At 49.7% G+C, this 70,601-nt stretch overlaps 3 protein-coding genes and 1 pseudogene across 3 annotated transcripts; 1 reads left to right on the forward strand and 3 right to left on the reverse strand.

Moving 5' to 3' along the window:
* Positions 1 to 4,386: 4,386 nt before the first annotated feature.
* Positions 4,387 to 12,695, forward strand: LOC121463931 (orphan sodium- and chloride-dependent neurotransmitter transporter NTT5-like). The gene is made up of 11 exons (XM_041676541.1): positions 4,387 to 4,642; positions 4,757 to 4,914; positions 4,998 to 5,136; positions 5,239 to 5,417; positions 6,808 to 6,918; positions 7,006 to 7,247; positions 9,645 to 9,831; positions 10,072 to 10,256; positions 11,355 to 11,513; positions 11,843 to 12,008; positions 12,249 to 12,695. Exons 1-11 carry the CDS (start codon positions 4,387 to 4,389, stop codon positions 12,693 to 12,695), a joined length of 2,229 nt encoding a protein of 742 aa, XP_041532475.1.
* A 9,938-nt stretch (positions 12,696 to 22,633) lies between these two features.
* LOC121464014 lies at positions 22,634 to 26,347 on the reverse strand (annotated as a pseudogene).
* A 20,325-nt stretch (positions 26,348 to 46,672) lies between these two features.
* On the reverse strand, positions 46,673 to 50,744 carry Klk4 (kallikrein related peptidase 4). Its single transcript, XM_041676738.1, has 5 exons — positions 50,684 to 50,744; positions 48,365 to 48,530; positions 47,872 to 48,122; positions 47,652 to 47,788; positions 46,673 to 46,849 (listed from the first exon to the last, which is right to left on the reverse strand). The coding sequence occupies exons 1-5, from the start codon at positions 50,742 to 50,744 to the stop codon at positions 46,673 to 46,675; spliced, it is 792 nt and encodes a 263-aa protein (XP_041532672.1).
* Positions 50,745 to 63,504: 12,760 nt separating this feature from the next.
* Positions 63,505 to 63,904, reverse strand: LOC121450675 (cAMP-regulated phosphoprotein 19). Its single transcript, XM_041655893.1, has one exon. It carries the CDS (start codon positions 63,889 to 63,891, stop codon positions 63,553 to 63,555), a length of 339 nt encoding a protein of 112 aa, XP_041511827.1. The 5' UTR covers positions 63,892 to 63,904; the 3' UTR covers positions 63,505 to 63,552.
* Between the last annotated feature and the right edge of the window lie 6,697 nt (positions 63,905 to 70,601).

The raw sequence follows: 70,601 nt of genomic DNA on the forward strand, positions 1-70,601 counted from the left end.
TCCTCTATTCATCCTCTGAACCCTGACCCCTAGATCCTTGGCTCCCTTTAACAGCGCATTTGCCAGCACTACTACGTTTTTGGGGGTCGGGAGAAGGGGTTAGGAATTGTTCATCTTGAATTTCATGAGATGTCCTTACAATTCTAAATTTGCAGACCCTGTTTTCAATTTTTATTTTTAAAAAAACCTCACATTTCCTCAAGTAAGTCCAAAAATAGGATTTGGACCTACATGTTCTAGCTCGTTAACATCATAAATCTTTATTCTATCTTCTCATCTCTCTCTCTTGTCTGTCTTCCTTCTTTCCTTCCTTCTTTCCTTCCTTCTTTCCTTCCTTCCCTCCCTCCCTTCCTCCCTCCTTCCCTCCTTCCCTCCCTCCCTCCCTTCCTCCCTCCTTCCCTCCTTTCTCCTTTCCTTCCGAGCCTGGAACTCCCAGACCTTTACCTCTAAAGCGCTGGGATAATAAGTACGTGACCCTCCACCCTTGGCAGTTTTCCTGGCATCTTTTTCCCTCCTTCATGTGCTTGTGTGAAATCTAACTGGCAACTTGTGACCTCACGCAGCCCACGATCTCATCCTCCTGGCAAGTGGCACCGTGAGCCAACACCATGAAATCCGGCAACCAGTGACTTAGCTCCGCACACACCGAGCCCGAATTCCCTGGCACCCGGGGTCTTCTCGGGCCAGCACGGGCCAGAGAAAAGTAAGGGCTCCCTGCGCGAGCTGCAGGTCACCGGGCTGTGGCGCCCTGGGTCTCTCGGCCACCTCCGCTGACGTCCACGGGTCGCGTGCCCTGCTCAGACGCCAGCCTTCCCCCTTGGGAGCCGGGCCGCAGCCCTCGAGGCGCTCTTCCTGTCCGCCAAGGGGACCGACTGAACCGGACCGCTAAAGGGAAACTGTCGGCGGGGCTGTCTCCGAAAACTCGCAAACGGACCCTGGATTGTGAGTAACCATTAAAAAACACATTTTTAGCTTGGGCCTGACAGCACACTCCTTTAATCCCAATACTGCAGTTGCGGAGGCAGGAGGATTTCTGAGTTCGAGGTCAGCTTGATCTACATAGGGAGCTCTGGGATAGCTAAAGCTACACAGTGAGACCCTATCTCAAAAGAATTAGATTCACTCTTTTAATCCCAGCATTCGGGAGGCAGAGGCAGGTAGATTGCTGGGAGTTCGAGGCCAGCCTACTCTATATAGCCAAGTTCTGGGACAGTCAGAGGTACATAGAGAGACCCTGTCTCAAAATAATAAATAAATACGTCATAGGAAATTACACGTGATAATAGAAGAAAATATGTAGAATTGATGAGAAACTCATATAGTACATATGAGATGTTAATACATAGTCTTGTGTATGATAATAATCACCTATAATATACTATAACAGACGATTCCCTGTTCTCAGTGTTACAGAATAAAAAAGCTATGTGATATAAGTTTCTAAGTTTAGCTGCCTCCCCTTCTGAAACCTAAAAGGAGCAAACATTTAACATGAAGGATTTGGCAGTGGGGTCTTTTTGTTTTGTTTTGTACTCTTGAGACTAAGTCTCACTGAGTAATCCAAGTTGGCCTTGAACTCTTGAACCTTCTGTCAGCCTCAGGAGTTCTGGTGTGCCGGGCATAAAATCATGCTAAAATCAGCTAAAATCGTGGTATCTCTTGAATGTTCACAGTATCTACAGCAGGCACAGACACTCACAGCAGACTGTAGCTTCAACTCCAGGAGATCTGACCTCCACAGGTACCTATACTCATGTGCACCCCTCCACACACACAATTAAAAAAAAATCGGGAGGCTGGAGAGATGGCTCAGTGGTTAAGAGCACCTCCCGCTCTTCCAAAGGTCCTGAGTTCAATTCCCAGCAACCACATGGTGGCTCACAACCATCTGTATTGAGATCTGGCGCCCTCTTCTGGCCTGCAGGCAGAGCACTGAGAATAATGTATACATAATAAACACATAAATCTTTTTTAAAAAATCGGCCAGGAGGTACCTCACCCAGCAAGTAGCACTCTCTCTTCTCAAAACTTGCTGGATGGCTCCTGCTCTGTCCCCAAAGAGGATGCTGGCTGCACTCAGCCTACAGAAGAGGCCCAGAGGTACTTCCTAGCCAGAGAAAGCCTGGGATCTGTGATCCTGGAACCAGAGCAAGGCACAGCCATTTACAGCTGGGTGTGCAGTGCTGTTGTCACTGGCTCTGGGAAGTTGTTAGTGTGTAAAGTGCTGTTAAAACCCTCACTGGGGAGGGCACCCCTCTGAGTGCCAGTCTCAGTGCTGCCTCCTGGGGTTCAGACAGGACGCTTACAGCAGCAGGAGCTGGCTAAAGGGATCTGCCATGTCTTCTCTGTGTCTTTATTCAAGGTTTCCCGTTCCCACAGGGCTTCCAGACACAATTAGCAATTCTCAGGCAATAGCAAGGCACATGTTTGACAGGGCCTTGAAGACAGAAAAGTCTGACGAAGTCCTTGCCTGTTGTCTCAGAGGGGGCGTGGCTGTAGGCTCCCAGGCAGACACTGGGAGGATTATCAGAGGGTGTTCCATGCGCTAACGATGTTTCATAAGCTGGACGTTTGGGGTGAACAAATGTGGAGAAAAGGGAAGAAAGTTCAGCGTTGCTGTGCATTTTCTTCTGCTTTCTTCTGCTGTGACTGGGAACACAGCATTGTGGAAACCATGGCAACCAGCATACAGGAGCAAACCAGGTGGCACCTCATCCCCATTAGCATTTTTGCTAAATGGAAACCACTCAGCACTAGATCAAAGGGAAAACCTGGTGCCCTGGTGAGAAGGAATTCCTTACTCTGGGGCTGATTGAGAACACACATACACACACACACACACACACACACACACACACACAAATGAGTATAAACACACAAGAGAGAAAAGTACAATTGTTTTCATTACTTAAGATTTGCTTTTATGCTGGGTGGTGGTGGCACGCGTCTTTAATCCCAGCACTTGGGAGGCAGAGGCAGGTGATCTCTGAGTTTGGGTCCAGCCTGGTCTACAGAGTGAGCTCCAGGACAGTCAAGGCCGCAAAAGGAAAACCTGTCTCAAAAAACTAACCAAACAAACAAAATCCCAAAATGTACTTTTATTTTAAATGTTTGTGGTGTGTGTATGTCTGTGTATGGGCGTGTGTGTGCCTAGGTATAGTCATGTGCACATGTGTGTGTCTATGTATGGGCGTATGTGTCTAGGTATAGTCGTGTGCACATGTGTGTGTCTATGTATGGGCGTGTGTGTGTCTAGGTATAGTCATGTGCAATGTGTGTATCTATGTATGGGCGTGTGTGTCTAGGTATAGTCGTGTGCACATGAATGCAGGCTCCTGCAAAGGACAGAAAGAGAGTGTCAGAGTCTCTGGAGGTACAGGTGGTTTTGAGCCACCCCAGCTGAGTCTAGGAACTGCATTTGGGTCCTCTGCAGGAGCACTCTGCATTTGTAAAGGCTCAGTTCATGTATGAAACTGAGAAATACATGCTTTCTTTTTGTGCATTTTTTTGAGGCATAAATGATGTGTGTTTGGCCTTTGCCTGAGCAGTGTGTTTGAATATCTGCCTCCTTATTGTAAAGATAGTTTGAAGCCAGGAATGGAGGCTCACATCTGTAGCCCAGGACTCAGGAGCAGGAGGCAGCAGGGTGAGGAATTTAAAGCCATCCTCAGCTACATTAGGTGCTTAAAACCAGCCCGAGCTAATGAGATCCTCCTTCAGAACTAATATGTCATGCAATCCAAAGCTGGATAAAACCAAACATTCAATGCCATATGTTTTTTAAAAGTATGTCCTATTTAATTTATTGTGTTGTATGTGTGTGCATGCCACGGTCACATGTGCAGGTCAGAGGACAGCCTGCAGCATAACTCCTCTCCTTCCACCATGTGGGTCCCGGGAGTGAACTCAGGTCATCAGGCTTGGTACCTATTTCCTGTGCCTCAGCAATCTACTCTAAATCAAGCATCCCCCCAAAAGGCCAGGCAGTGGTGGCGCATGCCTTTAATCCCAGCACTCGGCTGGCAGAGGCAGGCGGATTGCTGTGAGTTTGAGGCCAGTCTGGTTCACAGAGTGAGTTCCAGGACAGCCAGAACTACACCGAGAGACCCTGTCTTGAAAAGTCACATGCGCACACACATTTACACACATTTACACACACACACACACACACACACACACACACGTACACACACATACACACACTAAAATAAAATAAGTAATTCAAACACCCCCACATCCTAATCCAATCCTGAAAGGAACACTTTCTGTCCCCCTCCCCACACCTCCCACTTCCCTGTGCCTCTCTGGACACTGGTTCTATCTTAAAGTCTGCTGTTTTTGGTGACCTCAAGACCCCTTTAGGTGTGGAACCAGTGAAGAGATTCCATGGACCAATCTCCTAAAGCACTTCCCAAGGATAAGAAGGAGAAAGAGCCTGTGGAGAAAGAACCCACGTACAGGAAGAGGGGCATGAACCCCATATCCGCGTCCCAGGGCTTCAGGACCAGAGAGGTCCGAATTACCAAGATCCCAAACCACTTCCAGGCGAAGAAGACAGAGAATATCCTGATCTTGGTGGCCTTCTCCATTGGACTTGGAAGCGTGTGGCGTTTCCCATACCTGTGCCACCAGAATGGAGGAGGTGAAGTCAGTGCCTATGCTGTGAGGTTAAGGAAGGGGTGTCGGGACCCCCCAGGGAGGAGTGTGAGGGCTGAGGGGCTCCCAGCTGCCTGAGCAAGATCCCACCCCTCCGCAGGCAGCTTTCTGCTGATGTACCTCATCCTGCTGCTGCTGGTGGGGATCCCCCTGTTGTACATGGAGATGATCATTGGACAGTGGCTACGGAAGGACAACATCCAGGCCTGGAAGCAGCTGGCCCCCTGGCTAGGCGGTTTGGGCTACTCCAGCACACTGGTAGGTTGGGGCTGGCAGACCCACAAGTTTCTGGTGCCCTGTCTCCTCCATGTCGCCCCTCGGGCCCACCTTGTTCTCCTCAGGCTTGTGTGCTGGTGAGCCTGTACAACAGCGCTCTGATCTCCTGGAACGTCATGTACCTGGGCCAGTCCTTTGATTACCCTCTACCCTGGGAACAATGCAAGATGCATTCCCGTGACCATGGGAACATCAGTATGACTAGTAAGGAGAGGGACAAGGAGATGGGTTAGTTGCAAGAGCTATTGGAGGCAGCATGTAAGGTGACCTCTAAGTATCTGAATCTCTGCCCCCTCCTCCCCGCAGAGATCCAGTGCCTTCGGACAGTGCCCTACCAGTATTTCTGGTATCACACAACCCTTGATGCCTCCAGCCAGGTGGAAGAAGGGATTGAGATGCTGGTCCTGAACATCACCCTGTGCCTCTTTGCCACCTGGGTCTTCCTCTATATCATCCTGATTATTAGGATGAGGATCTTAGTGCTTGTAAGTGTCCCCGTGGCCTCCTTCCTGCTGAGCCTCAGGACCTTCAACTATCCAGAGGACAGGTTCATGTACACCCACCAGTGTCCCCAGTAAGTGTCCCATGGAAGAGGCCATAGCTTCCTCAAGCAAGCTCTTGACGGGACTCTCTGGTCACCATCCCTGACACCCACCTCACTGTGCAGAGACTTCTCCTAGCTCTATCACCTCTACCTCCCTGGGCTTTCTGGTGTGCACAGTGACCCTGCAGAAATGGTTTCCTTCCTTGTGCTCCATCTGTGTCCCTGTGAGCATCTGGATTCCTCATACCAGTTCTTGGCACCGTTCCTACAAAGAGAGACTCTGCTCGGACTAGGGGTTCGGTGTGAAGGGGCCTTTTCCCATTAGTCTTCTCACTGTGACCTGACATGAAGGATTTATTTCGGTCATAGTTTGAGGGTATACAGTGTGGTGAGGAACACATGGCTGGGACTGTGCGCATCCTCGGGTCCCCACAGAACAGGAGGCAGAGGAGCTGTGGTTCTCAGATGGTGTTCTCATCCCTCTTTTATTCCATCTGAGCCTCAGGGATGTTGACACAGACATCAAGGTAGGTCTTTCCCTTTTAGTTAATCCTCTAACAGCCCCACAGACACACCCAGGGGCATGCCTCAGCCCCCTGGATTCTTCTAAGTACAATCAGGTAGACAATGAAGATTGGTCTTCACAGGCTGGGGAGAAAGAAGCATGGGCAGACAGTGAAGGTGCACGCCTTTAATCCCAGAGTTTGGGAGGCAGAGGCAGGGGACTCTCTGAGTTCGAGGCCAGCCTGGTCTACAGAGTGAGTTCCAGGACAGCAGCTCGAGGGCCCGAGTTTGGTCTCCAGCACCCATGTGTAAGACCAGACAGAAAGGGATCCTTGGAACCCAGAACTGGGGTGGTGGGGACAGGAGGATCTAGGGTCCTAGTCTAATTAGCTTGCTCCAGGGCAGTGAGACCTGTCTCAGGAACAAGGTGGACAGCGAGAAGGAGTGGAATTAGCAGGGCCCGGACTGCATGCTAGCATGCACAGGTAAAAGGGCAGAAGAGAAACATAAGAGACTGGATCCAGGAACGTGATTCTGGGCGGTTTGGGAGTGTGGGTGACATTGGGGTGGGTGCTGGGACGCTCCTGTCAAACGTAACCTTTTGTGTGTGCAGCGGGGTCTGCACAAGCCTGCGGAGGCCAGAGGTCAACCTTTGGTGTCTTTCCTTAGGCACTGCCCTCCTTTTTCACCTCCCACTGACCGGTTCACTCTCCAGCTCCCCCCCCCCCCCAGGACCTCCCTCCTCCTCACAGCATCCTGCCTGCCCTCAACCTCACTAAAGTTTTCTCTATCTTCCTTCTCCTGCTTCTTGTGACCTACCTGCCTAGATGCTGATTTTCTCCATATTCTTCCCCTACGTCCTCCTCTGCTGCTTCCTCATTCGCAGTCTCTTCCTGCCAGGAGCGATGGCTAGCCTCAGGCGCCTGGTGACCATAGAGGTGAGTCCCTCTCTACCTCACTCCCCAGGCCTCCCAGGTTCGTTGCTCTGTCAGCCTCACCTCACCTGGGAACCCTCTCCTCCACAGCTCTCTGTCTTGTCATCGCTGGACACATGGCGTCAGGCTGGAGGCCATGTGCTCTACTCCCTCGGCCTTGGCATGGGCACCATCATCACTTTCTCTTCCTACCAGACTAGAGGTGACAACTACATCAAGTTGGCCTTCTTTGTGGCCATGGCCAACCTGGTGACGTCGTTGCTGAGCACAGCCATCATCTTTCTGGTGCTGGGCTTCTGGACCACAACCAGCGGGCCCAGCTGTGTTGAGAAGTGAGTGGCACATCCTGGCAATGTTAGCAGAAGCTTTCCCTCCTCAGCTCCCCTTCAGCACCACAGTCCTGTCGGTCAGACCCTTCCGTTGAACCCCACTTCACCTCATCCTCAGAGTAAACAACCACTGCCTAACGGAGGAGGACAGTTCTAGAAATTGCAGATGAAGCTAAGGATCATTTTCAAGTTGCTTCTTTAACCCGCAAGGCTGCTGTCACAGCTTGCCATGATGTCCCAGCTGCCACGATGCGGGCGGCGGCTGTTGGCACGGGCTGTGTTTGAGTTGGGAAGCACCAGGTGTTTGCGCTTTGCCCAGTCGCTCTGCTTTTTTTTTCTAGCTGTAGCCAGATACTGGGGTGTGTTTGTTTCTTTTTGTTTTGTTTTGTTTTTGTTGTTTGAGACAAGGTCTCACTGTCTATTCATGGCTGGCCTGTACTTCACTCTGTAGACCAGGCTGGCTTCACATTCGTAGAGATCCGCCTGTCTCTGCCTCCCAGTGCTGGGATTAAAGGTGTATGCCAGGACTAGCGAGATTGCTCAGTGGTTAAGAACACTGACAGCAGCCAGGCAGTGGTGGCACACTCTGGAGGCCCTGGCAGTTGGTTCTCTGAGTTCGAGGCCAGCCTGATCTACAGAGCGAGTTCCAGGACAGCCAGGGCTACAGAGAGAAACCCTGTCTCAAGAAACCAAAACAAACAAGCAAACTTGCTGCTCTTCCATAGGACCCTGGGTTCAGTACTCAGCACCCACATGTTGACTTCCAACCATCTATATAGGTCCAGCCCAGGGACCCAACACCCTCTTCTGGCCTCTGAGGACATTGCCCACACAAGATAGACAAACACACACAGACATGAAGACAAAACAACCATACACACAAGATAATAAAGGTATGTGCCATCACAATGGGCACAGAACTGGAATTTGTTTTGTATACACCAATTTTCTTATACACCTTGAATTATTTCTTTTATCTTTTGAGATATTGTCATGTAATTCCCCCTCCCTTCCTTCTGAGTCCTCCCACAAGCCTCTCCTTGCTCTTTTGTTTCATTGCTGTAGCTTTCAGAGGCTTGAGAGTTTTCCTTCCAGTTAGCATGTCAAGGGTTAGCAGCAATGCCTGTCTGTCTGTCTGCTTGGTGCATGTGTGCACCTGCACGTGCACGGCTGGGTATGCGTGTGGAGGTCAGAACACAATTCTGTGGAGTCTGCTTCTCTCTTGTGTGGTTCAGAGATCAAACTCCAAGTTTGAATGGCAAGTGATCTGTCCGCTGAACTATCTCATGGCCTAAATCTTTTGAGTTGTTTTTTTTTTTTTTTTTGAGACAGGGTTTCTCTCTGTAGCCCTGGCTGTCCTGGAACTCACTCTGTAGACCAGGTTGGCCTCGAACTCAAAGATCCACCTGCCTCTGCTTCCTGAGTGCTGGGATTAAAGGTGTGCATTACCAACACCTGGTTTTTTTTAAAAGGCAGTGTCTCATGTTGCCAAAGCTGGCCTTGATCTGTCTATGTAGCTAAGGATGATGACCTTGAACTTCTGACCCCCCCTTGTCCTCTTGAATGCTGTGGTGACAGGATTGTGCCACCACACCCAGCTTGCACCTGAGAAGCTGAAGGTAAGGCTGCAGCGAGACCACACTGCCCACGCGCTGCGATAACTGTCAGCTACAGACTCAGAGGTTCAGGCAGAAACTGTGAGAACCAGTGTGCAGGGAAGCTAGAGGAAGCCTTGTGCTTTGTTGGTGGGTATGTAAATTCATGCCACTGCCTTTGAGGACAAGTACTTCTCACAATCAAATCACTTGCACGGGGATTCCATGGCCGCTGCTCACCCACTCACAGACATCTGAGTCACGACTTTGTTCAGTGACCCAAATGATGCCTGACCATTACCTGTAGGTAAACATGGAAGTGCAATCTGAGACCCTAGCAATAAGATTTCATAAAAAAGTTAGCATAAACATCCAACTAATGGAATATCAGACACAAATGAAAAGGACTTGACTAACACTGTGTTTCGGGGCCTTCATGTCTTAGACACTGTCTTAGCTCTGGTTACTATTCCTATGAAGAGACACCATGACTACAGCAACTCTTGTAAAGAAAACATTTAATTGGGGTGGCTCACGCACACACACACATATCACATACAACCCCACACACACCGCACACACCACACACATCACACACCATACACATCACATACATCACACACCACACACACAAACACAACACACATCACATATATCACACACACACTCACACAGAGCCCCCAACCATGGACTTCCAGAGCCATGATAGCGTATATCTGTATGCGATTCTCCTCCTCCTTGGTTGGTGATGCTTGGAGAGCCAGACCATTCTCTATCGTCTTCTTTTCTCTTCCTATGCTAGCAGGAGTGTCAACAAGCTGGTTGATCTGATAATCAAAGGTGTGCTGTCCCAGGCTGCCTGGCCTCCCCAAGGCATCATTCATAAACCTCCAGTAGAATACATGGACTGGATCAGTCAGCTCCCCAGTCAGCTCCAGGCGGATGTGGTCCGTTTCTCCCCACCCTGCAGCATCCTGGTACAGAAGGGAAAGGTGTGTTTGTCAAGGAGGCTGGTCTAGTGGCCTCCCTGCAGCCAAGAGTTCTGATCTTGGCTCCCCTCCACATCTGTAGCTCACTTCAAGGGACCCAGAAAATGAATGTCACTCAGGTCGCATAGCCAAGGAGGGACAACTTTGAACACTTTAACCTTCTCGATTTCCACGGGAGTGGCAGACATGACTAATGACGTACTCTCCCAACCCCATCCATCCAGACCCTGTCCTGCCTTAGAGCTCTTCTCCCTGGCATACGTGGCCTTCTCTCAAGTCATCTCGCTGTTTCCTGGCTCCTCTTTCTGGGCCATCATCTTTTTCATTGCCCTTGTCATCATGGGTCTGGCCACACTGACAACGCTCCTGGAGAGTATTGTGCTTCCTCTGCAGAGAAACATCCCAACCTTCGAGAAGTATCCCAAGCTGTCCAACCTTCCTTTATCCCAATCCTCCTGCTTTCCCAAGGCCTGACCTCCTTCCCTTCTAACTTTTCTCTCCCCATCTCCCCTTACCCCCAACCCAACCCACCCCAAGATCCCAATTTTCTCCCCGGCAATTTTGTCTACTTCCCTTAGCCAAGAGGATAACTATATGTTTTTCCTTGGGTTCCCCTTCTTACTTAGCTTCTTTAGATTCACCTATTGTAGACTCCGTGACCCTTATTTATGGCTAGAAACCAATTATGAGTGAGTACAACCCATGTTCATCTTTTTGGGTCTGGGATACCTCACTCAGGATAGTGTTTTCTATTTCCATCCATTTGCATGCAAAATTCGAGAAGTCATTGTTTTTTACCGCTGAGTAGTACTCTAATGTGTAGATATTCCATACTTTCTTCATCCATTCTTCCATTGAAGGGCATCTAGGTTGTTTCCAGGTTCTGGCTATTACAAATAATACTGCTATGAACATAGTTGAACAAATGCTTTTGTCATATGATAGGGCATTTCTTGGGTATATTCCCAAGAGTGGTATTGCTGGGTCCAGGGGTAGGTTGATCCCGAATTTCCTAAGAAACCGAAACACTGACTTCCATAGTGGTTGCACAAGATTGCATTCCCACCAGCAATGGATGAGGGTACCCCTTCCTCCACAACCTCTCCAGCAAAGGTTATCGTTGGTGTTTTTGACTTTAGCCATTCTCACAGGTGTAAGATGATATCTCAAAGTTGTTTTGATTTGCATTTCCCTGATTGCTAAGGAAGTTGAGCATGACCTTAAGTGTCTTTTGGCCATTTGAACTTCTTCTGTTGAGAATTCTCTGTTCAGATCAGTGCCCCATTTTTTAATTGGGTTAATTAGCATTTTAATGTCTAGTTTCTTGAGTTCTCTATATATTTTGGAGATCAGACCTTTGTCTGTTGCGGGGTTGGTGAAGATCTTCTCCTAGTCAGTAGGTTGCCTTTGTGTCTTAGTGACAGTGCTGATACCAGGTACAAAAGCCCCTACCTTGTAATCTTCCTCTCACTTACCTCACCTGAAGCATCCCGGAGTCACATGGACCCCCAGCTCACAACCCCCAGTGTACCCCATCCACTTCCACCCTTAGTGACTGTCTGCTTGGGAGGACTTCTGGGCAGCTACGTGGTGTTCCTGTTTGATGACCACCTGGTCCCTATGGTCCTTGTCGTTATTGTGGTGCTCCAGAACCTTTCTCTGGCTTTTGTCTATGGAATCAGGAGGTAATTTCCATTCCCTGGGGGGGGGGGCTTAGCTATCCAATCTATTCTAGGCCTTCAGGGGGCAGAGGCACTGCACGGGAGTCAAAGTCCTCAGAGAGTGGGCAGATCCTTCAGGAAGATGCATTCCTAAGTGCGCTGCAGGCCAAGGGCCGTGGTGGTACCATCTGTGGACTGAACTATTCTCATGGGTAACAAAACATGGTCCAGAGCCAGGGAGGCCTGGTCCCCCACACTAAGCATCAGGAGTTTCCAAGAGTTGGAGATAGAAGGTCTACCTATGCCTAGGTATGCCCAGGCCTTACGTCCATATGGCTGCCTCCTTCATCCAGGTTCAGGGCTGAGATGTTCTACCAGCTGGGCCGCCTGGTGTGGGCACCCTTCACCTTCTTGTGGACTTATGTGACCCTGCCCGCCCTGCTGGTGCTGCTCGTCATCTACTTCCTGAATCTCTACCACAGGAAATCCCTCTACTACATCTCCTGGAATGACAGTATGGTACGCCCTGGGGACCTGGCACCCCACCCTGTGGCTCTTACACTTAGGGACCTGGAGACCCCAAACCCCAAGCACATAGACTCAGCCCCCCATCCTGCATCTCCTACCCCCAAAACTTGGGGACACCTGTTCCCAGAATATTCAGACTGAGTCCTCACCTGTATCTCCTGCCCTGGGGACCTGGGGACACTGCACCCAGACTGAGCGCTTCCCCCTGTGGTCCACTGTCCCTGTCTCCAGAGCCAGGAAGTGAAGCAGACTTACCAGAAGATAGTTCTGGGCTGGATCACCTTCCTCAGCGTCCTGGCTCTGCTGCCCATCCCTGTGTATCCGCTGCAGCACTGGTGGAACCAGGACGACCAGGTCATCTGTGAGGTCTTTAAAAAGCCTTCATCCTCCAAAAGGACAGAAATGGGATCCAACAAGGTCAGCCAGTGGCCTGAATACATGCTAAGAAGACTCACAGTCAGAGGCCAGGACAAAGGTGGCCAGGTTCCACTCCCAAGAAAGAACCCCACAGATGACATCCTCCTTCAACCCCTAAACCTGTTGACAAGACGTGACAGTAAAATTTTCTCCAGTTTCAGCCTTCGAGGTGACTCCACTGTCCCCAACAATCCTGAGGCACCAAAGCCCACTGTCCTCCCAGCAGGTGGCCAAAGCACTAGACAGAAAGAACTGGCATAAGGCTTCTGAAGTGGCCATGTTATATGTTTTTAGTCTCTGCTGATGCACATCAAGCCAGTCCCTGCCCCACAAACAGCAGAAGACAGGTGTGTGGAAACCCAGCGGGAACTTCCGTGAGAGCCTCCCTGGGGCTCAGCTGACATGCCAACTCAAAGCCCGTCTTCCAGCAGTTTAGATGCTGTGCCCAGGGCCCCCTGACTCTCTGAGATATGGATACAACTTTGGTGTGCCCAGGTCGGACAGAGTGCTCCCTCTAGCCCTGCCAAGCCCTTTTGCCTGTCAACTGTATGGACAGTGATCTCACGTGCTGCCAAGACAGCATTTGTGGTCTGTTAATAAATGAGGTTGGTGAATTACATACCCGCTGTGGGCACATGCTTCTCACTCTCTCAGACACACTTCAAACAAACCCACTGTGGGCACAGTGTTCTCTCTCTCTCTCTCTCTCTCTCTCTCTCTCTCTCTCTCACACACACACACACACACACACACTTCAAACAAACCCGCTGTGGGCACAGTGTTCTCTCTCTCTCTCTCACACACACACTTCACACATACCTGCTGTGGGCACAGTGTTCTCTCTCTCTCACACACACACACTTCACACATACCCGCTGTGGGTACAGTGTTCTCTCTCACACACTTCACACATACCCGCTGTGGACACAGTGTTCTCTCTCACACACACACTTCACACATACCCGCTGTGGGCACAGTGTTCTCTCTCTCACACACTTCACACATACCCGCTATGGGCACAGTGTTCTCTCTCTCTCTCACACACACTTCACACATATCCGCTGTGGGCACAGTGTTCTTTCTCTCTCTCTCTCACACACACACACACACTTCACACATACCCGCTGTGGGCACAGTGTTCTCTCTCACACACTTCACACATACCCGCTGTGGGCACAGTGTTCTCTCTCACACACACACTTCACACATACCCGCTGTGGGCACAGTGTTCTTTCTCTCTCTCTCTCTCACACACACACACTTCACACATACCCACTGTGGGCACAGTGTTCTCTCTCACACACACACACTTCACACATACCCGCTGTGGGCACAGTGTTCTCTCTCACACACACACTTCACACATACCCGCTGTGCGCACAGTGTTCTCTCTCACACACTTCACACATACCCGCTGTGGGCACAGTGTTCTCTCTCTAACACACACTTGACACATACCCGCTGTGGGCACAGTGTTCTCTCTCACACACACACACACTTCACACATACCCGCTGTGGGCACAGTGTTCTCTCTCACACACACACTTCACACATACCCGCTGTGGGCACAGTGTTCTCTCTCACACACTTCACACATACCCGCTGTGGGCACAGTGTTCTTTCTCTCTCTCTCTCACACACACACTTCACACATACCCGCTGTGGGCACAGTGTTCTCTCTCACACACTTCACACATACCCGCTGTGGGCACAGTGTTCTCTCTCTCACACACACTTCACACAGTAGCTTTGGGACTTGGGACCCTTCGGCTGTGTGGACACAAGTTCTAAGCAGCCCACCCGTGAGGAAACAACAGGAGGCACTTCCTCTCAGTGTCTAACCCCATATCGACCACCATGCTGACCCCAGGACTGAGTCTGTCCCAAGGTCCACGCCACTGCTGTCACCAAGAAGGTGAGGCACTGGAACCACACCTGACTGTAGGACTCCGCCCACCATGATAAGCTTGATAGGAGTAGACCACCCAAAGGAAGTTCTTAACTTCCAACCATTATCACCTGCCAGGGTAGAGGCCTGGGTGTCAGCAGTTTTACCCTGAAGCAATACCTGGCTGCAGGAAGGACCATGAACTGAGATGACCCAGCACCACCCAAGAACAGACCATCCAAAGGAAATTCCTAGAATCACCTGCCAGCACACTCACCAGGGCACCCTAGACAAGTGTCAGCCAATCAAAGGCCCTGAACCTCAGAAACCCCTCACCCCCACCTTTACTACTATAAAAGCCCAATTCTAACTGAGCTTGGGGCTCTCCAGTTATTCCAATACATTGGACATGCGGAGAGACTGAGTTTGCAAACTTAATTAAAATAAAGGCTCTTTGCCTTTATATAGGGGATTCCGTCTCCTTGTTGGCTTTTGCGGGGACTTTGTGGATTTGGGTATAACACCACAACCTCTGGTTGTTTCTTTTTAATCTCACAGGTGTGACACCTGTTTCTGTATCCATAAAGTCCTTTGACCACGACCCTGTTTGCAGTTGAGGCAGGGGGAGGAGTGGGTGAGTGTGGGCGGCAGCGTCACAGAGTGGAGAGCACAGTGGGCAGAGTCCAAGTTTCCCAAGGCTGTGCTTGTACTCGGAGGGACTAGCCACTGGGTGACACCAGGGTGCCTTCACAGGGATTGTCTTCATCTAGCAGAGCAGAGGCAGGAGGGAGCCACCTCCACCCTGTGTCTCAGGAGCAAGGGCCAGACATTGTTCTGGGTCTGGGAAAGAGGCTGAAGTCTGGACACACAGCTCTAGGGAGGAGGGCTCTGGTGTAAGGAATGAGGGTTTGGGTGTGTACCCCTGAGACTGAGGGAAAGGATTCAGGGTCTGGAGCTTTGGGTCTGGACTCCTGGGTAAAGGAGGAGACCTGGAGTCTGCACTACAGGGTTGCTGGAAGAGGGGTAATCTTGGACAAAAACATGAAGAGTATTTGAGGATCTCCCCCAGGATCTGAGCGTTGGTCTCTTGTCTTCCACAGCAGTCAGTGCCCAACTCTCTAGCAGGTTGAACAGCAGCACTCAGTGTCGGGAGAGGTGGTTGGGGTTTAAGTTGCCAAGGCCCACAAGGTCACTTTCCAGCCTGGACATGCGGCACAGAGGCCACAATCCTCAAAATTGTGTCACCATCCACGAGAACAGGGTCCTCCTCATCCCTCCCTCTCGTCATGGTCTGTTCTACAGGCACTTATGGCTTCTGTCTCTTCCTCTCTGTCCTGGTTGGCTTTATGTCAACTTGACACAAGCTGGAGTCATCTGAGAGGAGGGAACCTCAGTTGAGAAAATTCCTCAGTAAGATCTGGCTGTATGTAAGCTTGTAGGGTATTTTCTTAATTAGTGATTGATGGGGGAAGGTCCAGCCCCTTGTGGGTGGTACTGTCCCTGGGCTGGTGGTCCTGTGTTCTATAAGAAAGCAGCTGATCAAGCCAAAGGGAGCAAGCCAGTAAGCAGTATCCATCCAGGGGCCTCTGTATCAGTTCCTGCCTCTAGGTTTCTTGCTTGCTTTAGTTCCTGCCCTGACTTCCTTTGATGGTGGGCTACAACATGGAAGTGTAAGCCAAATAACTCACTCACTCCTTAGCTTGCTTTTGGTCATGGTCGCCCTTACTAAGATACCCTCAGTTATTTTCTCACCCCCCCCCTTTTCCTTTTGACAGGGTCTTAGGGCTCAGGTTGTCCTTGAACTCATGATATAGCCAAAGATAGACTTGAATTTCTGATCCTTCTGCTTCTGTCTCCAAAGTGCTGGTATCAATGCCTGGTCTGTGAGATGCAGTGGTTTGAACCAGGGCTTCATGTCCGCTAGGCGAGCGCTCCACCAGCCCAGCCAGCCTCAGCATTCTGTCTTTCTGGAACCATGTCTCTATTTCTTCCATCTGCCTCATTTTCACAGGACTGAGGTTCTCTCTGGTTGGTGAGCCCAGACAGGTGGTCATAGGGAGCCAGTCAGGGAGACTGCCCGTGTGTCCAGATACTAAATGAAGGTTTGTTCCCAGAGTTTATGTTTGTCACTCAAACTTAGTGACGTACAATGGCATATGTGGGGGTTGGAATGAGAGTGGCCCTTGTGAGCCCATAAATTTATATACTTAGTCTTCTGTTGGACTGCTTAGAAAGATTAGGAGGTGTGGCCTTGCTAGAGTAGGTGTATTGCTGGGGGTGGGTTCTAAGGTTTCAAAAGCCCGAACCAGACCCAGTCTCTCTCTCTCTCTCTCTCTCTCTCTCTCTCTCTCTCTCTCTCTCTCCTGCTTGCACGTTACCACGCTCCCTACCGTGAATATGATAGAGTACGCCTCAGAAACTGTAGGCAAACCCCAATTAAATTCTTTCTTTTATAAGAGTCGTCTTGGCCACGGTGTCCCTTCACAACAATAGACCGGTGACTAAGATAGACGTTGGTACCAGGGAGCCGGGTATTGTTGTGACAAGCCTGACCATGCTGGACTTCGGGACTTCAGGTTAGAAAAGTTGCCGAATGCTTTAAGTGGGGCTTAAAGGGCCATCCTAGTGGGAGTAAGCCAGTAAGCACCGCCCCTTCATGGCTTCTGCATCAGCTCCTGCTGCTAGGTTCCTGCGTTAGGTCTGCCTGGCTCCCTCCAATGATGAGCAGTGTCAGTGATGTGGAGCTTGTTTTTGGTCGTGGTGTTTCATCACAGCAATAGTAACCCTGATTAGGACAACATGGACGTGGCCGTATTCCGCTGTGGATCGTGGGCACGGCTAGAGAACTGATGGGGATGACACCGTCATCTGGCCCACACAGGTGGAGCTGATTGACCGCAACTTTGGAATTAACATACATAAATTAATATGAAGGGATGAGACATGGGTAAACATAGAGAAATCAGATCTAATTCAGTTTCCAGTATAAATTTGGATAGCTTAGGTACCATTTACAAATATTTGCACAAGATACTGGATGCGCAAGAAGTGGGGTCTCAAAAAGTTTGCACAGGGGAAGATGCTGACATGTACTGAGGTCCCAACTCTATGTTTGGGAGTTGCTCGGAATCTGGATTAATGTGTTGGATCTCTGTGGCTTGGTGTACAATTTCAAATCTCCACCAGGGGGCTTTGTGGACCCCAATGACAGAATTCCTCATCCTCAGGGATCTGTGGTACATTGAGTATACGCCCATTCTAAACCCTTGACAGTCAACATACGAGCTCTGTTTCTTGGAAGAATTTATTTGATCACACAGCTCTTTATTTAATCTGTGAAGATGCCTGTTGTTTTAAGGGTACAGGGAAGTTCTCTATGTGTGCATGATAATGCCTAAAGTATAGGACCTCCTTCACAAACAGTGGTTGTCTTCACCAAGGGCACATGATACATATATTTCATAGGGTTAGTTAACTTGTGTAGATAAATATATCTAAAGTCAGATATATTCATGGAACTAAATAAAGATTGTCAAGGGTCTTACTGTCATCCACTCCAGAAGTCCATTAGTAGAGATTCAGAATTTTAGACTCAGTATCCATTTATCAACCTGCTAGACCAGATCCCAGGCAACTCAATCTCACAGCGGGAAGGCGGAAGCTGCTGAAATGCAGGGAAAGAAGAGCCAGGTGGAGGTTGAGACTCTCAGCACTGAATCGCGGACTGTGGCAGAGGCAAACCTTGGGAGGTGGACATTGGTAGAGACAAGGGGCCAGGCAGAAAGGACCAGAAAGAAGGTTAATCTGTGTTCAGTGGGGTCCCGGAAAGGCCATCACAGAGCCCCATCCCCAGATGCCATGATGCTCACGCTCAGGGGAGACTGCCTTCCTGTCTCCCTGTGTCTCTTGTGGTGACACCCTGTGTAGCCTCTCGGCTTCTCTTACTCCTCTTCCCTCCGTCCGTCTGCTGCTCTTGGATGGTGTACCCGTCCAGCAGGTCTAGTTATTCCAGGGTCTGAAGGGGCGCTACCTGAAAGAACATGGGCACGAGAGAGGAACGAAACCAAGCAAAATTCTCTTGTCAAAGCCTCCGTTAATTAGCGTAATGGTTGTGGCTTAAATACCCCTTGAATGAGGAATTTGGGTTGGGGTAGGGGGTTTTGCCAGGGTAGCAAAGGTCAGCACACCTGGTAAGCGGAAACATTCTTTTTGTGGCTCCGTTAACAAACAGCTCTCAAGGTAGTTGGGATGTGGGGGCTCTCTGCAAACATCCTTAGGACAATGGTCCCTGCTATCAAGATAGTTGGGACATGAGGCAGGTTCCGTCAGCAAACAGCTCTCAAGGTAGTGGGGCTTTCTGCAAACATTCTTAGGACAATGGTCCCTGCTACCATCTTTGGGAAAATGACAGAATGGTTCATGATCCTGGTTCCCCTCACACTGTTCTCACTGATGTGACGATCCCACCACTGAAGTGCTGTTCTCCTGTGTGAACATTCTGGAAGATTCCAGCCTGCTGCAGATGCTGGGGATCCAGCCTAGGTCCCCACACTCACAGACAAGCACTCTGTTGACTGAGTTATCTGCCTGGCCTAGATACACACATTTTGAAACTTTTCTTTTTCAACTGTTAATTTTTTTCTTCCCTAGTATTTTTTCGGACCTTGTTTTATGTTTTCAAGCTTAAAATTGTTAATATCTGGTTCTGTCTCCTTCAGTACGCTTATTAGGACATTTCTAACTCAATTTGGAATTCAACTTAAATATTTTTGGTCATCAAATGCCCCGTCTCACTTCTAAGGCACAATCACCAGGACCTTGTGCTGGATTCCCCCTTGGCTCTCCAGTCCCTGTGATTATTGAAAATGCCTTCATCTGAGATGCACAGAGCTTTGTGTAGCAGATGGGAGAGTTTACTGCAGATAGACACAAGGGTGAGTGTGGACAATGTTGTGTCTACATTTGGGCAGGCCTCACCCTATCCCGAAGCCCCTAGAACAGACAACTTTTCCTGCTGTTCTCTGTCTTGTCCGTGTGACTAACAGGCCCAGTTGGAGGGGGCAGCGGAGCATCCTTGTTCTTGCTCAGCCTCTTGTTAGGGTATTCAGCTCCTGGGCTAGCTCAGGACATCACATCCTATGCTGGAGCCACAGCGGTGACTCAGACCCTGCTCTACTGAGCAGTAATTCAAGTCCAGCAGCCCATGCATCTGGCTTTCATAGGCTGTTGACTGTGAGGGAGGGGTCCGGCCCCACCTAGTGACATCCAAACCTACTCATATCAAAGTAGCCTCCAAACAGTGTGATCTGAGCTGGGACTCAACAACAGCTTCTGCCCCAAAGTCAGGGTCCCACCCAATGGAAGGCTCCCCAAGCTAGTTGTTCCCTTCATTAGTGGGACCACCAGCAGTACCCACAAAACCCACACATCCTGCCAGCCTTCGGGGATGTTGATACCACAGTTCCACTCTCCCCAGGAGAACCAGAGTTCACTAGCCTCAGCCTGACTCCCAGAGTGCCTCGTCATCCTGTGACCCCATGTCCCCAGCCCTGCCCTGCTTCCCCAGCTCTGACACACACTCTATGGTCTCCTGTATGGAGTGTTCGGTGTTCCTCTACCCTTGGACCTAGGGTGGGATTTCTTCATGCACAAGGGTATGAAGAAAAAGTAATGGAGTCACCGCCATGTCCCCAGTGAGATCAGGGTCTGTCTCTATACCTGCACTTTCTCCTGCAGGCCCCCTCCCTGCTCAGCCTGTCACAGGATGTCCCTCTTCTTCCTCACCCCATCCCTACTCTTTCTTCCCCACTCCTCCTTTCTTCCTTCTCCTCTTTCCCTCTCCTTCACCCCTCCTCCCCTCTTTTCTCCCCACACTTCCTCTCTTTTCTCCATTTTCCTCTTCCTTCTCACCTCACCTTTTTCCTCTCTTCTTCTCTTCCTCAATCTGTCTCTTCCTTCATTTCCTGGACAGTAGATTTCCCAGGAGGCCTGGGGGCTCAACCTTGAGAGAACCCTCACTCGTGTCCCTTCTGGGGACACTGTTGGATGCTGCAGACTTCCCAGCCGGGAGAGGTCCCAATACACTGGAGCCTTGGGCATCAGTAGCAGTTCGTGCTGACATTGTGGCTGGAGTGTGAACCTGGATTTGGGCATCTGGAGCTCTGCTGACACCGGATCAGGACAACATGTCAGTCATGTGACCCAGCCGAGTACTGCACAGAGATCAGTGCGCACTCCACAAACCAGGCTTGGCCAGCTGCTGTGGCCACATCTTCATACTGGGCAGGCCCTCATACACCAGCGTCCACAGGAGCCATGGACTTCACAGTCTACTTGGGAGCTCGTCTCTGGATCTCTGTGTGCTCGCTGCCATGGTCTTCACCCATGACTCACCTCAGCGCCACATCTTCAGCGACTGTGAGTCCTACTGTTAATTGTGGTTTGTGGTCACCAATACTCACAAAGGGAATAAGCTTCCCCACTCTGTGGTCCTCCTCCCTTGCCCCGTGTCATGGAGTGACCTCCTTTTTCTGCTCAAGATGTCCTTAGGCATCTCAGTGTCTCCAGAACAATGAGGCACCTCGGTTGGGTTTGTCACCTTGTGCCCCTGTCCTGTCTCCTGGGTGGCTCCTTTCCTCCATCTCTGAAACACACACATACCAGGCCATCACCACCTCCTTCTGCTTGAGTGGCTTCTAGACCTGCCATGTTCTCCAGATGGGAGAAGCACATGGAACCTGCTGAGACTTGCTGGCTCCGCCTGCCTCAGCTCCTTCTTCCCGCTAAAGGCATGAATCCATACCCAGTACCCGAGTCGGGAGGCTCAGGAGGGTTTGGGTTCTGCCTGCTGAGTCCTAGACCCCGAGGTACCTAGAGCCCAGAAAAGGGGGACAGGGCAGAACGTAAGGGGATGGATGTCAGTTTACTAAGGAAGGTACAGGGACCTCATGGGTTGTTCCCCGTGGTGACCTCAATCCACGTCTCATATAGCTTCAGCTTGGTGAACATGCTAGGTGCCCAGGCCAGGCACAGGGGTTACTACCCTTAGCACCCCATCACAGATGAATGGGCCCCCAGAGTCTCCCTAAGGGAAGAAGAGTGGGGTAGAATGAGAGAAGACACCCTACTTTCTGTCTGGGGTGCCTCATCTCTTGCACATGACCGCACCTCCCGGCTAAGCCTTCCAGAAGAAAGCAGTATAGCATTCCAGAGGGGATGTAACCCGGACCCCTGAGGAAGCGAGGAGGGTCCTCATATCGGTAGGGGGGTCAGAAGGTAGGACCCCAGGAAGAGGCAACACTTCCACCCTGGGGTCACTTGATAGCCCCCTTCCCTTGAACTTTTCTTAGAATAGACACCCCTGGCCAAGGCAATGGGGAGACACGGAGAGAGAGAGCTGTTAAGCAGGGCTAGGGAAAGGCCAGCTCTGACATTAGAAGGCCTGCGTGGAGGCAATACAGTAAGAGAGATGAGGCAAAAGCCTGTGAGGAAGACGGTAGGGTGAGACCAGCTGAGGGTAAGACTTGGAGTCTCCACCCAGCTCAACCCTGAGACAGATACTCCCTTCCACGTCTGCCTTCCTGCAGCCTGAGTCCACGGACACCAGAGGGCGCTTGTGAGCAGAGTCAGCGTTTCCCTGCTCTGTGGTTCAAATGAGACCCTGCAGGAAACGAGCCCCTGCCTGCTCTTATCCCTGTTCACACTCTGTCTGCTGACATTTACCTAGTCACAAGCCCCCAGGCTGTCCCTCTCCCTTTGGGACCTGGCACTTGCTTTCCCCTCTGCCCCACCCCTGATACTATAGGGTACCCCCCCACAGGCATTGCCTCATCTCACCTTGTACACAACACCCCCTCCTACCACAGGTGTCCCTCCTGCTGTCCCAGGTCTTGTGTCTGCCCATGGCTCCACTACCTTGTGATATCCTACCCCATAATGTCTGAGTTATGCTTCCTTTTCATGGCTGCCCCTTTTTGTGGAGCTGTATTCTTCATATCAACACCTCCTTCCTGAAGTGAGCATGGGGATTCAGGAGGTCCCTCACAGGGTAGGGTTTTTGGTGGAACTGCTGGAAGTTCTGCAGGGGACTCCGGAGTCATCACCTATGCTGGGGGCAGGCCTTTTGGTGATACAGTTGCCTTTGATAGACTCAGGCTCCCAGAGGCTAATCAATCCCACTAGCTCCTGAACTCACCAAGAGGGGTGGATAGTGTGTGTCTTCTCTGTTTGTGAGTAGAAACAGTTGCCCCAGGAGGAGCAATGCAACATCCCACCCCTCTTGGTGCACTGTGTGGGAGGGGCTTCTCTCTGCTCACTGTTGACTGCCCAAGGTGGTCACAGGCACCTGGGAGATACCTTAGAAAAGGTGTTCATAGGTGAGACCCCTGGATGTAGAAGACTGTGCCGTGGGGAGGGAGGGACAGGACTGAAGCAGAGGGTGACACACTGGAGAGCTGATGGGGAGGTGCTGGCTGGGGCTCAGCCTAGAATAGGGTCCTTTGCTCTTGTCCTCTCGGAGCCTAGCAAAGGGGACCGCTTACCATGCAAATATCTTTGCCGCCTTTCCAGTGCCCGGCACACAGCATGAGTTCTGTCACCCTCTGCAAATTAGCTGCCTTACAGAGCATCACTGGACGTGAGGCAGAGGCCCTGCATTTACAGCTGCAGGCCAAGAGAACACAGCCACGGCAGGTGCACAGCACTGTCTTCCAGAACTGTGCCTCCTGCTCCAGGCTTGTGGGACTGACACAGGCATACACTCATCTGGCCTGATGCTGCCCCAGCCAGATGCCGGGCAGAGGCCTCCCAGCTCAGACTCCTCAGTGGGCAGGCTCAGCGCCCTCAGGACTCTGTGCTGTTGACTGGCTCACTAGCTGCAGCAGTGGGTCGTGGCTGTTGTCATCGTCGGGACTGAGAGATCTGGTCTTTAAGAGGCTCATGTTGTAGAGTGGGGGGGTGGATGGAATGACTGACAGGGACACACTGACCAGTGTCTTCATTGTCATACAGGCTGATGATCCAGCCCTGCCAGGCTGATGCTAGGGAACCTGGCAAAAGAGAGGATGAAAGGAGAAAGGGACGGGGAAGGAGAGAGTGGACAGAGACAGCAAGAAAGTGCTGGAAGGGGAGAGATTGAAAGGCAGACACACATGGAAAAACAGAGCCTCCAGGCTCTGGAAATAGCCTGGGGGCAGGGGGAGGGTAAAGTGCTTACTGCACTAGCGTGAGGACCTGACTTTGGACCATCAAAACCTACATGAAAATCAGATTGAGTGGCAGATGCCTGCATCCTTGTGCTGAGGACAGACACAGGATGATCCCTAGAGCTGCCTGACAGTCAGCCATGCTGAATGCTTGAGCTCCTATTGAAAAAAAAGCAGACATGGAGGATGGCCGGAGAGGTGATGGCTTCGTGGTTAAGAGCACTGGCTGCTCATCCAGAAGACCTGGGTTTGATTCCCGGCACTAACATGGTGGCTCACAACTGTCTGTAACTCTAGTTCCAGGTCATCTTCAGGTCTTCAGGCACCAGGTATATACGTGGTGCACAGACATACAGAAATACATACAGGCAAAACACTCATATATAATTTTTTTTATTAAGGCGACTTAAAAAGATGGGCCAGTGAGACAGCTCAGCTGTAGCGGCCCTTGCAGCCAAGCCCCATGATCTGAGTTCAATCCCAGGACCCACGTGGTGGAGGGAGGGAACTGACGACCGCAGGCTGTCTTATGACCTCCAGTTGTGTGCAACGACATGTATGCTCACACATACACACACTCACACACACAAAACAAATAAATGCGATAAAAAAGGTTAAGAAGCATAAGCCGGAGAGCGAGAGAGGGAGTCAGCTGACACCTGCCTTTGGCCCTCACATACAAATGCACACTCACGCATACACACCAACAGCACACACACATACACCACACACATGTGATTAAAACAAGAGAGCTAAAGAGGTGTAGGAGGAAAGGGGCAGAGAAGAGCGAGAAGGGAAAATACGCGGGGAGCAGCGAGGACATGGGGTGAGAAGAGAGGAAGTGATTGGGGACAGACGAGAGGCAGAGAAAAACAGACAAAGTAGTAAGGGAGGCAGGGAGTAAAGAGAGAATGAGAACTGGAACAGAGAGGGAAAGGACCTGAGAGCCACCCAGCTGCACCAAGGCTGGTCAGAACTTCCCTGGTCTGTGGGGTGTTGCCACAACTCCAGGTCTGACCCGTTTCTGATCAGCACCCTGCCCACACTTTGTACTGGCCCAGATATAGCTCACCCCAGCCTCTCTCTTTGTGTCCCCACAGTGGACAGGGTCCTCCAGTGCCAGGTTAGTCTGGGGAAACTGAGGACTTCTCTCACAGTGCGCACTGGGGACACCTCTTCCGGTCTACTAGATTCCACTTAGGCCTATTCTCCAGTGTGGCCAGCAGAGAGGAGGGGGAGAGTGAGACCCAGACCCAGAGATCTGGAGGGGGAGACACCCAGAGGGGGACAGATAGAGGAGACATACAGACATGGAGACAGGGAAGGAGGAGAGACCAAAACCCAAACACGATCCCACGTAGTCAACAGAGAACAGTATGCCAAAGGGCAGTGAGATAGGAAACCCAGAGAGACCCAGGGACAGACCCAGGTGGTCATGGTTGTGGTGGGCCAGTCCCAGCTCTGCTGCCACAGGCCTCCTGGATCATCCTCCATCCCTCAGATCCCTTACAAGACCTCTCACAAGGCCATCCAAAGAGGAGGGTGGCATGTTCTTCCTTAAAGAATAGAAACCCCCACCACTGCTCTTCTTCTACAAATGTGTTTGGGAGATGGATCCCAGGGCATCTAGCATGCCAGGCTCTGGCCACAGCCACATCCCAGCCTATCCTACCTGCTGATGCAGTGGGCCTCTGTGAGCACCCACTGGGGGGGCACACCATGAAACATAGCCACCTGCCAGGGTTGCCAATGTCTCTCACCCTCCCAGCCTCCGATGATCCTGGACCCAGTGAGGGACCTGGCACCTGTGGAAAGAGTGCTGGGTAGAGCCCAGGGTTGGCATGGAAAAGGGACTCTGAAGGGACGTGGGAGAGGACCAGGACTGAGGGCACGGGGTCAGGATTAAGGTGCTAGAATGAACTAGTATGTGGGAGGCAGATGGCCCTGGGCAGACAGATATTCTGCCCTGAGCACGAAGCTGACCTCAGCAGACTGGGAGACAACAGATGACACCAGTGTCTGGAGCTGCATGGGCTCCAGGGAGTTTGGGGTGAGCAGGAGTATGGGGCAGGTAAGGGTGAAGGCCATGGGTCCTCAGGGACAAGAAGTTCCTGAAATGGAGATAGGCTCGCATGGCTGATGTCTGCTTGTTGGGAGAGAATCCTGAGTAGTGTTGAGGAAGCAGACTGGGAAGGATGTGGCCCCAGAAAGCAGTTCTAAAAGAGCCCAGGCTTCAACCATCCCCACCCCACTGATGGAAGTTCAGGCGGAGACAGAATAAGGAGAAAACTCCAGAACCCCAATTTCAGATTGCAGGAGGTGGGGGGCTATTTGTGGTCTCTGACTAGATCTCTTTATCTATGTGATGAAACAGGATGTGTCATGAAACCTGTATCCCCAGCAGCATAGGCTGGGGACAGAAATCAAGGTTGGGGCACAGGGTGGCGGTAATGTCTTGGTTGGGTTAAGGTGGCCTCCAGTGGAGGATTCCCTCAGTGACAGACAGTGAAGACCCAGGATTTACTCCTTAGGGGGTGGACTAAGACAAAGATAAATCCAAGGTTTCAGGGTGGATTCAGGAACAAAAGAAGTGGGAAAGGTCTGTGCAGCATGGAGGGGCAGAGATAGGGTGTCAGGGTGGCACCCCAAGAAATAAGGAGCCTAGTCCCTGATCTAAAACAGGCTGTGGGTTGGAAGGTGGAGCTGGGCTCAAGGGGTAAAAGGCAGAGGTGTCTGGTCCTATCTCCTGCCGCTGTACCCTCCCTCAGCTTCTCACCGTCTTTCTCCACACACAGGATGAGGCACAAAAGCAGGAGCCGCATGGTGGAGGGTGTGGAGGGATAGGTGGTGAACTGGGAGCTGAGTCTCTTGGGCCTTATAAAGTCTTCATTTCCCCACGTCCCCTCCCACCCTATAAGCATGAAGAGGATGTCAGAACCCCACCCCTAAATCTGTAGGCTGGGCTCCTTCTGTATGAAGGACTGTGCCTGGCGTGAGAACCCACGTCTTCCTGCTCTGTTGGCCCTGGCTCACACTGGCTGAATTCCTGTGGTCTGAGATCTGGCTGTGAAAGGGCTCACGCAGGGATGCTGGATCACAGAAGCAGAGATTCGGGAGAGGATGACAGAGAGGGATTCCACACACAGTCTCCTCGCCTAACCCAAATCATCCTTTGTCCCGAGTCTCAGTGACGAGTGCCATCTGGGCCAGAGACTGAATACAACACCTCTGAACATTTGTTTAGTTTTTATATTATTTCTGTGTATGATGTGGTGGTGGTGGTGGTGGTGGTGGTGGTGGTGGTGGGTGAATGTGTTTGCTCCTGTGTATGGGCATGGAGACCAGGGGAGGACTGGACCCCTCTCTATCCCTTTCCACTTACTCCCTTGAGACCAGGTCTCTCAGTGAACCAGGAGCTCAGCTGGTGACCAGCGAGCCCCACGATCCTCCTCTTTTGACCCCAAACCTCGATGGGAATTTTAGGTGTGTGACACTGCTGTCTTTTTTGGTTTGGTTTGGATTTTAGAGAGAGGGTAGCCCTGGCTGTCCTGGAACTCACTCTATAGACCAGGCTGGCCTCGAACTCACAGACATCCACCTTCCTTTGCCTCCCAAGTGCTGGGATCAAAGGCATGCACCACCACCACCCAGGACACGGTATTCGTTTTTAAAAGGGTTCTGGGGTTGGAACTCAGATCTACTGCTTGCATGCCAAGGAGTTCTGCTTTTATTTTAGTGTGTGTGTGTGTGTGTGTGTGTGTGTGTGTGTGCTCATATGTGTGTCTATCTATGTCTGTGTTTAAATTTTTATTTTTGCAGTGGTAAGGATTAAATCTAGGAGTTTTCATGTGGTATGGAAGCATTCTACTGCTAGCCACACCACAGCCCCAACTGGGGGATTCTAAGCAGATGCTCTACACTGAGCCACACCCAAGCCCCTCACTTGGGGATTCTAGGCAGAGGCTCTACCACTGAGCCACACCCCAGCCCCTCACTTGGGGATTCTAGGCAGAGGCTCTACCACTGAGCCACACCCCAGCCCCTCACTTGGGGATTCTAGGCAGAGGCTCTACCGCTGAGCCAAACTCCTAGCCCCTCACTGGGGAATTCTAGGCACACCCCTACCTCTCAATGGGGAATAGTAGACAGATGTTCTTACACTGAGCAATTCCCTCAGCCCTCTACATTATTTTGGGACAGGGTCTCTTCCTGACTCTATCTGGAGCCTGCCAGGGCTTCTGGCAATGGAAATTCAGGTCTTCATGGCTTTACTGCATTCATTTTACCAACTAAGCATCTCCCCCACCACAATAATAAACACACGAGCATCTCATTTGTGATTCTTAAAAATCCCACTCAGGTACCTGCAGTTGGACCTCGCCTAGTGCAGTGTCCATGACAATGAAGAAGCACCTGCTCGTCCTGCATGCATGTTCGGGACCTTGGGTTACTATCTTGTTGTATTTGGCTTTGGTTGAGATTTTCAGGCTCTGATGCTATGAGCATGTGTGACCCGAGGCAGCTTAAAGGACAGGAGGCAGGAAAGAGACAGGAGTCTGACTTTCAACAGATAGCACTGTTTATTAGCACACATTGCAAGGGGCAGCCTCTTTCCCACGAGAACCTGAGAGGTCTGCCTAGGGAGAACGCTGGTTGTGACCCTTTCTATGGGTAGGGTAAAGGGCTTAGGAATGAGGAACTCTTGCAATGTATAGTCCAGCAGCCCCTGCTTTTTAAAGCTGTTTGACCATGGTTTGCAGGTTGTTCCAACAGATACTCCCTTCTAGTATGACCAAGTAAGGGTGCCTCGTAGCATAGACCCTTTCTTCTTCTTCTTCTTCTTCTTCTTCTTCTTCTTCTTCTTCTTCTTCTTCTTCTTCTCTTCCTCTTCTTCCTCCTCCTCTTCTTTCTTTTTGATTTTTCAAGACCGAATTTCTCTGTAACTTTGGAGTCTGTCCTGCAACTAGCTCTTTTTTCTTCTTTTTTTTAAATTGATTTTTATTGAGCTCTACATTTTTCTCTGCTCTCCTCCCTGCCTCTCCCCTCCTCAACCCTCTCCCAAGGTCCCCATGCTCCCAATTTACTCAGGAGGTTTTGTCTTTTTCTACTTCCCATGTAGATTAGATCTATGTAAGTCTCTCTTAGTGTCCGCATTGTTGTCTAAGTTCTCTGGGATTGTGGTTTGTAAGCTGCCTTTCTTTCCTTTATGTTTAAGAACCACCTATGTGTGAGTACATGTGATAATTATCTCTCTGGGTCTGGGTTACCTCACTCAAAATGATGTTTTCTAGCTCTATCCATTTTCCTGCAAAATTCAAGATGTCGTTATTTTATTTTATTTTTGCTGTGTAGTACTCCATTGTGTAAATGTACCAGATTTTTCTTATCCATTCTTCGGTCGAGGGGCATTTAGGTTGTTTCCAGGTTCTGGCTATGACAAACAAAGCTGCTATGAACATAGTAACTAGCTCTTATAGACCAAGCTGGCCACAAACTCACAGAGATCCACCTGCCTCTGCCTCCAGAGTGCTGGGATTAAAGGTGTGCGCCACCACCGCCCGGCTGCATAGATCCTTTCTTAGCTGTTTCTTGTGAGGGTGCTTGACAGGAGGGGGTGGATCAGGGTGTGCTGAAGAAGGGGATCCTCTGGTCACTTAGCAGGGTGATGTTAACATAATCAACCATGATAGATCATGATTGCCATCATGAGTTTCTGGAGAGACTTTTGAAAACTAACTGTGAGCTCTGTGAGCAGATGCTGTGGTTACAGGTGGACCCGAGAGGCTGCCTGGGAAGGTGGGGTGGAGGCCGGTGATGAGAGGAAGGGACTGCAGCGCTGAGTCTGTGACTAGTCCCACTACCAGGACCGCTACACCACAGTGAGCTAGCAGAAGTAACTGAGATCTACAGAGCACTGAAGGAGAGCAGGAGAAAATAGAGAGCTAGTTTAAAGGGCTGTGCTGGCCTGCGGTGAAAGGGTCCCCCACAGCCAGTTTCTTCACAGTGTCTAGAGGGTCTTGTTTACAGATGTGTCAGGAACAGATAGAGCTATTGTAATCAAGCGTCATTGGGAGAGCTTACATGGGATATTTCAGCTTGAAATGGGGAGAAGGTCAGCAGTACAACACTTAAAAGACAGGGCAAACCATAAATATGGGGGTAACAGGGAGGAAGCGACAAGGGGAGGAGCCAGAGAGAGGAAATCAGAAGCCCACACAGAGGAGTAGAGCTGAGTTTTTATCTGGTCCCTGTGTCTTTGGGCCGTATCTCAAACCAGTTCAGATTTATTGGTGCCAGAGCAGCGTCATTCATGGAGAAGGACACCAGGACCTTTCCAGGTCACATCCTCCGCGCTTCTCCCTCTGGTTGCTCATCGGGGTTGGTTTCTGCTATCTTTGTTAGCCGAGGCTGAAAACAAATCTGCCACCACAGACCTTATGTTTATTGTCCTGAGCAGTAGAGAAGTTGGCGGCAAGAGGGGCAGCACATTTATTACTAGGACAGCAAACAGAGCTGATCTCGGGAGATGTCATCTCCAAGGCTGCCTGCTGGACAAACATCCTTGAAGGACAGCCTGGGAAAGGGCGGGGGTGGTGGCCTGGCTGGAAGAGCCACAGGCCTCCCCCGTCTGCAGGGCGCCTCAACAGTGTGCCACGAAACACTCTGAGGGCTTCATTCCATCTCCTTGGTAACCAAGGCTGCAGGCCCAGCTCCTGACAGTGTCCACAGCAGCCTGTTATCAGTTCAGAGGAAAGGCAGCCTTAGAGTCTGTGGGCTCGGCTGAGCTGAGGACCCTGGGTGGGACTGGAAGGCCAGAAGGCTGGACTCTGACAGAGGAAGAGGCTGAGGTCAGGCTCTGGGTGAGCTCCCTTGTCCCCTTTCTAGGAAGAGTTTATGAGATGCCAGCTGCAATCTGGGTGAGATAAGCAAGCTGTGACCCAAGGAACCCTGGTGGAAAGGGGCTTGAGGAAGCCCAGGCTGTCACAGTAATGGCTCCATGGCTTTTTGGTGTAAGCAGGAAGAGACGGCCTTAGGGGCATCACCCACTTCCGTTGGCCTTCTGGTCTCTCAGGTGTTGGGCTGTGCAGATACCTGGGGTCTCAGCCATGTCTAGAACAAGGGCTAGTCAGGGTGACTGGCACATAGCATCATGTGTGCAGGAAGGGAGGTGGAGGTGGCGACTCTTCTGTGGTCCTAGTTGAGAGGGTCTAGCATGAGGTGACCAGCATGGGGTCCATTGGAGCATCAGGATGTGCTGGCATTTGGGTTCCTCTGACTACTTCAGGTACTGAGCTGGTGGAGGACAGAGGGTAGGGGCTGGAGAGAAGGGACTAGAGAGCAGTTGGGGAGAGTTAAGCTAGGAGGTGACCAGGCATTTGTTCTGGTTCTCCTCTGTGACACACCAATGCCATTTGAATCCAACCAAATCCAAAATCTGGGTCTGAGTGGTGTGCCGAGGAGATGAATCTGTGTTTTTCTGACAGGCTGCTCTTGGCCTGAGAGGAGATGGTGATCCCTGAAGAGAGTATGGGAACGGATGGGGCTTAGGGAGGTCAGCGAACCCCAGTCCTTTACAAGAAGGTTGGCTTGGACACGCTAGGGGCTCAGTCATGGTGACTCCTGTCTCCTGACTGGAGAGTACTGGCTTGGCGCATCTGTGAACAGCAGGGTTTATCCCTAGAAGGAGCATCAGGACAAGGGAAGGAGATTTTGCAGTTGGGAGTGTGGGGGTCAGAGACTTCTGAGCTCTGAAACTGTTTCAGCCACATTAGAAGCTTGGGAGTGGGGCTGGGTCGTCAACATGCTTGGCATGCAAGCAGTAGATCTGAGTTCCAACCCCAGAACCTTTTTAAAAACGAATACCATGTCCTGGGTGGTGGTGGTGCATGCCTTTGATCCCAGCACTTGGGAGGCAAAGGAAGGTGGATGTCTGTGAGTTCGAGGCCAGCCTGGTCTATAGAGTGAGTTCCAGGACAGCCAGGGCTACCCTCTCTCTAAAATCCAAACCAAACCAAAAAAGACAGCAGTGTCACACACCTAAAATTCCCATCGAGGTTGGGGGATCGTGGGGCTCGCTGGTCACCAGCTGAGCTTCTGGTTCACTGAGAGACCTGGTCTTAAGGGAGTAAGTGGAGATGGATAGAGAAGGGTCCAGTCCTCCCCTGGTCTCCATGCCCATACACAGGAGCAAACACATTCTCTCTCTCTCTCTCTCTCTCTCTCTCTCTCTCTCTCTCTCACACACACACACACACACACACACACACACACACACACACACAGAGATCGCACCAAATCACACATACAAATAATATAAAAATTAAACAAACGTTCAGAGGTGTTGGAGAGCTTGTCTCTGGGCTGAGAGCGGCACAGTGAACTGCACACATCCTCCATAGAGGCCTGTTCCCCATAACTTGCTCAATCTGCTTTCTTATTTACCTCACAACCACCTCGTCACACATGGCACCATCTGCTGATGTGGGATTTCCCTCTGTATGCATGAATACCATTGGTTAATAAAGAAACTGTCTTGGACCTGTGTAGGGTATAGAGGCAGGCCGGGAAAACTAAACAGAATGCTGGGAAAAAGGAGGTGGAGGCGGTGAGAAGCCATGTAGCTCCACTGGAGCTGAAGGGAACTTTGCCCGGTAAGCCACAGTCACACAGATTACTTGAAATAGATTAAATTAATATGTAAGAGTTAGCCAATAAGAAGCTAGAGCTAATGGGCCAAGCAGTAATTTAATTAACACAGTATCTGTGTGGTTATTTCGGGGCTGAGCAGCCAGGAACCAACAAGTGGCCCCTCCTTTCAACAATCTACAGCTAACTGAATCTTGGTCACACCAATCAATGAACAAGAAACTGCTCAGCCGACTTCCCTAAAATCAGTTTGATGGAGACATTTTCTTGAGTGAGGTTACATTTCTTCAGCTGACTCCAGCCTGTATCAAGTTGATAAAAAAGACCATCCAGTGCAAGGGTGTATGTGTTTGTAGGGCCCCTTTAACAGAAAGGGAAATGTCTGTAGATCATGGCCCTGTGATTCCACAAGTCTGCTTTGGCATTTCTGCATGATGAACTCTCTCTCTCTCTGTTTGTGTTTCTCTCACTCCTGTTCACTTTCTCCCTGTGTTCATAACCACCCCTCAAATGTAATGTATGTCCCCCTATAGCGAGTAACCTTCTACCTGGGGCACCTGGCTTTCGGGCAGGTCTAGAGATAAACGTATTTCCTATCCCAGCTCCTTGTTATGTCCTCAGCGACTTCTGCCTTCCAGCTCTCTGCCTGGGCTCTGCCTGGAATCTGGTCCTACTGCATCAGTCTGTGAATGCCAAATCTCTAGATCCCGAATTTCTTCTTATGGATTTTATGGGTGCATAATGGTATAATCTTTACTGTCTTCATCTAGTTCTGTGAATATGTCTGATTTAAATATTATTTTAGATATTATCCTTAGAAATTATCTTTACAGCAGTTGCTCTTTCGGCTCTGCACTCCTGTTCCAGTGCCAGCATCCTTGGGATGGCCTTGCAAAACCGCAACCCACCTGCCGCCAGGGCCGCCGCAGTTTGCAAGGGAGCCGAGCCAAGCAGGGGTGCCGCCTGGGGCCTGTGGGCAAGAGGCTGAAGCAGGAGCTTATGACCCTTATGATGTCTGGTGACAAAGAGATTTCCACCTTCCCTGAATCAGACAACCTGTTCAAATGGAACAGCCAGCACAGACACACAGATACATGGATACAGATACATACACATACAGAGACACACACAGACATACACACACACAGACAGACACACAGACACACACAGATACACAGATACAGACACACACAAAGACATGCAGACACGGGCACACAGATAGACAGACACACAGACACACACAGATACACAGATACAGACACAAATACATACAGACACACACACAGACATGCAGACACGGGCACACAGATACACAGACACACACAGATACACAGATACAGACACATACACACACAGAGACACACCAACATACAGACACATAGACACACAGATACAGACACATACACACAGAGACAGACACATACACATACACACAGACACACAAATACAGACACATATACATACAGAGACATACACAGACAGACAGACACACAGATACAGACACACACACAGGGACACACACAGATAGACACACACAGGCATACACATAGATATAGGCACACACATGAACACACACACAGATACACACACAGATAGACACACACGGGCATACACATGGATATAGGCACACACATGAACACACACACAGGGACACACACAGATAGACACACACAGGGACACACACATAGAACAGACACACACGGGCATACACATAGATATAGGCACACACATGAACACACACACAGGGACACACACGGGCATACACATAGATATAGGCACACACGTGAACACACACACACACAGGGACACACACGGGCATACACATAGATATAGGCACACACGTGAACACACACACAGGGACACACACATAGAACAGACACACACGGGCATACACATAGATATAGGCACACACATGAACACACACACGACAGAGACGGGAGAGAGGAGATAGAGAAGAGAGTAGGAGAGGCAGAGAAACAAGATCCAGAGGCAAGGTGAGGTGGGGAGAGACAGATGGAAAGAGGGAGAGAGACACACAATATGGAGAGGTAAGGGACAACGGAGAGAGTAAAAAAGGAGAGAGAGGGGAAGAGGGAGAAGGAGGGACAGAGAAGCTTCTAAAGGAGAGAAGGAGGAGGAGGGGAGCCATGGAGGGAGCTTTTATGGTTCGAATGGCGTCCTTGGAGCCAGACTCGAAAGGTTTCTGCCTTTGTTTCTATGGTGACCTGGTCACTCTGTGCCCCCTTTGTCCTTCCACACCTCCTAGGAACCTCCAGTCAGGAGCAGTTACAAGAATAACATCCACCTCACATTTCCCAAGTAACCCTGAAGCCACCACCTGAAGGGTTTCTTAGTCCCATCCGTGGTCATCGCTAGCTGGCAGCTCTCACCAGGACACTGGAGCGTTTTGGAGCAGTTCTAGATCCGGCCACTAGATGCCAGCATCTCCCTCCAAATTGGGACAACTGGACCTGAGCCGCAGAGAAAGGGACTCACACCTCTGATGAAGAGCGGCAAGGGGACCAAGGGACAGGGAGTTAGAGGGACGGTGAAAGCCAGAAACAAGACAGATTGGGAGAGCGCCTGAACTGGGACCAGGGATACAAAGTCACAAAGAAACCTCAGGGTGAATTAATGACAGACATGAACAGAGGTGTGTGTGACCAGCACATGTTAACGACAGACGTGAACGGAGGTGTGTGTGTGTGTGTGTGTGTGTGTGTGTGTGTGAGACCAGCACAGGTTAACGACAGACGTGAACAAAGGTGTGTGTGTGTGTGTGTGTATGTGTGTGACCAGCACATGTTAATAACAGACGTGAATGGAGGTGTTTGTGACCAGCACATTGTTAACGACAGATGTGAACAGAGGTATGTGTGTGTGTGTGTATGTGTGTGACCAGCACATGTTAATGACAGATGTGAACAGAGGTGTGTGCGGCGAACACGTTCAGGGCTCTGCTTCTGCCTGGATGATATCTGAGTATTGATCATCACTGACACATTTTAATACAGCCACATCTGGGAGGAAAACAGTAGCACAGAGAAACCGATTAACTTATCTGAGGCCACACGTGTGCCGTGAAAACCTAGGGACTGGGAGAAAAGGCCTCGTCAGCAAAGTGCATGCTGTGTGAGCAGGAGGGCCTGCATTTGACCATCATGGCCCGTGTAAAATGCTGGGCTTCGGGACTGCAGTGATGGATGGCTCAGCAGTTGAGAGCACTCGCTGCTCTTACAGAGGACCTGAGCTTCGTTCCCAGCACTCACATGGTCAGTTCACAACTGCCTGTAACCCAGCTCCAGGATCCAGTTCTTCCTCTGGCCTTTGTGCACACAGAACTCACGCTCACAAGTCTGGGTTCACATACATAAGTAAAACAAAACAATTTTAAAAAAATATTTATTTATTTATTATGTATACACCATTCTGTCTGTGTGTATACCTGCAGGCCACAAGAGGGCACCAGACCCCATTACAGATGGCTGTGAGCGTCCATGTGGTTGCTGGGAATTGAACTCAGGACCTTTGGAAGAGCAGGCAATGCTCTTAACCTCTGAGCCATCTTTCCAGCCCCCCAAAACAATTTTTTTTTTAAATTAAGAAAAAAGTTACATGAGGTAAAATTCACTTTTGGAAGCCTTCCAGTCCTGCAAGTTTGATATGTGTAGTCTTGGGTGTGTTGCACACAGAGATCATAGGGTATCTCAGGTTTTTTTTGTGTGTGCACGCACGCCCATGTGTGTATGTGTTTGCATGTGTGTGGGTGTGTAGAAGGCTCAAGGTTGTTGATGCTGGGGACCATCTTTGTTCTTCCACCTTATTCACTGAGGCAGAGTCCCTCAAACTCACAAATCTTACCAGCCAGCTTTCCCCGAGGACTCCCTGTCTCCACCTTTTGAAAGCGGACTTACAGGTGACCACCAGACCCTCTCCTGACTAAGCCATCTGCCCAGCCTTACAGCCATTGCCACCCCCACAATCTAGGATTTCCCACCATCCTCCAAATTCTCCCGTGCCCCCTCTGAGATTAGCTAAGTCCCCAGGAACTCCTGGCTTTTTTTTTTTTTGGCCCTAAAGTCAGTTTTTATCTGTTTTTGTTTAGAGACAGGCTCTCAGTCTATAACCCGAACTAACCTCAAACCTGAAATCCTCCTGCTTCAGTCTCCCAGCTTGGGATTTTAGACCTGTCCACCAGATCCAGTTCTGATGATTTCTGTTTATTTCCCCAAACAGGGTCTTGAGTAGCCCAGGCTGCTGGTCTCAGATTTTGCTATGCAGCTGTAGATGGCCTCTAATTTCTGCTTCTCCTGCCTTGAGAGTCTGGAGTTCTGGGAATATAGGTGTGTGCCTACCATGTCAGCTGCTCGTTCCCTTTTATATGGAGTAGGGTTTTGTTGTCTGGATGGGCCAGTTTAAGTCAGTTTGTGGGACATTTGTCTGTTTTGGACACTAAAATTTCCCCTCACTTCTGATCTCCCTTGCTCTTTAACTTAGTGTAGGGGATTGACATCATATCAATACCCCACCCCCAGCTTATCAGACAGCTGACTTTCCTATGCTGGCTTCCTACTTTGGAGTACCTCTCACCATGGTAAAGATGAGGGGCAGTGTTTTCCATTGGCTTATCCAGAGTCCCCAGCTGCTTGCATAATAGGCACTAGAGATATATTTGTGGAATGAGTTAATGTTTTCTAACATGGGCCATTGTGACACAATCCAGCTGTGTCCCTCAGTCTGGGCATCTCTATCAAGACACTACCTGGGTTTGTCTTTCTTCTCTTTCCTTTCCCTCCCCTACTTTTCCTCCTCCTTCCTTTCTCCCCATTCTTCCCTCTTGTCTGTCTTCCTCCTTCTCGGCTCCCTTCCTCCATCTCTGGGGGATTCTGTCCCTTCTTTCTCTACACAGGTCTGTGTACCTACCTGTCTGAACGTGTTTGGGGTCCCTCATGGAGTCTGTGGTCTGATGTCAACAGTAAGACGAAGCAGAGCTGAGGTCTAAACTCTGAAGTCACCCGTCCTGGTCTTGTCTGCTCTGGACAAGGGTCTGGGGTTGAGATCACCAGGCTGTGGGGTCCAGAGGTTGGCGAACATTTAGTTAAGGTCCATAAAGTAATGATTTTAGGTTTTGTGGGCTAGACAGTTTCTGCTACAATTACTCACTTCTGCCGTCTGGCACAAAAACAGCTCCTCAGGGAGGATTAGGAGGACAGGTGACTCACGGGGCTTCTCTTTCTCTTTTTGCTTCCCTGCTTCCTCCCTGGGTCTATTTAGCCCAGACCAGCCTCGAAATCCCCTGTAGCTGATGATGACCTTGAATATATGATCCTCCTGCCTCCATTTTCCATGTGCTGGGGTCATAGTATGCCTGGCTTCCTTCCCTCCCTCCCTCCCTCCCTCCCTCCCTCCCTCCCTTTCTCCCTCTCTCCCTCTCTCCCTCCCTCCCTTTCTCCCTCTCTCCCTCCTCTCCCTCCCTTCCCCTCCCCTTCCTTTCCACCACTCTCCCCCCTCACCTCCCTAGGTGACCTGAGGAGCCTAGACTCCAGAATCTGAATTTGTGGCTGGACTTTGACTTTGAAGATAAGAACCTTTAGAGGCAGACCCTGGGACTTTGCTGCTACTGTGGCAAGTGTCAATTTGGTATGAACAAATGACCAGAAACACCAGGGCTGATGAAAAGGGGGGCTTACGCCTGAGTAGGAACTAGCTGAGGAGATGGTCAAGGTACTGGGAAGTGAAAGCCAGTCTAGCAGGCTCCAGCCGACTCCCCCCCCCCCCCCCCCCCAAGGCCCTAGCTTCCTGAGGAGCACACATAGGGCGATGAGGTCCTTTTATATATTTTTGCTTCTAACACAGCTAATTTTAACAAATCAAATTACGGGTTAGAATGGTTCCTAATGAGGAGTCTCCATCTACTCCAGAAAAGAGGCCATGCTGTAAACAACAGCTGGAGATAAGGTGACCAAGACAGACAACAGCTACACCTTAGTGGCTTGGTCTCTGTCAGGGGTGAAAACTCACAAAAGCTGTAGCCCTGAGTTGTCACTGCTTGTATAACTTGCGGGAGTACTCTTGTGAATCCTGTAAGTTGCAGGAAGTTTTCAAGGTCTGTAAGTTGTATCTACTTCCTGAGTCTCATGAGCCCCACTATCTCCTTTCAAGAGGGAACAGCTTGATTCAGAGGAAATCACTACATGACACGAAGGACCAATGACCCCTACGACATTTGTAGAGACACATTGACCTTCCCTCCCCGACCTGGACTTCGTTCTGTTTCTTAGGGTTAAGCATTGATAGCCAACTCATTGAGGTCTGTCATTGTCTCATGGGAATGAACATACCATGTATCTTTTCTTCAGGTAAAGATGTACCAAACCTTCATATATGGGGGGCAAGAGAGATGGTTCAACAGGTACCATCTTGTTATATAAGCATGAGGACCTGAGTCTGAATCCCCAGCACACATGTAAACAGCTAGTGGTGGTTGCCTGTGGAAGACAAAGACAGGAGGATCTCTGGGGTTCACTGGATGACAACCTGGCTCTGGGTTCAGCAAGAGACCGTGTCTCAAGAAACACTTGATCTCTTTCTCTGGCCTCTGATACCCCCACACATGCTAGCATACATAGAACACAACGCAAACACACATAACTTTATACATGAGCCTCAGGGCACCAGCAATCATCATCATAATTAGATTTAGAAGCCTCACACCACACGTGGTTGCTCTCCACTCTCCCCTTCTTCCAGTTTTGGCTGTTTCTGTGGAGTTACCCATTCTGGAAACTCCATGACAACCTAACTATAAAATATGTGCAATTTTGTGGCTGAAAAACTGTTTTAAAGATTAATTTTATGTTTAATTATGTTTGATATGTTCACTTTGTGTATACATGTGTGTGTACAAGAAAGTAGGTGCCAGAAGAGGGCGTAATATCCCCTGGAGTGACAGGCAGTTGTGAGCCACATGTGGGTGCTGGGAATTGAACCCAGAACCTCTGGAAGAGCAGCCAGTGCTCTTAACCGCTGAGACACCTCTCTAGCCCTGAAGGAATTCTTCTAAAGATGAACGACTTAGTAATTATTTTTCAGCTTTTTTCTTCTCAACTGTGTGATGATTGCTGCACATTTCTCTGTGAAAACAGAGCAGAATCTAAAGAAAGCACACGTTTCTTTACTATTCACACAAAAATGACCTCTGATTTCCATTATGTGTCTCATTTAAGCTGTGTTTTTCCCCCAGTCATGACCGCATGGTAATTTCCTGGTTATCACTTTGCTATGACTTCTAGTGCAATTACTTTGAGGCCAGACAATGTGCAGATAATGTGTATATTATAGAGCTGATTTTGTTGAGATTCGCTTCTTGGGCGTCTTGGTATTTGGTTCATTTCTGTAAATATTGTTTGTGGTTTCTTTAATTGAGGGATAATTTTTCATTGAGGAACCCACAGTGTAGTGCTCAGATTTAAAATGAATAGTGAACAAGACTTGGCCAATGTCCGCGTCTGGGAAGCTCTCACCACTGGAATGCCAAGCCGACTCCTGTAAATTTTTCCGCCAACACTACGTGTTCTCCTGTGCCTCTTCTCAGTGTATCTGATACCTTCTGCTGCTGTAATAAACACCCCAACAAAAAACAAGGTAGGCGAGGGTTTATTTGGTTGACATTTTAAAGTCACAGTCCTTCATTTTGGGGAAGTCAAGGCAGGAGCTCAAGCAGTTAGCAGCATTGCTTCAAAAGTCACGAACAAACAAGATACATGCACCCTCGCTTGCTTTCTCTGTCAGCTTACTCCTTTCTCACTCAGTTTGGTTCAGGACCTCCCGCCTAAGGAATGGCGCCACCTACAGTGTGCTGGGTCCTTCTACATCTATTAACAATCAGGAAATCCCGATAGACATGCCCACAGGTGTACCTGATTTACATAATTGTGTATTAAGCCTCTGGCTGGAGAAATGGCTCTGTAGCCAGAGCCCTGTACATCTCTTGCAGAGGACCCAAGTTAGGCTCTCAGTACCCACATCAGGCTGCTCCTAACCGTCTCTTACTCCAGCTCTGGGGATCGGATGCCTCCTTCTGGCTGGCCAAAGCAGACAAAACTGAGGTTAAAACTAAGCAGCACCCTGTCTTCTCCTCTCATCCTCGCCACTATCCTAGGCATCAACGATTGGTCGCGCTGGTCTAGGACCCCATGTAAATGATTCAGAACATAACGGTTTGTATGGCACTATGGCTTCCTGGTGCACAAGGGACTCAGACGGAACCATAACTAAGCCGTTTCAGTTCTGTTTCTTCTAATCACGGAGAGCAATCTGTTTCACAGACAGGACACCACGCCGTTCACTAACGTAGACTCCTTTTCACAGACAGGCCACCACGCCGTTCACTAACGTAGACTCCTTTTCACAGACAGGCCACCACGCCGTTCACTAACGTAGACTCCTTTTCACAGACAGGCCACCACGCCGTTCACTAACGTAGACTCTGTTTCACAGACAGGCCACCACGCCGTTCACTAACGTAGACTCCTTTTCACAGACAGGCCACCACGCCATTCACTAACGTAGACTCCTTTTCACAGACAGGCCACCACGCCATTCACTAACGTAGACTCTGTTTCACAGACAGGCCACCACGCCGTTCACTAACGTAGACTCCTTTTCACAGACAGGCCACCACGCCGTTCACTAACCGGTAGACTCTGTTTCACATCAGGTCATCATGCCATTCACTAACTGGACATCTGCTTTGTTTCCAACCTGATTCCCAAGCAAAACAGTGGTGTTTGGGGCAGGGGCGACAGGGTCTCATGTAACCCAGACTGGCTTTAAACTAGGTAAGTAACTAAGAATTGCCTTGAACTCCTGATTTTCCCACCTCGACCTCCCAAATGCTTGGAATCGCAGCTATGTAACCCCACAGCCAGTTTGTGCCATGCTGTGGATGGAACCCAGGCTCCACACACGCTAGGTAAGAACATGTAACCCCACAGCCAGAGTATGCTGTGTTGTGGATGGAACCCAGCATCCACACATGCTAAGTAAGTACATGTAACCCCACAGCCAGTTTGTGTCGTGCTGTGGATGGAACCCAGTGTCCGCACACGCTAGGTAAGTACATGTAACCCCACAGCCAGAGTATGCCGTGCTGAGGATGGAACCCAGGGTCCACACAGGCTAGGTAAGTACTCAACTGAGTTGCCTTCCCCCATCCTAAGCAAGGCTTCTGCTCTTGATTTTCCCCATGGATCTTAGATAAGCAGCTAGGGTGGAACTGCTGACCATCAAGCAGACACGTCTGTAAGAATCTGCTAGAGGGCAGGGAGAAGGCTTAGTAGGGAAATCACTTGCTGTGCAATCACTGACGTCTGAGTTTGGATCCCCAGCACCTACAGGAAAGGCAGACAGAGTAGTGCCCATGTCTGTAATTCCAGCACTCCCATGGTGAGATGGGAGGTGGAGACAGGAGTTGCTAAAGATAGCAGAAAACAAGAGACTGTCTCAAGGTGTTGTCCTCTGACCTCTGCATATACCCTGTGATACACACATACCCACAGTATCTCACAGCACACACACACAGACAGAACAGAGAATCTGCTAGACTCCTTCTAAATTGGTATACTTTTAAAACCCTCTCTAACTTCCTGCTCTTTTCGTACTTGACACTTGAGCTGGTCACATTCCGCGGTGTCAGCCATCTGGGCAGGTGTGCGTGGGAGATTTTATGTTCTGTAGACAGAGGACGCACTGTTCCCCAGACGCCAGGGAAGCAAAGTGTGCTGATAGCACTGTTTGAATCATCCGTGTACCTCCTGATTTCTGTCTTGGCTGTTCTATCATTTACTCTGAGTCACTGTAAAAACATCCTGTGACAGGGAACTTGTTGATGCCACTTTAGCAACTTACTCCATATTTTGTGTACCCGAGAATCTGTTAAACGATACGTAAAATTTTTTGATAGTTGGGTGTAGTGGTGCATACCTGCTGTCCCAGGTCTTGGAAGGTACAGGCATGAGGATCAGGCTACATAATGAATTCCAGGCCATCCTGGCTTATATAAGATCCTGTTTCAAAGCAAAGCAGAGTAAAGGACAGCAAGACAAATAGAAGAGGGTGGACACTTCCTTTGTGGGTACATCTACAAATCCAGTTTTTTTGTTTGTTTGTTTTGAGACTGGGTCTCTCTATGTAACCTGGGCTGGCTTTGAACTCTTGGCCTCTACTTCAGCCTTCTCTATGCTTGTATTACAGGTACGCACCACCTTGCTAGTATAGTTTATCAATGCAGAGCTCAATAGCAGTTCCTCCTGTTATATGTGCTGAGTGTGGCCCTGTCACTGTCTCTGGGTCTCACAGCTGTATCTCAGACTTTTCCCATCAGTTTCCAGCTACAGCGGCTGGGTCCTAAGCCAGGTACTGTAATGGTTAAGTAAAATGCTGCAGTTCCCCAAGTGGAGGCAGGCAGCAGGTCTGAGAGCAGCCAGTCCCAGGCAGGGATGTCCCAGTTCCTCAAGTGGCTGCAGTGGGCCACGAGGGGCAGTGAGTCCAAGGCAGGGTGCCGTGTGGTGTGTGAGAGACCTCAACAGGGTAGCCAGTTCCATGAGGAGAGACAGATGGATGGGCATACCACGAGATCATGCAGCAGGTCTCCGAAGGCAGCTGGTCCCAGACAGGGAGCCCCGTGGTGGGTAAGAGACAGAGACATGGATAGGCACACCACGCAGAGTGAGGTTGGATATTTATTTAGTGGGCTATGGAGAGGAAAATGGAAAAGGGGATAAGAATAGAGAAAGAGAGAGGCAGAGAGGGGGAGAGAGAGAGAGAGAGAGAGAGAGAGAGAGAGAGAGGCAGAGAGAGGGGGGAAAAGAGAGAGAGAGGGAGGCAGAGAGAGAGAGGGGGGAGAGAGAGAGAGGCAGAGAGAGAGAGGAGGGGGAGAGAGAGAGAGGCAGAGGGGGGGGAGAGAGAGAGAGAGAAAGAGAGAGAGAGAGAGAGGCAGAGAGGGGGAAGGGGAGAAGTAGGGAGACAGAAGCTGCTTCTTTGAGAGAGAGACGGAAAGAAAAGGACTCAGGCTGGAAGCTGAAGATCAGCCTGCCTAGGCAGACAAGGGAGGGAGTGGGCATGGCTTGTCTCTTGAAGGAATAGGACAGACCATTACAGATACAGTGGGACATTCTTAAGGTGTGGGAAAAAAGACAAAAACAGGGGCAGGAGAGATGGCTAGTGGTTGACGTATGGCAACTCTTGCAGAAAATAGGGTGCAGTAGTTTGATACATATGACCCTGCATAGACTCTGTGTTTACATGCTTGGCTGCAGGGAATGGAACTATTAGGGGATGTGGCCTTGTCGGAGGAAGTATGTCTCTGTGGGAGTGGACTTTAAGGTTTCACATGTTCAGGCTATGCCCGGTGTGGTGGCTTCAGTTCACTTCCTGTTGCCTGTGGATCAAGATGTAGAACTCTCAGCTCCTTCTCCAGGCCCATGTCTACCTGCATGCTGCCATGCTCTCTTTGCCATGAAGATAGTGGATTAACCTCTGAAACTGTAGGCTAGCCCCAATTAAATGTTTCCTTTATAAAAGTTGGTATTGGTGTCTCTTCACAGCAATAGAAACCCTAACAGAAGTTAGTATTGCTGAGATAGGCCTAACCAATTTGTTTGGAGGAATGCGGACTTTGGTATTTTGGATTAAAAAAAGCAGTTGAATGCTTTAAAGGCTTAATGGGTCATCCTTGCAGGACCACAGAAGACAGTGGTGCTGAGTGAGAGCTGAACTGTGGTGGCCTGGCTAAGGGGGTTTCAAAGGAGAAGAATATTAGTATGCTGCCTAGAGACCAGTCTTGTGACATTTTGTTGAAGAATGGGAATGCTTTTTGCCTCTTCTGACAAGTCTAGCTGAGGCTAAAATGAAGGTTTGCATTAATTCTGTTGATGGAGGGAGTCTCAAAACAGCCTAGGGTTGACGCTGTGGTGTGGTTATTAGCTTTCACTCTTAGGAAGTTCTATAATGAAAATAAAAAACCTGAGCAAGGAAAGATACAAAATGTACAATTTGAAGAGAAAAGGGGCACAAGGAATTGGAATGGAGCTGAATCCTGTTTCCAAGGAGATAAACAGATTAAGAAATGGAATAAAGGGAGCGGAGACCTCAGGGCAAGATCCCACCCAGCCAAGCTTCCAACTTATGAAAAGGAATTAAAAAACAGCTTGTGTCTAGGTGTGGTGGTACGTGCCTTTAATCTCAGCTTTGAGGAGAGGAGTATAGATCTCTGAGTTCAAGGCCAGCCTGGTCTACGGAGCAAGTTCCAAGAAAGCCAAGCTTAGGCAGTGAAAGAAATCATGGAAAACAGGAAGCCAGTGAAGATGCAATTGTTCCAGCCCCAGTAAGCAGCAGAATTTTGGTAGCTTCAGACATATGGTTATGGCTTTGGAGTCAAGGATACAAGAAAGGGGTTATGTAATCCCCCTCTGTGACTAAGGAAAGCAACTGGAGTCAGGCATGTGTTCACGGGTGCCCTGAAATGGAGGCCCAGAGAGGTCACTGTGTGAAGCTGTGAAGATGAAGCCTGGATTGCCTTGGAGAACCCAAGGTGTTAAAGATGCCAGAGCTGTGGGGTAACTATCACCACCCAGCTGATCTGAAAAGTGTTACCCCCACTTTTTAAATTGATTTTATTGAGCTCTACATTTTTTCTACTCCCCTCCCTGCCTCTCCCTTCCCCTTTAACCCTCTCCCATGGTCCCCACGCTCCCAATTTACTCAGGAGATCTTGTCTTTTTCTACTTCCCATCTAGACTCTGAAGTGTGTTTTCACATCAGACATAGGAGAGCAGAGTTTGGAGTTTGCCCAGCTGGGTTTGGACTTGCTTTGGTCCAGTATTTCCAGTCGTTGTTTTGGGGTGGTAATGTATATCCTGTGTATATGTTGGAAGTATGTGATCTGTTTTTTGATTTTGATTTTATAGGGGATTACAGTTAAGAGATTACACATATCTCAGAAGAGACTTTGAACTTTGGACTTTTAAACACTGTTGAGATTGTGATAGACAATAGGAACTTTTGAAGTTGTATGAAATGCATTTTGCATTACATTATGGCTGCAAGTCTATGTGGACCAGGGAGTGGAATGTGGTGGTTTGAGCAGGAATGACCACCATAGTCTCGTGTTTGAATGTTTGGCCCACAGGGAGTGGCACTACTAGGGGGTGTGGCCTTGTTGGAGGAAGTATGTCACTGTACTAGTAGGCTTTAAGATTTCACACGTTCAGGCTACGCCCAGGGTGGGAGACTCAGTTCATTTTCTGTTGCCTGTGGATCAAGATGTGGAACTAAGTCTCAGCTCCTTTTCCAGAACCATGTCTGCCTGCATGTCGCCAAGCTCTCTGTCATGAAAATAGAGGATTAAGCCTCTGAAACTGTAGGCCAGCCCCAATTAAATGTTTTCCTTTATAAAAGTTGCCATGCTCATGGTGTCTCTTCACAGCATTAAAACCCTAATTAAGGCAACGGAGTCAGATTCCCAGAAACCATGTCCAGTGACTTACAACCTTCTGTAGCCCCACCTCCAGGGGATCTGCTACCTTCTTCTGGTCTCCATGGGCACGGTACTTACACACATGCGCGTGCGCGTGGGCACACACACACACACACAAACACATGTACATATAAACATAGATAAAAATAAAAAAGTAAATTTTAAAATCAAAGACAAAAACAAAAGCCGACCAGTCACAAGAGAGGTTGTAAAGCTGTGGTGTCTCTTCACATCACCAGCAGGTGACACCTATAATGCTGGTGTCTCTTCATGTCACCAGCAGGCAGCTACATAACAGCCCAGCGGCTTCCTGGCCTGTGCTTCCACTGCATGGGAAACCAAGACACGAAGAGGAAAAACCATGATGGAAAGGGAAGCAGGAGCACTTCAAACAGAACTGGGAGGACTTTTATTTGTGGATCCCTGAGAAGGAGACGAGGGGTGTCTGGGTGGGGGGGCAAACCTAACAGAGACAAGGCTGGATCAACACTGGGAGCACAGCACACAGAGAAAAATGCAGGTGGGTCCCATTCCTGAGTCTGAGGGAGGAAGCTGTGGTCTGGATCCCTTAGTCTGAGAGAGGAGATTGTGACCTGGACTCCTGAGTCTGAGGGAGGAGGCTGGGGTCTGAACTTAAGGGTGAGTCTGAGGGAGGAGGCTGGGGTCTGAACTTGAGGGTGGGTCTGAGGGAGGAGGCTGGGGTCTGAACTTGAGGGTGGGTCTGAAGGAGGAGGCTGGGGTCTGATCTTGAGAGTGTGTCTGAGGGAGGAGGCTGGGGTCTGAACTTGAGGGTGGGTCTGAGGGAGGAGGCTGGGGTCTGAACTTGAGGGTGGGTCCGAGGGAGGAGGCTGGGGTCTGAACTTGTGGGTGGGTCTGAGGGAGGAGGTTGGGGTCTGAACTTGTGGGTGGGTCCCATGGAAGAGGGTTGAGAGCAATCCAGAGTCTCTGTTTCCCTCAGCAGGCTTCATGTGGGCGGTGTGGTCAGTCCGTAGTTGGTCCGAATGGTGGTCTGGATCCAGTTAGTGAACTTGCAGAGATTGGTGTAGACACTTGGTATGCCAGGCTGTCCGCATTCTCCTTGTCCCATAGACACGAGCCCTTGCAGGGACCTGTTGCACACAATGGGACCGCCAGAGTCCCCCTGAGAGAGAGAGAGAGAGAGAGAGAGAGAGAGAGAGAATCCAGGAGAGCATGAGCTGAAGATAAACACGAAGTCCCAGAGCGTCCACCTCAGCATGGTAGACAGAGACAGGAGGAAGGCAGCGCATGCTCTTGGAAGAGGCTAGCGGTCACCTAAACAGGAGCCATGTGTCCACACAACCGGCTGCTTCCGAGGCTGGCTGTCTCCTCCAGGGCTTCCTTATCTGCCCCTCTGTTTCTGAGTTCTGTATAAATCTATGTCCTCTTCATTTGTCCTTTCTCAGACTGGCTATTTGTGCTTTTGGTTTTTCTCTAGGTCTATTTTTCTTTCTGTTCTGTAGCACTGGGAACAGAATCCAGTGCCTTTACCAAGGAACTCCACCACTGAGCCACACACCCCACCACTCGTTGGAGGACTTAGGTAGGTGTTTTGCACTGGTCTGTATTCCTAGCCATCTTTTTACATTTTATTCTGAGGCACAATCTCACTTAGCTGTCCAGGCGGGTCTTCCTTCTCAGCTCCCTGAGTGAACAGCCTTGCCTGGCTTCTGGGTCTCTGTTTCTGCCTCCCTCTTCCTCTCTACTCCCTTACCCCCTCCTCCTCTTCCTTTTGAGACAGGGTCTCACTTATATCTAGCTGGCCTTGAACTCATAGAGATCACCTGCCTCTGCCTCCCTGCTGGGATTAAAGAAGTGGCCGCCACACCTGGCTCTCTGCATTTCTTACATCCCATCTCAGAGTTCCTCAGGTGTACCTTCTGCATCTCCCCACCCCCATCTCCGTTCCATCCTCCGTATCTTACATTGCACGAGTCCTTTCGGTCCTGCCCTCCTCCAGCGCAGAACATGCTGAGGTGGTACACGGGGTCATAGAGCTGCCGGCAGGTCTCCTCTGACACCACTGACAGATTCACACACTGCAGCAGGCTGGGCAGTCTCCCTGGGACACAGAACGGAGGGTCAGTCCCTTTTGACTGGCTGGAAACCTTCTCAGAGAGGGTGGCCATGTCCCCAGGAGCTCACCGTTCCTTAGTCGACCCCAGCCAGAGACTAGGCAGGTATCCCCAGGGGTGGGGCACTGGGACGCCACAGGGATGCGCCTGATGATGTTAGACTCCATCACTGACTCGTTTAGCTTGATGAGCATGAGATCGTTGGCATAAGGAGGGTCATTGTAGTTCGGGTGCTGGATGGAGAGGTGGGCCTCTAACATCCGGCTGCCAGGCTCTTGGGAGCCTTCCAGGCTGTGCAGGCCCAGTCCCACGGTGTACGAACTGAGGATCACCCAGCAGGTGAGCTATGCAGCGGCACCTGGTCTCCCATCTCATCCTCCACCCTAAAGCAACAGTGACCTCCCCCTTTGCCTTTTCCTTCCCACTAACTAGACTGTCCTGGTCCAACTAGGTTGGGCTCCCCTCACACCTGTCAACGCTGTGGCTCCTTGAGCGCCCTCTGCTGGCCGAGGCTGATATTGCGACCCCTCCCCGCAGCATCCTGCCCAGCTACCCCCACTCACTCCTGTATGCAGTGTGCTGCTGACAGCACCCACTGAGGATGCACCAGGACGCCCGAGCAGAAAAATACATTGTCTTCTGAGAACAGTGCCGCCTGCCAGGGTTGCGAGTGTGGACGGCAGTCCTGGCCTTGTATGATCCGACCGCTGGCACTTGAGGCTAAGGATCCTGGGGATGGAGTAAGAATTGGGAGGTGTGGGGTGTGGAGCGGGGGCGTTTCATGGCTTCTAGGATGGGGAAAGGGTTCAGGGCGGAATCTGTGAGCACGGTCGGGATGAGAGCTCGGAGTTAAGGGGGTGATGTTTGAGTGAACGAATGTGATCAGAGGTTGCGGTGTTTGTGTGTTGGGGTGTGGATCTTGACTGGGAACAAGCTGTGGATCCTGGTTTAGAGCTCCTTCCCGTAGGGTCCGAGTGAAGGCGAGTGGTTGCAGCCGCAGGGCGAGGCCATGTCAGGACCCCAGTGCAAGAGGTAAGATTAGGGCTCTCCAGCTATCTCGGGATTTTAGGGTCTGGACCATGGCTGGGGACAGGTTCAGGATGAAGCCACAGGGTTCCTGGGGGCTAAGATTTAGTTCAGGGGCTTGATCAGGGCTTCAGGGGTGGAACCCGGGCTGGGGTCAGAATGAGAAAGCTGGGCCAGGTGTGGTGCATACACGTGGCTGGGGCTTCCCAGGTCCTGGGAGGAGCCATGGAGAAGGGAAGGAAGGTGCTTTGAAGGTGGGTGGTCAGGTCAGAGTGGACTGGACAGGGTGTCAATTAGGAATCAAGGTCCCCGACTCCTGAGAGGGGCTAGGGTTCACCACATAAACTGGGCAGTTTGGGGGACAGTCAGGAGGAGAATCCAGGACACAGGGAACAAGGTGTTACTTCAGAGATGTGGGCGCGGCTGGGGACAGGCAGAAGAGGCTGGGCCAAGAATTTTAGGGGAAGAATCTGGGAACAGGAGTATGGCTGAAACTTTGGGGTTCATAAGAGTCAGAGTCAGAGAGGGGAGAATTACCATGGAGGGGTTAGCAGAGTCAGGGCTGCATGGAAATTTAGGAGCTAGAAGGGACTAGTCTCTAGTCACCAAGCAAGTAGTGCCTGGAGTGAGTCAGGGCTCAGAGGGGTGGGGTCAGAACTCAGAGGGGTGTGGTCAGGACTCAGAAGGGTGGGATCAGGGCTCAGAGGAGTGTGGTCAGGGCTCAGAGGGGGTGTGGTCAGAACTCAGAGGGGTGGGGTCAGATCTCAGAGGGGTGTGGTCAGGGCTCAGAGGGGTGGGGTCAGATCTCAGAGGGGTGTGGTCAGGGCTCAGAAGGGTGGGGTCAGGGCTCAGAGGGGGTGTGGTCAGGGCTCAGAGGGGTGTGGTCGGGGCAGAGGGGTGTGGTCAGGACTCAGAGGGGTTGGGGTCAGGACTGAGAGGTGCTGGGGTCAGGGCTCAGAGGGGTGTGGTCAGGACTCAGAAGGGTGGGATTAGGGCTGAGAGTGGTGTGGTCAGGACTCAGAGGGGTGTGGTCAGGACTCAAATGGGTGGGGTCAAGGCTCAGAGGGGTTGGGGTCAGGGTTCAGAGGGGTAGGGTCAGGTTCCTTGAGAAGAGTTAAGGGTGGGGGGCTCATTAGGTTTGGGAGCCAGGATCAATTGTCAGGAGGGTGGGTCAGCTTAGAGTCTGAAGCTAGTCTTCTGGACCCAGGAACCATTTCTCTCACACGCAGAGCCATGCCAGGAGTCTTTCAGAACCAAAGCTCCTTCACTCAGCTGGCCCAGTCGAGATGAGACACCCAGGCAGCTATCCCAGGAGCTCTTCAGCTTTGTGGCATGGCTGTGCCTCCCTTGAGGCTCACCACGGTCGCACCCAGCCACAGCCCATCACCCAGACATCGTTATCCCAAAGGGGGCAGGGAGCTCCGCTGCTAGAGTGTTCACAGAGCATGCACAAAGCCTTGGGTTTAAATTCCATGTCACCTGGGCATGGTGGCGCACACCTGTAATCCCAGCACTTGGGAGATGGAGGCAGAAGGAGCAGAGGGTCAAGGCTGTTCTTAGCTTTAGTGGATTCAAGGCCAGCCTGGATGGGCTATGTAAGACTCATTAAAAATAAACAAATGGGCCAAGTATCGGCCCCAGCACCCAGGAGACAGACCTAGTCACCAGGAATGGGCACGATCCCATTTTTCCCTTAGAGCGGTCACTCATTCTCATGACCCACCCCACTCCAGCCCACTGTCAGCAGTCACTCCTTACTGCCGCATGGTAGTCAGAAGCAGGAAGACACTGAGTCACCTGGATGCTGGCTGACACTGTTCCCTCAGGCACATACCAGGACACACACACTCAGATACCTGTGACCCCAAGGATGAGATGCCCCAGGAACCAGCCCCAGGGGGTTCTTGCAGTGACCATCACGCTGGCTCCTGGAAAGGAAGACAGAGAATCTGGGGATGGTGATCCCAGTCTCTCCACCTCCCCGGATGTCCCCAAACTCTCTGCTTTGTTTATTGTGTTTTGGGAGAAAAAAGGGGAGGAGGAGGAAGCATCTGTCTAGGAATGGGCTGGTGAGGGGATGGAGAGATGGAGGCATAAAATTTCACTTAGGATATGTGGAAGACCCAGGCAGGAATTCAAGAGGTTTGGGCAGAGGCAGCCAGAGAGAGAGAGAGAGAGAGAGAGAGAGAGAGAGAGAGAGAGAACAAGATCTTTACCTCTGTACTCCGGAGTCTGCGATTCTGCGGCTGAGCTGAGCAGAGCTGCCACCCACAGGGGCCCCCACAGGGCTTATAAACCTCCTCAACTGGGGCTGGCCCTGCCCCCCAGGGGACACATTCTACGTCAGGTGCTGCAGACTCCAGCTCAAAGCCCGCAGGCTTCCTGATGGAGTCTGGGGCACAGGAAGGGAGCAGTGCCCAGATCAGTGCCCAGATCTCAGCCTCTCTTGCCTCTTTTCTCCCCACCTCATGTTTTTCATTCCTTCCTCCTCTCATGCCCCTTCTCTTATTCACTAAATAAAATTTCCCCTACATCACTCCCATATTCTTTTTCTTTGTGAGTTCCTGCCTGTGTGTCCTCCAAAAACTGCCTTAGCATCAAATCAGCCTGCATCTTGTACGTCCTTGGGAACGTTATTGTGACTTGCCTCTTGATTCTCCGTTTCCCCATGCATAGCACCAGGGTAACCATCACTCCATGTCTAGCTTGAATTCAGATAAGCCTGCAAACAGACCCTCCCTCTGCAGGTGTCCTGGTGCAGAGGCTTCTGGGAACCAGAGGGAGACAAAGGCATCCCTTAGTCAAGAGCAATCAAGCAACTGTCAGGCTTGGAGCTCTACACCAGGCCAGGGACCAGGAAGAATGAAGATGTCCCCTGTCCCGGTGAGGGTGGGAAGATAGACAATAAAGAAAACGCAGATGAATCAGAAAATAATAAATGGTAGTGTCTGATGAGGGGATATTTAAACCAGGAACCAGACGTCTATGAGGAAGAGTGAGGAGCAGGTAGGTGAGCGTTGCAGAGAAACATTGTTGGTGGACATTTCTGTGAAAAACAAGACAGACAAGGAAGCCTGTAGAAATGATTTAAGCATCAAGGTTTAAAGGCTTGTATGTTAAGCACAGCGGTAGAGGGAGTGACATGAATTTGTCTACTTTGTAAAATCACTCTTGGTGAGTAGTGACAGAGGTAGGGAGTAGAAGGGAGGACCATGCTGAGATGGAAAATGCTGAGATCCAGCGTGAGATGCTGCAGCCTAGTTGTGGTCCAGATTAGAGATGCTGTGGTCCAGAAGGGAGATCCTGAGGTCCAGTGTGAGATGCTGTAGATAGGAATTTGCTGTGGTCCAGATTAGAGATGCTGTGGTCCAGGAGGGAGATCCTGAGGTCCGTGTGAGATGCTGTAGCCTAGATTGGAGTTGCTGTGATCCAGGAGGGAGATCCTGAGGTCTGTGTGAGATACTGTAGATAGGAATTGCTGTGGTCCAGATCAGAGATGCTGTGGTCTAGAAGGGAGATCCTGAGGTCTAGTGTGAGATACTGTAGATAGGAATTGCTGTGGTCCAGATCAGAGATGCTGTGGTCCAGGAGGGAGATCCTGAGATCCAGTGTGAGATGCTGGGGTTAAAGTGGTAGTTCTTGGTACACACTGTGAGGGATGAGGCCAGTACTGAGGCCAGGGAGGCTAGCTAGAGGAAAGAGTAAAGAGGTGGGTGGCATTTTCTTTGTCTCTTTTCTCTCTGGAAACAGACTGAGACAGTGGAGGCATTTCTGGTCTCACATGATGGAGCTGTTTGCACTAAGATGGAAATCCACTTCCGATGGGCAGAATCAGTCTGAGGTGTGGGGTGCAGAGGGGTAGAGGCAAGGAGGGGCAGATGTGAGCCAAGAGGCCTGAGAGAGCAAACCACAAAAGGATGTGAAGGTCAGAGAGATGGAAACTTGGAGATCTGAAGATGGGAAGAAGCAGAAACACATACCCAGAGGGATACACAGCTGAGCCGCACCCCAGCCCCTCACTGGGGGTTTTTAGGTCATAGCTGTACTGCTCAGCCGCACCCCAGCCCCTCACTGGGCATTCTAGACAGGGGCTTTACTTTTGAGTCATGTCGTATCTCAGGTCCTTTGCTGCCTCTCTGTAGCATCCCAGGCATCTCCCAGAGCCCAGTGGGACAATTTAGGCACAGTTTTGTTCGTGTGTTAATTCTCCTAACATTCATTTCCTCTAGGCTGGGAGTCCGTTGAGGACAGATCCTTGTGTTTTGTTTTTTTCTGGTGAAGTTCACTATGGAGGGGTTGAATGGATGGGTACAGGTGGACAGATAGGAGCAAAGAGCACAGAGGTAGACGGAGAGGGAGACAGACGGACAGGGGAGACAGTTTCATTATTTAGTTATCTGCTGGGGAGCACAGCCTCTGTCCACCTTCAGGGCTTGCACACAGTAGGCCTGGAAGATTCCTTATCCATGGTACTTGGGCCAGAAGAAATTGGGATTATGGATTCCCTCCCTCTCTGTCTGTCTGTCTGTCTGTCTGTCTCTCTCTCTGTGCGTGAGCGTGCGTGTGTATAGATGTGTTCATGTGTGTGTGTGGGTGCACATGTGTGCAGGAAAACGTGTGGATCTAGGGGTCACCCTCAGCCATCACTCCTCAGTGTTACCCCCATATTTCTGAGACAGGGTCTCTCCAGGGACTGTAACTCCCCGATTCAGAGAGGCTGAGCCCCAGGGATCCTTCTGTTTCCGCCTCCCCAGGGCTGAGATTATAAGCACCACCACACATGGCTTTTTTTTAATTTTTTAATTTTTCTATCCATTTTCTGGGGATGGAACTCAAGTCCTCACGCCTAGAAGACAAGCGTTGTACCCACTGCTCCATCTTCTCAATCTAATTCTCAAGAATTTCCTAATACATGAGAAGTCAGAGAGAATGGGGCGATGGCTCAGTTACAATCCCATACAGCCTGGTTCCTGGTACTCACATTAGGTGGTTCACAAATGCCTGTAACTCCAGTTCCAGGGGGCCCCATGCTCTCTTCTGGCTTTCTTGGGCACTACATGCATGTGCATATCCCCCCCCCCCCCACACACTCTTAAATAAAACTAAAATATTTTAAAAACTATCACATTTATGTATTTACTTATTTATGCTATTTATATAATGTATGCCAGTGCACACTTTTCAAAGTCAGACGACAACTTGCGGAATTGGTTCTCTTCCTCTACCACGTGGGGCAAGGGGATGGAATATAAGCAACTTGACCACTGAGTCACCTTGGGCACCTCTTAAACTTTTTCTGAAACGTAGTCACTCTATAACTCAGACTGGCCTTGAAGTCCTGGCTTCCTAAGTGCTGAGAGTCGGTTTGCATACTCTTCCTAAAACGCTTTGTGACATGGGATTCGCCAGTTGAAGCTGTTGGTTTTGTGTAAAACATTAGATTTTGCCAGGCGGCGGTGGCGCACGCCTTTAATCCCAGTACTCAGGAGGCAGAGACAGGTGGATCTCTGAGATCAAGGCCAGACTGGTCTACAAAGTGAGTTCCAGGACAGCCAGGACTGTTACACAGAGAAAGCCTGTCTCGAAAAACCAAACCAAACCACCACTACCACCACCACCAACAAAACAAACAAACAAAAACCTTTAGATTCTGAAGTGTTTTTAGATTTCCTGACTTGGAGACCCCGAACCGCTGACTCATTTCCCTTTTGGTGACTCTGGATTAGAGAGGCCTGTACACTTCTTTTACAAATAAGGAAACTGAGGCACAGTGAGACAAATAAATACTGAAAGCCAGAGAAAGGCTGAGGCTGGGATTTAGATGGATCAGCAGAACAAGATGAGCTGGACAGAACCTGCACAGTGAGAAGGTGGCCAAAAGGTCAGACGCTGAGAAACTTGGGAGCTAGAGGGTAGCATAATAATAATAATAATAATAATAATTCAGAAACAGAAAGGAATACTACCATTTCTATATCACCTATCCCTTTGCATGTGTAGTTGGAATTGCTTTATAAACATAACCCCTGGAAGCCCAGTACTATGCCTCACTACGTAAAAGAGGAGACAGAAAGGTCAAGTGCAGTGAGCTTGAGAGGGAAGTGTGTGTTGATCACGTTGTTACCTGTCTCTCAGAGAACTGCAGTGCAGAGTTGGAAAGATGCCCTGCTCCTGCAGGGACACAGGATATGGGGGAGCCTGCCGCAACCCAGGCTGGACAGCCCTCATCTGATCCATCTTCCCTTACTTCTACACACAGGTGAGGTGCAGCTTGGGCAGGCAAAGACCGGAGGCTCCAGTATCTGGGGCAGGCTGCCAGACAGAGAGCATTCCTAGCAGGACTGGAAAAACAGGTTCTTCTGCTGCAGCAGGTGAGCCAGGCTCCCACAGAGGAGACTCTTCCATTCCTGGCTGGGGTCCTGATGGGGGCCCAGGCAGCATCAGGTGACTGGGTGGAAGCTTCAGCCCAGCCCCGGGCATCCAAATATCCAAAGAGTCTGGAATGTTCAGGAGGAAGCTCCACCCCAAGCCCCCTCTCCCCCATCTCTCTCCAAACGCCTCTGCATCTCAGAAAGCCTGCCAAATGATGACCCCTCCCCTAAAGATGCTCAAGACCACTCCCACAGGGTATTTAAACTGCTCCCCAGAAAACAAACACGTAGTTTTTTTGTCTTCCTTTCCTGCCTCCTCTCTGGGAGTCTGAAAGTCACCCGGGAGCATTGGTATCTATTAAAGCTGGGCTTTTTCTAATTCGGTTTGATTTGGTCTGATTTGCATCAGTGGAGAGATTTATTGGGATGCAGAAACTTTTCAGTGACTTGTTAAATTTTCCCTGCTAACCCTTCAAAGAACTGTAGGTTGAAGTTAATTTCAAGGGCAGGGACAGGTTCCGCCCCTGCTTTACTCAGGGACACTGAGCTGGCCTCCCACCTAATAAAGAGCAGTGTTTTCTGTCCTAAGTTGAACAAAGAGTGAGGGAGGCAGTGGACATTCCACATGGCTTCCAAAGAGAAGCCAGGACCAAGTTGGGGCAACCTCCAGAATCCCCTTAAGAAGTGAAAATGGGGAGACTTTGGAGGAGAGAGCTGGAGCTCTCAACAGCCTGGGGGAGGCTCTGGCCTAGAGCTGGCCCAGAGAACATAATTGGACCCCAACAGCGGGAAGGACCAGGAGTGAATGGGCAAGAAAAGAGGGGCCTCAGTAAACATTCCCACAGTCAGCTCAGAGGAGGCTGCTGGTGCCAGCTATAACGATGGGGCACACATATCACAGGGGGAACTGGGTTCTGTCCCTAGTCGCTCCCCAGAATATCACACCACTGAAAGTGCCCCAATTTAAAGTCACAGGAGAGCCTGCTACATCAAAACACCCAGGAAAGAGAGCCCAGGTGTGGCTCAGTGACAGAGCTCAGCGCAGGCCTGTGGACATGTCTCAGGGGTGCCTTCCTAGTGTGCACCAGGCCCCGGGTTGCACTCTGAGCATCACAGGGGAAATGTTTTTTTTGAAAAGAAAGGAAGTCTCAGCTATCCTGGGAGGAGCCACGGGGTCTTCACCTAGGCTTCTCCATGAGCCGGAGGAGCTAGAGCACTTAGTTCTGTTTTTATCACCGAATCTGGGCCCCATCACTCTGGTTAACACCACCAATGCTAAGAGGTGGTTCTTGCCTTGGTTTCTGTGCTCTCCCTTGCTAGCCTGCTGCATGGGGAGGCTTCCGTGTTGCCTGCCGTCCCCTCTGATCTGTGTAACCCAGACTTGGCTCCCTGGGGCCTCACGCTCTGCACATGGGGTTGAGCAGCTTTCTGAAATCAATGGCCACTTCTCCGGCTTTAGCAGGACACTGCACGAAAGGTCAGGAGGTTCTGAGTTGCTCTTGTAAAGATCACACATCAGTGAGCAATGCGGCGCACATTCACAGCCTTATCTCTCTCCAGAGTGTGAACCCAGGGGCATCTGACAGTTTTATCACATTTCCATTTCCTGTCTGACCCTTTTGACCCTAGCACACTAGAGATGGAGGGAGGGGTGGAAAGAGGGTGGGGATGGATAAAGAGAGATGTGGAGGTAAAGGGATCAGAGGCAAGAAAGTCAAAATTGACAATAAAAACAGGCAGAGCCATTCTCCTTTCAGGGCTTCGATTGTTGTGTTAAAGATCGATCATGGCCAAAAGCAACTTGGGCAGCAAAATGTTCATGTCACCTTGCAGGTCATGCTTCATCACTGAGGGAAGTTAGGGCAGGAGCCTGGAGGCAGGAGCTGAAGCAGAGACCATGGAGAAGCAAGTGAGCATCGTTCCTCCATGGCTTCCACTGTGTGTGCTGTGCCAGGCCTTTGGAACTGCTGGACTTTGGTTTTGCTTTGATCTGACGGGTGACTGACGGCTCTGGCTCTTCCCTTTTGAAGTAAGAAAGCATGTAACTCTTTTTGGCTTGACAGGAACCCCCAGCATGGCACTATTTCCCTTGCGGCAGATTGATTACATTGGACCACATCCATATTGGAGGAGACAGCGCTTTGTCTGTCTCCTGGGATATGTAGTTTTTCTGTCTGTGGGTTTGCCTTTCCTGGATGTAAATGCCTCTGCCAAGAGGACCATCCAGGAACTCACTTACAGAATGCCTTGTCTAACACCTTGGTCCTCCACCCAGCATTGCTTCTGTGGATTCCTCTTCTCAGCTAAGGAACTACGACAGTGGGATTATGCCCGTGGAATCCACTGGTCTTATTACACCACGCTGAAACAGTCGGACGGCTAGAGCCACGGAATGGCCTATATAACTCAACTGTTTTGGTTACCAGTCCTTTTTGTCCCTTTGGCCTTCTGGCTGCTGCACCTCATTTTGCCCCCTCCCACATGGCCCAGTCCAGCCTGGTCCTGTCTACCCTTGCTCTCCCAGCTGAGCCTGCCTCTACTTAAGCTCCACCTTTTATCTTTAACAAACTTTCTCCTCCAGCATAACTAGGAGGCGTTATGTCCTCTCCGTTCCTTTTTATTTCTTTTTCTTTTTCATCTGGTGCTGACGCTGCAGGAGTGGCTTAGATGAGCTTCCTCCCCAAGGAGCCCGGCTGCCCTGAACCCGGCTGCTGCCCTGACTCTCCTAAGGTACGTATAGACCATTTGGCTTCTCTTAGTTATTTTCGTCGTCGTCGTTGTTGTTGGTTTGTTTGTTTGTTTACAAGACCGGGTTTCTCTGTGTTGTTTTGGAGCCTGTTCTAGAACACGCTCTGTAGACCTCGAACTCACAGAGATCCACCTGCCTCTGCCTCCCGAGTGCTGGGATTAAAGGTGTGCCCCACTGCCGCCCAAATGCTTCTGTTGGTTTTTGCCACCCACCAAATTCGATTTAGAGTTCCCCTCTTCAGTCCCTTTCCCTACCACCTTATCCAGTCATCCGCCTCTCCTCCCTGCTATGCCCTCTGAGCCCCACCGCACTTGCCGTTCCCCTCACTGAGACACTCGCTCCCGACTCCCTGCTCTAACCACTTGTCTTCCCCAGCGGCTCACGGAGCTCCCTGTTTTGTCTGCTTTTACCACAAGAGTCACACCCTTGTACTAGGAAGCTTCTTCTCGCCCTATTTATTTGCCCCCCATCACACGGAAAGGGCGGCCTCTCCTCTGTGATTTGGGGCATTTCTTTCTGACAAATCTCTCAGTCTGCTTGGGGGAAGATCCGGATTGTATTCCGGATTCTTACCCCGACTGCTTCCTCGTGGCTCCCCTCAGCTCTTTCTCACCTTCTCCTAGGAGGTGCCTACTGAGTCCCACAGCTTCTTGACACGTTCCTGGGTCTGTCACCCTTCCCTTGCCCCTTGGGAGTTTCCTCTCTATCTCTTCTTGTGCTCCCCTGGCCTAGATGCGTCAAGTTTCCTAGCCTGTCCCTAGGAAGTGCCCCAGTCCCACGGTTTTTCTATGCCCCCTTCTGCCTTCTGCAATATGGAGCCCTTCCTTGGGCGGCATCCTGCTGGTCCCTCCTTGTCCCTTAAGGCTACACTGCTTTCTGTCTCTTAGCTGCCTAACCCTCCCTATCTGGAGTTCCTCATTTGCTCCTCAGTTCCTTTCTGGGACTCCGAGATTTTCTTAAAGGCTCGCTGTCTTTTTCTTAAGGCTCCGAGATGGCTTGGCCTCAGCATAGCTAGGTGGCCAGAGAGGGCACACTTGTTCCACACTCTTGCAGACTGCAACGACTTCTGCCGCTGAATAATGGTCCCAAATTCTTTTATCTCAGAGGTTTCACAACTTTCCACTCTTAAATATTTTATTTCTATGATTTCTCTGTGCTTTGCTTTCAAGATAAGTTTTAAGACTATTGTGAAAACAGTCTTTATCTTGGGATTGGTGAGTTCATTGGGCGTGGTTGGAGAATCTGTAAAATCTGTAACAATATTTGGCTTTAATCTTCTAATGAAAAGCTTATAATTAAAACCTGTATATGAAAATTTAAATTTGCTACAACATCCCATATATGTAATTCAACTGTTATCTATTATATACTGTATATACAACTTAGATTCCACTCTTGTTTAGGAAAACAGATGTTTTAAACAGCAACCAGGTTGCTCTCCTCCCTCTTAGCTGATGACCTTCAAGATGTAAGCAGTCTCATGACTGGCAGCCATCTTTCCTAAGGTTAAAGGGTCCATGCCTATGACTTCATCTTAAGATGACCACGTGGCCCACAGCAGCAGCTATAAAATCTCTCAACCCCTCTTGTGCCCTGTCTTTATTACTCTACCTCCTTCAGAGTACGGAAGCAAAAACAGGTTTTCAAAATATTTGGAACTGGTATGGATTTTTGTATGATCATAAAAATATAGGGTTATATTTACTACAACATGCTATATATGTGATTCAACTCTGGTTTAGAATATACTGTATATGATCATAAAATTTAAGGTTATTTAAATTGATCATAAAACGATCATAAAATTAAAGGTTATCATAAAATTAAAGGTCTGTTTAGATTAACAAAAGCTGATTTAAGATCCATGTCTTTGCTAACTGCTCAACACCAGGCTGCTAGAAAATTTAAATAAGTAGCAACATATGTTTTCAAATAAGGTATATTTGATAACCAGGGTTTATGAATTCCCACGCTCTGCTCAGGTTCACAGTAATCTTCGTTTAGCTTCTTTGCCCTTGCTCACTTTGTTTTAGCTGCTTGGATAAACTAAGCCATCAAACCCTGCAATGTTCCGCAGTGGAGCACTATAAAAGGATCGTCGAGGTTGCCAGTGTCTCTATGAACGGTGACTGAAGAGTTGTATTTCTATACTAGAAGAGCTTTATCTCCAAGACTGCTGTGTGTTAAAGGCTAAGCCTAAAGGGGATGGAATGTAAAATCCTAGTCTTAAAAAGCCACTAGCTTATTGTAAACTGTTAAGGATACTTTAAAAAATACAGTTAATAGTCACCTTATAGATGATCACATTGTTTAATATGTTCAGAATTGTACTTGCAGGTGTGGTAAGTACTAATGTAATTAATTCCAGGAACAGATTTATTTAGCCTCCTGTATGAGATTTACAGTAAAGCGAAAAGCAAGTAACTAGATTAGGTATGTTTAATAGATAGATAGTCCACAAACTCTTAAAAGATCGGCTGAATGTGGCGTTTAAAATGTTTAATAAGAAAGGCTTTTCATGACAGACATGCCAGATCCTGGCTGCCCCTAATCTCCTCCAAAGAAGATGATGGGCTCAGAACAACCTCTACCTGGAGTTTTCTTTAAATATGACGAAGCTGACCACTGGGTAAAAAAACTGCCCTTCACCTCACCTGATGCCAGGACCCTGTCCAGACTGTGGACAATGCTAGGACCCTGTCCAGACTGTGGACAGTGCCAGGACCCTGTCCAGATTGTGGACAAGCAGGGCACTGGGGAGTTGATTACCCTGCTTTACCAGTTCCCTACGAGTTCCCACTCCATAGGAAAGTCTGTCGGATCTTCTCCCCTAAAGACCGATGCTACCCTGGGACCTCGTCCCCCAACGACCACAGAGGAACCTACGACGATTGTCCAGGCAGCCGGTAAGTCCCTGTCATTTTTAATAGATTTGGGAACTGCTTGGCTTGTGCTTCCTGCTTCCTCAGGTGAAATTTATCCTCCTCGGATCTCTGATGGCATCGACAACCGGGCTAGTGACAGCTTTGTCGGTTTCACAGCAGCAACCAAGGCTTCACCTGCCTTCTCCGCTCTTCATGTGTAAAAATCAGGCCTCAGGCCTCACTTTTCTAGAGCTACTACTAGGTCTAGACACAGCTTACCTTGCTGTCTGACTTCAGAAAAGACATAAACTCACATAACAATAAAAGGCTGGGATGCTAAGTTCCAAACCCGGCACAAATGGCTGAGGTACTAGTCTAACACATCATAGTGTATCTGGTCACCAGGTTCTCCCAGCATCCCTCAGCCCCTACCTGTCACAGAACCCTTGTGGCTGGCTGGCATACCCTGCCCTGTACCCTGAACTCTCCAGCTCAGGGGCCTGGGCTGCTCTTCTCTGTACAATCCAACTATTTTGGTTACTTACTCCTTTTGGCCTCCTGACTGCTACACATCGCTGCCCTATCTCAGCTCTCCCCGACTTCCCACATGGGCCAGCTCAGCCTGGTCATGTCCACTCTGGACTCTCCCAGATGTCTCTGCCTCTGGCTATGTTTCCCTTTTATCTGCAGTAATTTTTCTTCTCCACCATATCTAGGAGCAGTCATCTCTTTTCTTTCTTTCTTCCCTTTTTTCCTTTCCTTTTCTTTTTTCCACTCAGATCCTGTACATCTGAGAGAGCCTATAGTGGTCTTGACCCTGAACCATGTGAGGACAAGAGGAGGGGAAGGGGAAAGGAAGGGGGGAAGGGAAAGGGAGGGAGGGCAACAAGAGGGCAAGGTAAAAAATAGTGGGTAATCAAAATGGCTGGATTTTATAGGGAAGCGCCTCTGGGGGATGGGCAGCCCAGCTCCTGGGCTGGAGGGTTCAGGGTAGAGGGCAGGGTGTATCAGCCATGCCCTGTAACAGGTAGGGACAGAGGGATGCAGAGGAACCTGGCATCTGGGTCTGCTTTGATACGTTAAATAGGCACCTCAGCTTTTTGTCCTGGGTGTGAGACCTAACGGATTTCAGAAGACAGTCTTTGGAGTCATCAGACTGGTCTTTTCTCTGAGAGATTCGATTGGTTGTTCATTTGCTGTGGCTTTGAGTCTTCTTTTTTGGCACAAGGATGTTCACTTGGCATCATAGTATGTTTAATGTATACAGCTTGTGTTACTGTGCTAGTTGGTGGCAGGAACCTGGGAGAATGGGACCGAGAAATGAGACAGGCTAAAGTCTTATGCAATAGCTAATTTTATTCAGAGCATCAGACAATTTATTTTCTGAGGGTTAAGCAAGGTCATATGAGCAAAGGCCACATGAATTTAGGGTGCATAGAGTCAGGAGGACAACCATGCTTGGAAATATCACCAGAATAATAGTAAGACGATGGAGCAAACCCACTCCTATTCACTGCAGCTGGGAGGGACACGGAAGCACTTTCTGAGAGCAACCTATGCATTGGAGGAACAGAGGTCACAAGACTCTTGTCTGTTTCTTGGAGTTTTCTCACAAGCTCTCAGAATTTGCCTTACACTGTTACGGTTTAAATAAAATGCTGTAGGATCCTCAAGTGGCTACAGCGGGCAGCAGGTCCTGAGACCATGCCACAGGTCCCTGAAGTAGCAGGCTGTGGGTTCCGAGAGCAACCAGTCCTGGACAGGGACGATGCAGTTTCCCAATTGGCAGGGAGCCAGGCGTGGGTGAGAGACCGCTACAGGGCAGCCAGTCCCATGAGGAGAGACAGATGGGTGGGCATACCACAAGACCATGACGCAGGTCTCTGAAGGCGGCTGATCCTGGGTAGGGAGCCATGTGGCAGGCAAGAGACAGATAGATAGAAGGGGAGAAGAGGAGAGAGCGAGAGAGAGAGAGAGAGAGAGAGAGAGAGAAGGGGGAAGGGGAGAAGTGGGAGAAGGGAGAGACAGAAGCTGCCTCTTGGAGGGAGAGAGAGATGGAAAAGGAAGGAACTCAGGCTGGAAGCTGAAGATCAGCTTGCTGGGGTGGATGGGGGAGGGAGTGGGTATGGCTTGTCTCTTAAAGGAACAGAGCACACTATTACATTTCCATCTGTTTTTTTATAATAAAAAGGCGTGAGTTTAGGCACAACAGGCTTTAGCCTTTAGGAGTTGGGGCAGCAGATTCCCAAGACTGCTTTCTGCTTATTTGTGGGCATTGTCTTGGGGGGGGGGACCTGAGAAAGTTGGGTGCTGGTCACATCCTGGGGTATCTGGTTCCTTTGTTCCTGTCTGGTGTTTGTGGTATGAAAATGTCTGGTGTCTCTTACACCTGTTTAAGGTATTGGCAGAACAGAGGACAAAGTTAAGCTTAGGAAAAAAATTTTTAGTATCAGGGAATTGAGACCTGTTTAAGATGGATCCTTCAATTCAGCTCTCTGGAACTCACAAGAATATTTTTGGGTTTGTGGAAACAGAAGTTTATATCAGAATGACAGTGACAGATATTTTTTGCAAAATGAAAAGTATTGTGAAGACTGTGGAAGGCAGCGTGAGAGAGATCCTCACACCTTTATAATTACAGGTCGTGTATTTGTATTTTACTGAAATTTGTTTGGTGAGGCTGTCTTTTTTTCTTTCTTTTTTTTTTTTTTTTTTTTTTTTTTGCAGTTCAGCTCTTTTAATCAGCCAGCCAGCTTGCTAGCAACCAGGGATGGTTTCCGCTGAGGAAGGTCCTGTGGAGTGGGAATGTGGTCACCAGTGACCTCTGTCTTATCCGGGGCTGCAGCAGGAAGCTGCTTGTTCTTCATCTTTGCTTTCGCCATGTTGTAATCCCCAGAATCAAAATACTTTTGCCCTTTCTGCAATCGCTTCCTTAAGAAATCGGACCCGCCAGGCTTTTGTCCCAAGTGTGGGTACCTTGCTTTTAATTTTGCTTCTTCAGCTTTCTCTGGACTAGTTACTTTATCTTCCATTTCCTTCTGCTCCTCTGCCGACGCTGCCTCGGGGACTTCCGCGGACATGGTGCTCCTTCTATCCCCGTGCCTCCGGCCCTCCTTTTTTTTTTTTCTTTTGGTTTTTTTTTCAAGACAGGGTTTCTCTGTAGCTTTTGGAGCCTGTCCTGGAACTAGCTCTTGTAGTCAGACTGGCCTCAAACTCACAGAGATCTGCCTGCCTCTGCCTCCTGAGTGCTGGGATTAAAGGTGTACGCCACTGCTGCCCTGCTGAGGTTGTCCTTTAAAATGACAAAGCCTCTCAGCTGTCAAACTGCATCAGAAATCTTTGAGAAGGATACATACAATTTTACTTGAGTTATTGATTAAAAAATGACAGAGAACTTACTTGGTTGGCACCTAGAGCTACTCTTCAGGGTCATGTTTGTATTTTACTGTTAAGTGCAGGGCCTGCCAGGCTCCAGAGGATCCTGTGGGCTAAGAAATCTATAGGAAGACTAGCCTACCTTGACTTGAGCAGCTGGGATGTTGATTCTAGTGATTCTGTCCACATCTGGAGATCTTCAGTTTATATGAAAGGCAGCTTTTCCCAGTGGTCAGCGCTTGGCATTTGAAGTGAATTGCAGATGGACATTGGTGTGTGCCCATTTGTCTTCTGTCTTCTTTGGAGGAAGTAGAGTGCTGCTTCTAGGAGCCAAGCTGTCTCTTTTTATTATGAAAAGTATTTTTAATAATTAAATATTTAAATGCCATTTTCCCCAGTTCTATGAGCAGTTGAGGGCTGTTTATCAGTTGTAACTACAGTACATAATCTTCCTGAAGAGCTGGGTCTGAGCTTGAGTGTACTGGCTCTTAACAGGTAAGATTTACACTTGTAAAAAGACAGAAAGAAGAAAAAAATATCTTGCAGAAGAAGGTTAACAGCAGAACTGGCAATAGTAGAGAACATCTTAAGATATTTTAAATCAGGGTTGGATTAAATATACAGTATTGTTGTAATTGACTTTAAAGTACATACCAATTTAAAACACAAAACTTGCTGCTTTGTTAGTCTGGAATGAGATATAATGGGCAGACAATTATGACATTTAATAGTAAACACAGGTGCATTTAAGTTACATGTATGAACACACACACAGGGTAAACAGGAATTGGGTGAGTGGATGCTCTTTGTGGGCCCTACCAAAGGCATGCCACTGCATGAAACACACATACAACAGAGTCAGCACTGAGGGACCAGACAGGGAATACCTCAGTAAAGATGGCGGGATTTGGTCACCTGACCTGGCTCTCAGCCAAGATGGCAGTGAAGTTGCCTGATCTCAATCAAGATGGTGGTAAGGTCACCTGACTTCAGTTAAGATGATGGTAAGGTCACCTGACCTCAGTCAAAATGGCAGTGGTCACATGTTGATGGAAAAACCGTGATTTTTGAGCTGCGGGGATTTTAAGCTTAATAATAAGAGACCTAGAGGCGTGTTCTGCCCTGTCCCTGATCCGCCATGTCACAAGCTGTGGCGGGGAGCGAAAGGCTGGAATTGAAAACAGCTGCCTCGTGGATCTGACCAATCTTGTTGGCAGTGGTAGCAGTGGCAGGGACAGTTTGAGGAAACTCCTTCCATTTGCCTGTGTGCTGACAGTAGTCAGAGAGCTCCCATAAAAGTGAAGCTGGCGAGACACCATCTGAGTGAGGGTAGGAGCTGAAGAGGTAGGGCATTAAGGCCTGGAGTTTTAGGGCCTCTAAAAGGCATCCATCCCAGGGGGGAGACAGACATGGATGGCTTGTTATCCATAGCGGAAACCATGAAAACCCACGAAACAGCTGAGTTATAGCACCATTGTTATAGTTTAATAAAATACTGCAGATCCCCAAGGGTTGCAGCGGGCAGTGGGTCCTGACACCATGCCACAGGTCCCTGAAGTGGTGGCAGGCAGTAGGCAGCGGGTCCTGAGAGCAGCCAGTCCCAGGCAGGGATGACACAGTTCCCCAAGTGGCTGCAGTGTTCCACGAGGGACAGTGAGTCCCAGGCAGGGTGGTGGGTGAGAGACCTCGACAGTGCAGCCAGTCCCAGGAGGAGAGACAGATAGATGGGCACACCACGGGACCATGCCCACCTGCAGCTGGTCCTGGATAGGGAGCCACGTGGCAAGCGGCAGACGGATACAAGGGAGAAGAGCAGAGAGAGAGAGAGAGAGAGAGAGAGAGAGAGAGAGAGAAACAGAAGGGGAAAGGGGAGAAGTGGGAGAAGGGAGAGACAGAAGCTGCCTCTCCAAGGAAGAAAGAGATGGAAAAGGAAGCTCAGGCTAGAAGCTGAAGATTAGCTTTGCCGGGGTGGATGGGGCAGGGGGTGGTGGTGGAGTGGGTGAGGCTTATCTCTTAAAGTTACAGAGCAGACCATTGCACGCGCGCGCGCGCACACACACACACACACACACACACACACACACAGCTTCATTCACAGACCATGATCCAACAACTTGTTTTGGTATTCATATGAATTTAAGAGATATTTTTTTAAAAAAAAACTATTAATGTATACATTCTGCCTGCATTGTATGTCTGCAAGCCAGACAGGGCATCAGATCTCATTACAGATGGTTGTGAGCCACCATGCAATTGCTGAAAATTGAACTTAGGATCTCTGGGCGAGCAACCAGTGATCTTAACTGTTGAGTCATCTTTCCAGTACAAGTTTAAGAGGTTTTTAAGTATAGTTATTTTTAAGGAGTTTTTTTTTGGGGGGGGGGATAACTTAAAACGGACCACACTAAACAGGAAACGTCAAGGAGCAAGCCAGTAAACAGTACCCCCACCGCCCGCCCTGGCATGGCCTCTGCATCAGCTCCTGACACCAGATTCCTTCCCTGCTTGAATTCTTGTCCTGAATTCCTTCTACGATGGACAGTGATGTAACAGCGTAAGTGAAATCAACCCTTTCCTCCCCAAGTTGCTTACAGCCATGGTGTTTTATCACAGTAATAGAAACTCTAATTAAGACAACCATGAATTAATTATCATCAGCATCACTATCTCTATCACTATTATCACCATTATCACCGTCACCTTCATCACCATCACCCCCACCATCATAACCACCACCATCACCACCACTGAGAATGACAACAACAACAACAACATGGCTTAGTTATGACCATCATCATCATCATCATCACCACCATCAACTCCTCAATACCTTCTCTTAGGCACGGCTCTGGGCTCTTCACCCAGTTTATCTGATTCAATTTCCTATCATTGCATAGGCCAGGAATGATTGCTACCCTCTCCCTGGAGATTAGAGAAAGAAACAGGAGATGCTAGGCTGCTGTGGGTGGGGTTTCCTGGGAATTCTTTGATACTCTGCTCTGCCCCGTGTGCTTCCCCTGCGCTGCACTGTCACCTAGTGGTGGCAGACGGATATGCAAGTATCCTGGAGATTGAATTGGAGATTGCCTGGGCCAATGTCTCTGGGACCCAGCACCTACTGTGCCCCGGAACTCACGTGGGCGACTGCCACCTTTCTGTTCAGTTCCTGACCTTGGGTGTCTCAGATATAAAGAGAAGGGCTCAAGTGTGAACTGGGGCAAGTGTGCGTACCTGTGGCCTTGGTCTTGGCTTTGCTCAGTGAGGCAATGATGGCACCTCCGTGTCGTGTAAGATATGTATGGCAGTTTTGTATGAACGAGAACACATCTGGAAACTTCAGGCCCTGCTACCTATGTAAAAAAAATGAGGTGAATCAGAGATGTCTCCTGCTACTGGGGGACTTGGAGTTCCATTTCTGTGGGTACTTAGCTCCCTGTGTACCTGTGTGTGTGCATGCAGGATCCTGCTCTGATCACTTTCATCAGAATGGATGACCCCACAGCACCCACAGCTCGCTGTTTGTGCATGCAGGATCCTGCTCTGATCACCATCATCAGAATGGACCACCCCACAGCACCCAACAGCTCCCACACCGTTTGTACATGCAGGATCCTGATCACCATCGTCAGAATGGACCACCCCACAGCACCCAACAGCTCCCACACTGTTTGTACATGCAGGATCCTGATCACCATCGTCAGAATGGACCACCCCACAGCACCCAACAGCTCCCTCACTGTTTGTTTTTCCTTTCTTTTTGGTTTGCTGTTTAGGAGCACCCAGACTGGCTGCCTACTTGCTCTGTCATTGAGGGTGACCTTAAATTATGCCTCTTCTTGCAAAATGCTAGGAGGATAGGCATGTGTCGCCACACCTGGTTTGTGCAGAGCTGGATATGGAAGCCAGTGCTCCGTGCATGCTAACCCAGCACTCCACTAAATGAGCCAAACTTTAGACCAGCAAATGCCTTAAAATACCTGTTAATTGGGGAGATAACTCAGTCTGGTCAGTGGTTGCCAAACAGCATCAGGACATATTTGAGCCTTGGGGCCCACATCACAAAGAATCAAGGTGCTCTGGATGGTAGGGCATTGGGGCTGAGGTTGGGCATCCAGGGCTGAAGTCGGGCGTCAAGGGCTGAGGTCGGGCGTCGAGGGCTAAGGTTTTATTGGAGTCTAAGAAATGTGCCCCGGACACCATAAAGCAGTTTGCCATGCCAAAGAGGGTGATATTGAAAATGTAAGGCATCATGGGCAACACCAGACTTGGACGGTTAGTGAATAGTGAGGTAAGGTTGTTTGACGAGGAAGAGGCTATTAGTGCCAGTTGTGAGCTTGTCCCAGGCGGAACACACAGTCAACAGTCCCTAAAAGTGGCCAAGTAGTGTGACATTAAGGAGCTGGTAGGCTGAGGTCAGAGTCTGAAGCAGGAAACAAAGTGGCAGGTTTGTATTTTTTAGGAGAGGGGATGTTAGAGAGGTTATGTATGATCTTGGAGGAATGTGGAATCACTTCCTCTGCCTCCCCTATCTCCAGGGGTTGAGGAATAGGGATATATTTTCTCTGGATTTAATCCTGTGTTGAAGAAATGGCAGGGCTTACCAATAACACCCATTTCCCCCCTGGGTCCATGATACAGAGGTGAAGGCCCCAGTTTGCCCGTGAGGAGGGATTGGAGCGGGGATGCACCTGTGGCACATGACCTTGGCAAGACCAGCACGTGCCGCCTCCATATCTGTCTTCCTGGCCACAGGGGAAGCAGGTGAGAGGTCATGGATTGAAGGAGAAGGAATGGATACGGAGGAGACAGGGATTTTAATTGGCTCCATACAGCCTGCTATGGAGCAATTTCCCAGTTTTTTTTTTTTGGGGGGGGGGGGAAGGACTGTTTGCTAAAAGTGGAGGTTTCTTGAACCTTGAATCTCCATATATAAGAGTTGCCCTGGACAGAAGAAGACAGGAGAGAAAGGAGAAAAAGTCTATGTACATGTACCATGAATTCTAGTTGGTCTTAATAATAAAAACCCAGAGCCAGATATAGGGATTAATACTGAAGATCAGAGAAGCAGAGAGGCCATCCACTAGAGAGTTCTTTTACTTCTACAAATGCTCAAACTGAAGGGGTGATCCTGTCCTCAGACTGCATCTCCAGACTCCATCTGTCTCCACCAAACCTCAGACTGCCCTGAGCTCCTGTCTCCTTCTGCCTTATATTCCTCTCTCTGATTGGTTCCACCTCCCTAGTGCAGGGATTAAATGTGTGTAATCCCAGGTGCTGAGATCACCTGCTGTGGGACAATGGTCTTTTTATCCTGTCACTTGAATTATTTTTAATAAAATGCTAATTGGCCAGTAGCCAGGCAGGAAGTATAGGTGAGGCGACCAGACAGGAAGTAGAGGTGGGGCGACAAGAACAGGAGAATTTTGGGAAGAGGAAAGATTCAGTCTGCAGTTGTCACCCAGACACAGAGGAAGCAAGATGAGACTCCCTTTCTGAGAAAGGTACCAAGCCACATGGCTAACACAGACAAGAATAATGGGTTAATGTAAGATGCAATAATTAATTAATAAAAAGCCTGAGCTGCTAGGCCAACCAGTTTATGATTAATGTAGACCTCTGTGTTTTTTCTTTGGGACGGAAAGGCTACAAAACCAAACGGGATGGAAATCTCAGTCAACAATCACCTTTGTGTGAGCTGTTTCTTTTAGACAGATTCAATCTTATGTAGCCCAGGGCCTTGAATTAACAGAGACCCCTCTGCTTCTGTCTCCTGAGTCCTGGAATTAAAGGTGTGTGCCACCACTCCCCGGCCTCAAGTGGCTTAGCTCTGCACTCTGATCTTCAGGCAAGCTTTATTTGTTAAAACATAAACAAAATATCACTACAGTCCAGTAGAGTTGAGCACCGCTCACAGGGTGGAGCCTTATTCTTCTGGAACTAGGAACAAGGTTATCTCAGAGCAGGGTCCTGTTGGGACTGATTTGTGGAGAAATTGTCTTGAGGTGTAAGAGTAACAAGCTTGAGGTGGGAAAGGTGAATTCAATGAGGGAGACCCTCAAATATAGTGACTGTGGGGGTACAAGAATTACCTTGAAGGAGTCCTGTCATTTAGGGGGAAAAGGTGAGGGATGTTGGTCTGGAGGGGAGAGAAGGACCTGATTCCCAATGTTGACTGGGTACAGACAGGAGTTGGCATATGTCTGGGGTGGGCAGTGGGCAGTGAAGTTCTATGGGGGGAGCAGAGATGACAGAGTAAGAGACAAGGTGAGGGTTTGGGTGAAGCAGGGGTCAGAACCAGCTGTCCATACATGAACTCCAATGGAAGATGGAAAGGCATCTGTCTCCTGGGGAGAGCCCATAGTCTGAGAAGGACAGAAGCAGGATTTTTACCTAGGCAAGGTGCAGTTCCTGTGGC

The sequence above is a fragment of the Microtus oregoni genome, unplaced genomic scaffold (assembly GCF_018167655.1).
Source record: "Microtus oregoni isolate MIOR12 unplaced genomic scaffold, Mior012 000000F_ref0000247, whole genome shotgun sequence".
NCBI classification, from domain to species: domain Eukaryota; kingdom Metazoa; phylum Chordata; class Mammalia; order Rodentia; family Cricetidae; genus Microtus; species Microtus oregoni.

Excerpts from the sequence above, each read along its gene's own strand:
- LOC121463931 (XM_041676541.1), top strand. The coding sequence starts at position 4,387 with ATGGACCAATCTCCTAAAGCACTTCCCAAGGATAAGAAGGAGAAAGAG. Across the intron at positions 4,915-4,997 it reads TGGGCTACTCCAGCACACTG|GCTTGTGTGCTGGTGAGCCT; the intron begins GTAGGTTGGGGC and ends TGTTCTCCTCAG. Across the intron at positions 5,137-5,238 it reads TGGGAACATCAGTATGACTA|AGATCCAGTGCCTTCGGACA; the intron begins GTAAGGAGAGGG and ends TCCTCCCCGCAG.
- Klk4 (XM_041676738.1), bottom strand. The coding sequence starts at position 50,744 with ATGGTCACTGCAAGAACCCCCTGGGGCTGGTTCCTGGGGCATCTCATC. Across the intron at positions 48,123-48,364 it reads GCAGCACACTGCATACAGGA|TTCGTACACCGTGGGACTGG; the intron begins GTGAGTGGGGGT and ends GGTGATCCTCAG. Across the intron at positions 47,789-47,871 it reads CTGGGGTCGACTAAGGAACG|GGAGACTGCCCAGCCTGCTG; the intron begins GTGAGCTCCTGG and ends TCTGTGTCCCAG.
- LOC121450675 (XM_041655893.1), bottom strand. The coding sequence starts at position 63,891 with ATGTCCGCGGAAGTCCCCGAGGCAGCGTCGGCAGAGGAGCAGAAGGAA.